The sequence below is a fragment of the Talpa occidentalis genome, unplaced genomic scaffold (assembly GCF_014898055.3).
Source record: "Talpa occidentalis isolate TD23 unplaced genomic scaffold, MPIMG_talOcc4v2.1, whole genome shotgun sequence".
Lineage (NCBI taxonomy): Eukaryota > Metazoa > Chordata > Mammalia > Eulipotyphla > Talpidae > Talpa > Talpa occidentalis.
This window is the reverse complement of record NW_026555331.1, coordinates 72,203,482-72,275,570: the sequence shown is the minus strand read 5'-3', so window position 1 is coordinate 72,275,570 and position 72,089 is coordinate 72,203,482. Positions and strand designations below refer to the sequence as shown.

The 72,089-nt window shown below is 38.8% G+C and overlaps 1 protein-coding gene across 1 annotated transcript; it reads right to left on the bottom strand.

The window, feature by feature from the left end:
* Positions 1 to 11,637: 11,637 nt before the first annotated feature.
* LOC119249890 (protein DEK-like) lies at positions 11,638 to 69,775 on the bottom strand. The gene is given in 4 exon segments (XM_054691915.1): positions 11,638 to 11,690; positions 11,693 to 12,502; positions 12,505 to 12,793; positions 69,650 to 69,775. Coding segments are annotated over 4 exon segments (1,278 nt in total).
* Positions 69,776 to 72,089: the final 2,314 nt, after the last annotated feature.

Here is a 72,089-nt window from a genome sequence, read left to right as displayed (position 1 = left end):
ACAGAGGGATGAATAAGAAAAAAAACAAGACAAATAATAAAACCACAACAAGATAAACAAAATGGCAAATACAGATGCCAACATAGCAATATAAATTCTAAATGTGAATGAACTAAACTTATCCATAAAAAGACAAAGAGTTGCAGGTTGGATCAAGAAACAGAACCCAACTTTTTGCTGTCTTCCGGAAACACATTTAACCATAAAAGATAAAAATAGACTGAAAGGAAAAAATTGGAAAACAATCCTACAAGGAAATGGACCAAAAAAGAAGGCAGGAAAAGCTGTGCTTCTATCAGATAAAATATACTTCAAAATAAAAAAGATATAAAGCGACTCAGACAGTCACTGCATTATGATTAAGGGGACAATACATAAAGAAGACATAACACTCATTAACATATACTCACCAAATGAAGGAGCACCAAAATATATCAGACAACTATTATCATCTCTGAAAACAGACATTAGAGAAAATACATATGTAGTAGGAGACTTCAACACAAAAGAGCTGCTTCCAGTCAGCGCTTGGGCTCCACAGGGCCTGCAGAGAGGAGCAGCCCCTGCTTCCACGTGAGACAAGGGAGAAAAAATGGCTAGTGCCTGTGGCAACCCAAATGTGAAAGATAATCTGGGTGAAGCTGGCGATTTGCTGGAGGAGGAAAGTTAGAAGGATAGGCAGGAAGAAAGAAAATCATCAGAACCCTCCTACCCTCCCCCTGCACAAAGCCACACACTGCAACCCGCAGAAAGGAGAAAGAAACTGGAGGCCGGACACCCGGGAGAAGCCCGGAGCAAGTGGACTCTGAATTCTGAGATGTCGGGACAAGGTCAGGTGGGCAAACAGAGCCTGGGGCAGGCACAGCACTGCTTCCAGCCACTTCCTTGCAGTGCTTCCCTCCCATACCCCTCCTGGAGACTGGTGAGACTCCCCCCAACCCCTTTTTCCCTAACTGGTCCACACTTACAGGCAGGAAAATCATGAGTGGAAGCCTCATAGGACTAGTTCGGTACCCCAAGCCCTCAGGAGGAAGGAACCCGCAGAAGCCCTATCACCTACCCAGCTGCCTCACGGGCCCTGGAAAAACCCTCACAACCACCGCTGCAGTCAGTCCGCGCCATTTTGCTTTCCTACCTTCGGGTTTGTCTTATCTTGTCTTGTCCTTTCTTCTTCTTTCCTTTCTTTTTTCCTGTCTTTCCCCTTCGTTAAAACATCACAAGGGAGATAGCGCTCCCCAGTGGTGATCATGGGGAGCCACCAGAGTCCTAAGTCTCCCCTATGTTCGTATGTTTGTCTGTTGGTCAGTTGTTTGTCTGCTCTTCCTTCCTGTTTTTCCTAGTTCTGTTTTCTGATTTTTCTTTTCTCCTCTTTACCCCTTCACATCACCTTCACTACTTTCTTTTCTCGCTCTGTTCCATTCTTTCCTCTCCCCGATCATCTGTCCTCTTCCCCCTCTATAACCCTTGCTTTTTTCTCTCACCTTCCTTCCTTTCACATCTCTGTACCATTGTCCTCTTTCCTCTTATCCCTTCTCTCACTCCTTATTCTCTTTCAATCCCAATATTCATTGGAGACATGCCTGGAGGGGCCTAGCAGCTCAACAGGGAAATACATCCCACCAGCCTGTAGGCACCTCCCAGTGGACATGGCTTCAGCGTGTTTCTGGGGGCTCAGGGCTCCACATGAGATTCTGGACTACCCATAACTAAGATGTTGGAGCCCAATCCTACACAGTGGAGGGGTCAGAAAAGCAGGGGCTCCTGGAGCAAAGCATAGCTCAGAACAACATCTACCATAACAGAGGGGTATCCAGACTTGTCAGACACCAGGCAGACACACCCACTCATCAGGAAGAGAAAGCAGAAGTCATGCCCACCAACACCAGCAGTACCAAGACACTACAAACAGAGCGAAGTTGAAGGCTAATAGTGGGAAGAAAGGAAAATACCAATGGTCAAGCAGGCCCCTGGGGGAACAATACACCACAGAAAGAAAGTCAACCTCCAGGACCTGATAATATGGACACAGATTATCTCCACCTCGCTGACAAATAATTCAAAAAGGCCATGATTAAAACAAAGAGTTAAGGGAAAATGAAGAAAGAGATAAGAATATAATTAATGATGTGAGGAAGAAAGTGAAGGAACTGGAGGGTATCCAGAGATTAGTGAAGGAGCTCAAGAATTCTGGAAAAAATCCATGAAAATAGAAGAAATGGAAGAACAAATCAGTATTCTCAGATATACAAACAAAAAGGAACCAAAAAGATAAAGAGAAGTACAAAGGCAAAAGAATAAAAAAACACTTTGAGTGCTATCTGTCACCATGAGAACAGGAAATATAAGAGTCTTAGGTATCCCAGAAGGGGAGGAGAGAGACCAAGAAACCAAGAAACTATACAAGGACCTAATTGAAGATAACTCCCCAAGCATGAAAAGGAAATGAAAATAGACCTACAAGAAGCTAGAAGAACACCAGATTACCACAATGAAAAGACACTAATAGTAAAGTTTCCAAAAGTCCAAGCAAGGAAAAAATAAAGAAACTGACGGGGATGAAGAAACAGATAACCTACAAAGGAAAACTTATCAGGCCGACATCAGACTTCTCCAAAGAAACACTATGGGCAAGAAAAGAATGGAGGGATATTTTTAACAAACTCCAAATCAACAAATTCGAACTAAGAATACTCTACCCTGCAAAGCTCTGCTTCCTCTATGATAGGAAAAAAAGCCTTCTCAGAGAAACAAAATTTCCAGAAATCCATTACTAGTATACCTCCACTCCAAAAATATTACAAGAAAACCTAGAGCTAAAACCAACAGAGGAATTAAAAAGAAGAATAGAGCAAGGTAAGGATTGAATCACAAAAAAGGCAATCAAAATGGCAAATATGGATGCCAGTGTATCAGTATTAACTCTAAATATAAATGGACTTAACTCATCAACAAAAAGACATAGAGTAGCAGGCTGGGTTAAAAAACAGAACCCAAACTTCTGCTGTCTACAAGAAACACATTGAACTACAAAAGACAGAGAATGAAAGTAAAAGGATGGAAAACAATCCTACAAGCATATGGACCAAAAAAGAAGGCAGGAATAGCTATACCAGCTATTCTCATATCAGATAAAGTAGACTTCAAACTAAAAAAGTTTAAAAGAGACACGGGTGGTCACTACATTATGATTAAGGGGATAATATATCAAGAAGACATAACATTCAATCAACATAAACTCACCAAATGAAGGAGCACCAAAACATATCAGACAATTATTATCATCTCTGAAAACAGACATTAGAGAAAATACATATGTAGTAGGAGACTTCCACATACCTCTCTCACCAATGAATAACTCAATGAGACAAAAAAACAAGCAAGGGCGTTAGAGCTCTAAACAAGGGCCTAGACCTGATAGGTTTAACAGACTTCTATAGAATTGGCACCCCAAAAAATCTGAGTACACATTTTTCTCAGTTCCACATGTATCATTCTCCAGGATTGATCACATACTGGAACACAAGACAAAAATCAGCAGATACACTAAGTTCAAAATCATACCAAATATCTTTGACCATGAAGGCATCAAACTAGAAATATACCATGAAAAGCTATCAAGGGAGCCTCCTACCTCATGGATATTGAAACCCACACTACTGGAAGACCATTGGATAAATGAAGAGATCAAAGAAGAAATTAAAAAATACCTTGAGATGAATGATAATGAGGAAACAGAACGTATGTTCTTCAGAACATTTGGAAAACAGCAAAACAGTTTTAAGAAGAAAATATATAGCATACAGGCTCACATCAAGAAATGAGAAAGAACTCAAACAACCTAATCTCTCAACTTTAAGAACTGCAAAAAACAAAAACAAAAACAAAACACAAAAATCCCAAAGACAATAGAAGAAAGGAAAAAATAAAAATCAAAGAAGAAATAAATGAAATAGAAGTTAAGAAAACAATTCAAAAGATAAATGAAACAAAAAATTGGTTCTTTGAAAAAATAAACAAAATAGACAAACCTATATCCAGCCCCCACCCCGACACACACACACACACACAAAAACCCGAAGAGAAAGCACAAATAAATAGGATCATAAATGACAGAGGAGAAATTACCACAGACACAGCAGAAATGAAAAAAATAATCAGAGATGACTGTGAAAATAAGTTCAAAAATCTAGAAGAAATGAGCAAATTCCTACAACTTTACAACCATCCAAAGCTAGATAAAGAAGAAATAGAACACCTAAACAGACAAATTACAAGCAGTGAAATTGAAACAGTAATAAAAAAACCAAAAACAAAAGCCCAGGACCAGATGGATTCACAAATGAACTCTACCAAAAGTTCAGAATGGTGCCTATCAGACATGTATGATAAAGTAATTTGAATTACAAAGTAATTAAAAAAATTGAGAATGAAGGGATACTGCCAAATACGTTTTATGAAGCCAATATTACTCTAATGCCAAAATGAATAAGGATAACACACACAAAAAAAGAAAAACACAGACCAATCTCTCTAATGAACACTGATGCAAAAATCCTCAATAAAACCTAGCCAACAGATTCCAACAATACATCAAAAAGATAAGGGCCTCCCCGGTGGTGCAGCAGTTGAGCACTGGGCTGTGAAGCTGCCCTCAGCCTCTGCAGCGCTGGATTGATACCCGGCTCTCACTGGGTGAGGGTCCCACATGGCACGCAGACCTCTCCTGCCACCCGCTCCTCCCCTCAGCAATGTACTTCGTCAGTCTGCCTGTTCTGCTCTCCTCTCTGGCTCTGGTGAATTCTCTCAACCTCCCGCGCTCTGACTGTACCGAGTGCTTGTATAAATAAATAAATAAATAAATAAATAAATCTTAAAAAAAAAAAAAGAATTCACCATGACCAAGTAGAATTTATTTCAGGGACAGGAGGATGGATCAACATCTGAAAATCAATTAATATAATCCAGCACATCAATGAAAAGAATAATAAAATCTATATGATCATATCAAGAGATGTGGAGAAAGCATTTGACAAAGTTCAACATCCACATATGATAAAGGGCCTTGAAATTCATGGCATAGAAGGAACATAACTTAATCTAATAAATGTCATATATGTCAAGTGCATATCTAATATTCTCAATGGTGAAAAACTGAAATCCTTTGTCTTTAGTCAGGAACAAGACAAGGATGTCCACTCTTGCCATGGCTTTTCAATACAATACTGGAAGTCCTAGCCAGAGCAATAAGACAAGAGAAAGACATACAAGGAATCCAAATAGGGAAAGAAGAAGTAAAACTAACAGAATTTGCAGATTATATGATAATATACATAGAGAACCCCAAAAAACTCCATGGAAAAACTAATCAAAATAATCTACCAGTTTAATAAAGTAGCAGGATACACAATCAACACACAAAAATTGGTAGCCTTCCTATATGCAAACAATCAATCTGAACAAGACAATATCAAGAAAACCATCTGTTTTATAATTGAAACAAAAAGAAAGCAAATACCTGGGAATAAACTTAGCAGAAGAGGTGAAGGACCTATACAAAGGAAATTATAACACTTTGTTAAAAAAATAGATGAAGACACAAAGAAATGGAAAGACACCCCCTGCTCATGGTTTAGAAGAATTAACATTATCAAAATGGCCATCCTACCAAAATCAATTTACAGATTCAATGCTATTCCAATAAAAATTTCAATGCCATTCTTCAAAGAAATAGAACATATATAAATGAAATTCATATGGAGCCACAAAAAACCTCAAATAGCCAAAGCATTCCTGATGAAAAATAAGGGGAATGGAGGGATCACACTCCCAGACTTCAAACTATACTACAAAGCCATAACAATTAAAACTGCATGGTACTGTAACAAAAGCACATACACAGACCAAAGGAATTGAATAGAAAACCCAGAAATAAACCCATAGACTTATGGACAACTAAACTTTGACAAAGGAGCAAAGAATATGCAATGGAACAAAGACAGTTTGTTCAATAAATGGTGTTGGGAAAATTGGACTGCTACATGCAAAGGAATGAAGCTAGACTATTATCTCATACCATGCACAAAAATGCACTCAAAATGGATAAAGAACTAGACATAAGACCTGAAACCATAAAATATATAGGAAAAAAATAGGTGAAACACTACATGACATACACCTCAATCACATCTTTAAATACATATCACCTGAAGCAAAGATAGTGAAAGAAAGGATAAACAGCTGGGACTACATCAAATTAAAGAGCTTCTGTACAGCAAAAGAGACATTAATTAAAACAAAAGAGATACCCCACTGATTGGAAGAAAATTTTTGCACACAATACTAATGTTAAGGGACGGATCACAAAGATCTACAAAAAGCTGATGAAACTCAACAAAAACAAAGTGAACAACCCAGTTAAAAAATGGGCAGAAGAGCTAAAAAGACACTTCTCCAAAGAAGAAATGGAAATTTCCAACAGTCATATGAAAAAATGTTCAACATCATGTGTAATCAGGGAAATGTAAAAATCAAAACCACAATGAGACACCATCTCGCACAGTGAATATGGCACGTATCAAAAAAAACTAGCAACAACAAATGTTGGTGAGGGTGTGGAGAAAAAGGAGCTCTCCTCCACTGCTGGTGGGAATGCAAACTGGTCAAATCACTATGGAAAGCTGTGTGGAGGTTCCTCAAACTACTAACAATGGAGCCCCATATGATGCAGCAATTCCACACCCAGGTATCTACCCAACAGACACAAAAGCGTTAATTCAAAAAGACACCTTCTCTATTAAATTGGTCTTTTTCCTGGTCCCTTATTTAGGTTTTCTAAGTTACTGCTATGAGCGAGACCATCGGTGTTTTTCTTTTTCTTTCTGGCTTATTTCACTGACCATGATCCCTTCCAGCTCCATCCATGTTGCTGCAAATTGCATGAGTTTATCTCTTTTGATTGCTGAGTAATATTCCATTGTGTATGTGTACCACATCTTCTTGATCCAGTCATCTATTTTTGGGCATTTGGGTTGTTTCCATAGCTTAGCTATTGTAAATAGTGCTGTAATAAACATAGGGGTGCAGATGCCCTTTTGAATTAATGTTTCTGTGTCCTTTGGGTAAATACCTAGGAGTGGAGTTGCTGGATCATATGGAAGCTCTATGTTTAGTAGGTCAAGAAATCTCCACACAGCTTTCCATAGTGGTTGGACCAGTTTGCTCTCCCACCAGCAGTTCAGGAGAATTCCTTTTTCTCTACATCCTTGCCAACATTTGTTGTAGAGTAAAATCAAAATCAACAAGCAACTATAAACCAGAGACACACTATGGGGGGGGGGGAGAAGAGGAGAGGAGGGATTAGAGTCAAAATAAGGGGGGGTGGGAATTGTATGGGGATATAACCAAGATGAAAATGCATACATTGTGCAAAAATGAAAAATAATGTAAAGATATATAAAATAAAAAAATAAATGGACTCACTCTAAAAAAAAAAAAAAAACCAACAACAAAAGGACACCTGCACTCCTATATATATTTTTTTAAATTTTATTTTTATATTCCCCATACAATTGCAACCTCCTTATTTTGACCCCAATTCCTCCTTTCCCTGCCCGCCCCCCCCCATAGAGTGTCTCTGGTTCATAGTTGTTTGTTGATTTTGATTTTTTCTTTCTTATAGCTATTCTTTTTCCTGGTCCCTTATTTAGGTTTTCTAGATTCCTGCTATGAGTGAGACCATGCGGTATTTTTCTTGTTCTTTCTGGCTTATTTCGCTGAGCATGATCCCTTCCAGCTCCATCCAGGTTGCTGCAAATTGCATGTGTTTATCTTTTTTGAATGCTGAGTAATATTCCATTGTGTATATGTACCACATCTTGATCCAGTCATCTATTTTTGGGCATTTGGGTTGTTTCCATAGCTTAGCTATTGTAAAAAGTGCTGCTATAAACATAGGGGTGCAGATGCTCTTTGGAATTAATGTTTCTGTGTCCTTTGGGTAAATACCTAGGAGTGGAATTGCTGGATCATATGGAAGCTCTATCTTTAGTAGGTTGAGGAATCTCCACACAGCTTTCCATAGTGGTTGGACCAGTTTGCACTCCCACCAGCAGTGCAGGAGAGTTCCTTTTTCTCCACATCCTCGCCAACATTTGTTTTTGCTAGTTTTTTTAATATGTGCCATTCTCACTGGTGTGAGATGGTATCTCATTGTAGTTTTGATTTGCATTTCCCTGATTGCAAGTGATGTTGAACATTTTTTCATATGCCTGTTGGCCATTTGTTTTTCCTCTTTGGAGAAGTTTCTTTTAAGCTCTTGTGCCCATTTTTTTGACTGGATTATTTTCTTTATTTTTGTTGAGTCTTGTCAGCTCTTTGTAGATTTTTGTGATGCACTTTTATGTTTATTGCAGCACTATTTATAATCGGTAAGCTCTGGAAACAACCTTAATGCCCCCAAATCGGTGACTGGATCAAGAAGATGTGGTATATATACAGAATGGAATATAGCTCAGCACTCAAAAATGATAAACTCATGCCATTCACAGCAACAATGATGGAGCTAGAAGGGATTATGTTCAGTGAAATAAACCAGAAAGAAAAAGAAAAATATCGAATAGTTTCATTTATAGGAGGAATGTGGAGAAATCAAATAAGGGATCAGGAGAAAAAAAAACTATAATATAGTAAAAATCAAAATCAGCAGACAACCATAGACCAGAGACATTCTGTAGGTTAGCAGGAGGGAGATGGATCAGGATAGGGTACGAAGAACACAAGGGACTATGGTGATGGTGCATGGGTGAATTGGTGGTGGGAATCTTATGGGGAAATCATACATTGTACAAAAATGAAGGATGATATAATAAATATATATATATAAATCAAATTATTCAGTCCTGTTCTAAAAAAAAAAAAAAAGGAAATAAGATAACTGACAAAGAGTAAAACTAAGATTATGGAGATGTTAGAAGTATCTGACAAAGGGATAATGTTATAACTGAGGTTAATTTAGTCTAAGACTCTAGAGTTTCTCCCAAAACATCTAAACTTTTCTCTGAGACTTCCTTTATTAAACACAGCGGAGTCTGGAGAGTTATCCGCAAGTGATACAATCTGAGTATGTGCAGAAGCAAGTAATCTTGAACAGAGTCTCAGATTAGCTGGATTCTGGATCCATAAATGCAAGGGAGTGATCCACCCAGAGGTGAGGGGTTCACCAATGAAATGAATAAGTACAATTATCTAAAAAAAAAGTCTCAATACCTTTCCACAAATAAATTTCCTGTAACAAGGTAATGATCTTCAGTCAAGTACATGTAGTTTTGCACTTAGCCCATTCTTTAGCTAATAGAAATTTAACTCCCTTGATTTCAACCCCAGTTCTCAAAACTTGTAAAAACTTACTTTCTTTCTTAATTGGAGAGACAGAGTTGAGTTTTCCTCTTGCCTCTTTGCAATTGATTTTCAATAAAACCCTTTCTTTTATCAAAAACTGGTGTTGTGGTATTGGTCTTTATGCACATTGAATATCAATAATTTCTTGTAACAATGCCAGGAAGATGGTGTAATTGGAATTCCTAGACTCTCTCTTTATCCCTCTCCCCATGAACATACTGATTCAACAGCTATCCACAGGCAAATTCCTGTTGTGAGAAATTCAGAAAATGTCGAGATGTTTCTGTACTCTGGCCAACTGTGAAATCAGTCACTTCAAAACTGGTAGAAATATTTGCGACATCCTCTTGCTAAATTCTCTACCCTGGCACAGTTTCATACAATAATAAAGAAACCCTCTTCTTCCATATTTTTCCTATAGAGAAAAAGAATCAGACATCCAATGTTCTAACATTTCCCGAGATGCCTGCAGGGCTGGTTTCTAAATTGCCTGCTGATGGGACATGGCATACTACAGAGACCTGGGAGCAGGAAGAAATAGGACAGAAGCAGTTTTCAGAACTTTTCCCTTAGATCATCATAGAGGGAGTGGAAAATACCCAGATTCTAGCTTTTTTTTCTGGGGGACCTTCACACATTTCCAGAGATTTCCTGAGACTGACCTCTGTCTTGCCTGTCTTGGAACACAGATGGGACTAGTATACTCTATTTTTGTTTTGATTTATTACTTATATTGACAAGGTTTATAGGAACAAATTATGTATTTAAAATCATAGGCCAATTCCTAGTTCTTTGTTAGTTGCTTAGTCCATTCATCTGTAATGTGTATAACTGTAAGGTCTTAACCTTAAATCAAGCAATAAGTCAAACCTGTGAAAATACCTAACAGTCAACATTTATATCTCATTTTTGTATTTCTGTTCTATGATGCAAAGACATTTTAAGCACCCAACTCGTTTATCAAAGGCCTAATTTTCTCATAAGCTGCATGTTTTATTTTAAAATTCAGATTATTTAATAAACTGATTAAGACAATGTAAAAGACAGAATTACGCTCATTAAGGAGTGGTCCATATGTCGATCACCTAGAGTCCTGATTGGCCGTAATTTAAACCCCAACAGCCCCGATTCCAGAAACACATTAAATGTCTTTAATGTTACAAGTGTATTATCATTTTAGAGAAACATTTTGTCAGAGATACCCATTATTGCCCACATTTCTTCTGCAATTACACTGGCTACTTTTATCATTACAAAGGTGGCCAAGTTTTCTATAAACATCAGCATTTTACACGGGCAAAAGCAGTTAATAAAAATCAATTCACTTCTCATAAGCCAAATGTGCTTGCATTTAATCCCACTCCAAAAACATATACTTTTTGATGTGTTGATTTTGGTCTACTTTAAATACAAAATGTTATCTACAGACACTGTTGCAGAGTTATCACTAAAACTATAGATTGACCCTTTCCAACAAAGCAGAGAACTGTTCTGTCAGTGTTTCCTTCACTGAATCCTGATTTTCGCTTCTCTGTCATACCTTCTGGCTGAACACTGATATGTCATGGTTTATAACTGTGAAGGTATCCTAGCTGTGAGTTTAAAAATTGATCTGCACAAAAGAAATTAAAAAACTTTATATACAACAAATTTGTTTTTAAAAATACAAAAATAACATCTGTCACTTTTGACATGCTGACAATTTGACATATATACACATGCAGGAGAAAAGTTCCGATTTAGTGATCTGGGCAGCTGAAGCCTGGCTATTTTAAACATGATGAACACACCACCATTGAGTTTTACACTGACAGAGATGCATATTCAAAATATTTCATATACTAAATACTGCGATAATCTCTGCATGTATAAATGACAAGTTACAATAGTTTGTGTACTACTTGATTAAAAGTTTGTCTTTAGCTAATATTAAGTGCACCTAAAACTACAACAGTTCAATAATCTATGACCTTACATAAAGAAATCCGAAATGTACAAAATATGACTATGAAAGCAAGGAACAATTACTGCCATGCAAAATTTTAAACTAAAAACTATATAGAAATGCAATTTTAAAAGGCAAACTCAAATTTGCATAACACTCAAGATAAAAAGGTCTGCAGTAAGCTCCACCAAAACAATGCTTGCAAGGATTTAAAAAAAGGAAATACATTCTCTCTGCTGGTATAACAGTATAAATCAGATCCTTAAATCCATGGAATAAGTCATCTGTCCTACCTCTTAAGAAATTAGCTCTTTAACAGTTGTTTTTATGAAATCTTTTCTTTCAGTAAATCGTAAGCAGGATAATTTTCATAAACCTCTTTGCAAATCTGCTTCATTGTGACTTCCTCCAAGTTAGCATTGGCCAGTAATTTCTTTACTGTTTCTTTCAACTCTTCATCTGTAGGAGGTTTCTTCAATTTTTTAATTAAAGGCTCATCATCCGAACTATCCTCAGATTCACTTTCTTTTTTGGAACTGTTTTGATTCTTCTTGGTGGTACTGCTATCCGCCTTCTTTACATTAGCACTTTTTACAGATTTTTTACTTTTCGGAGTGGTTTTCTGTTTAGGTTTCTCCTTTTTAGATGTCTTTTTTGGTGGCTCCTCTTCACTGTCTTTATCTTCGTCATCTGAAGACTCTTCCTTGGTTTTCTTTTTATTTTCATCACTGCTAGATTCATCTGACAGAATTTCAGGACATTTGGTTCTTTTAGTTTTCCTTGCCATTCCAGAACTGTTCTGTTCCTTTTTGTTGCTTTTGCTAGAAGTTTTTTTAGATTTTGGTAATGGTTTGCCAGAAGACTTTAGATGCATTACGAAAGTCAAGATCCTCATCACCAATTCACTATTTACACCTAATCGCTCCAAATCAAGAACTTCGCAGATGCTCTTTAACATGGCATTTCTAAATTTTTTCAACATTTCTTCCTTCTTTTTATACTGGATACTTCCTTTTTCAAATGGAAAGCCACTGAACTGACCCACATTCTTCTTTAATGAGGACACTGTGCCCGGTCTGTTGTAAAGCAGTTTATGCAGATTTCTAAGTTCATCTGTTTTCTTTTTACGGTGAAAGAAATGTATCCTTTCAATTTCACAAGTTTTTGCCCCTTTCCTTGTGCAATTGTAAATGGCTTTCTTTGTAAAGAAGAGACTTGCATTGTCAACCTTTCTACTTTCTTCTTTTCCCTCTTGCCTTCCACAATGAGACTCTTTTCTTTTTCTTCCTCCTCGTTGTCGTCCTCGTCGTCCTCACTTTCCTCTTTCGGGTCCGGCACTTCTTGGGTACAGAGATGAAAAAGACAGTGGTTTGGATTATCATGAGGGTTTGAGAGGTTCCCAGAATCTCTGCGCAGGCTGATTGGTGAGGGTCTTCTCAGTACAATGTCAGTCTGTGAAAATTAAAAGAGGTGACTGCTTTATTACATGTGCAGATATCAACAAAAAGAGTCAAGAGAAATGAAGAAGCAGGGGAATATAGCCCAAGTAAAAGACAAGCTGACTCTTCAGCTACCATTCTTGATGAAATGGGGATATATAATTTACCTGGCTAAGCAGGTACAAAACACTGCTGCACAGAAAAAGCAGATATTATACATATTTTAAAATTCCAGTTATTTACAAAAATGCTTGAGTTTCTAAGTGTCATCTCTGGGAAGCAACAAATTAACCCTGAGCAGGTTAAGACTGACTATAGAAAACAACAGTCTAAAGAAGAAATAAAGCACTCAGAGATGTCTAAGCTGGTACTGTAGTGACTCCCAACAGCCCCTAGGTGTCAGGTTAGAACTTGGGCTCTTGCTCTTGCAAGGGAGACAGGTTTCAGTTTCAGCCTATCCAAAACAAACAGCAGTGCTGTTTAAGGAAACATTAATTTTTGAGAATAAAAAAAAGGGTCTTGGAATAGTAACATAGAAACACAATTAAAAGTTTGTTCCATAGCTCATAAACTGTATATTTTCCCTATATTGTTTGATAAGTTAAAAAGAATTAAGATGGTTTACCTTGGCATTTCATAGTACCTTGCATTTGGAAACATGAATGTGAACAGGTTGGTAAAACTTTTTTCTTTTAGTGACCCACCCCCTGGACATCTGCCTTCTACTTTACCTTAGGCTTCCCTTTCCACTCCCTTCCCAATTCTATCACCTCTTTGACCCTCACCCCCTTTTTTTTGTCCTACCAGTTCCTTTGACATGGAAGCGGACTATGTTTTTGAGAGTTCTATTTGTGGTGCTCTGTTCTTGTCCTTACTCATCATTAGATTCTTGGTTTGGTTGTCTTAATTAGAACAATTGTTTCAGACTGCAGCCTCAATAGCTACTGATTGCTTCTGCTTTTCCCTTTAAGTGGCTGTGACATGATTCCTGGTTATGTCTTCTGTCCTATTCTCCCACTGCGTGCTCTTAGAATGCTTTGTAATCTACTATAAATGCACTTAAAAGGGTGCAGGTATAATCTATGACACTGGGAGCTCCCTTTTCTTTGTTGGGGAAGTCTGGGATCACTGACTAGCTCAGGGAGCAAGGCACCTTTTTGCTCTTACACAGAAAGCACACACATAGCTTTATATATAACAAGACAGGAAAGCAATCCCAGAGTGGAGGTGTGAAAGTGACGTGGGGCTATTTGAGATGTAGCCTGTCTCAGTCAACCCAGGCTGCTACAACAGAGTACCAGAGTCTGGGGGAGAAATATTTATTTCTCACAGTTTTGGAGATTGGGAAGTATAAGATCAAGGTGCCGGCATGGTTGGATTCCTGAAAGAGTTCTAGGTCTGCATGGGTGCCTTCTTTCTGTGTCCTCACATCATAGAGAGGAGAGCGAAGTGGGGGTAAGGAGAGAGTGCGAAAGCGAGCACACAGATTTTCCTGACTTCTCTTATAAGGGCACTATTCCCATACATAAGGGCTCCATTCTCAAGACCTAATTATATCCCAAAGGGTCCATCTTTTATTTATTTATTTATTTATTTATTTATTTTTCAAAGATTGATTTATTCATACAAGAACCGGGGTACAGGCCAGATGTGCAGGAGGGTGAGAGGATTCACCAGAGACAAAGCGGGGAACAGAACAGGCAAACTGACTGAAATATACTGCTGAAGGGAGCAGAGGGCAAGACAGGAGAGGTCTGCTTGCCATGTGGGTATTTCCATGGCCGGTGGGGATCGAACTGGCACTGCAGAGGCTGAGGACAGCTTCACAGCTCTGCGCTCAACCGCCTGTGCCACCAGGGAGGCCCCAGGATCTGTCTTTTAATACATCACATTGAAATTCAAATTTCAACACATGAATTTTTGGGAAACATAACATAATTGCCCATAGCATATTTAGCCAGAATTTACTTTCATAAAGCAATTCTACAATATCCTAAGTTCCTGTGTTTTCTCCCCCCTCCTCCCCACCTCTCTGCCAAGTCCTGAAAGTGGTTTTGGGAAGATGATGGGAAATGAGTACATTGTCTCAGGACTGATCTGACTTTATTCAAACTGACAGAATTTTTTTAATCAAACTTGTTTGATATAACAGTAGTTTAATGAATGAGATTAATCAGAGAGAAATCTACTTCAACATGAATTGGAAAAATATGGACAAATTGATCACATGAGAGGAGCGCATGAGCTAGGCTATGGCTCCACTTAGACGCATATGGAAGGACAAGAGTTACCAGGGCATGAACCTCTTTCTGTGTGACTAGATTTAGATGATTGGTATGGAGTACCAGGTAAACCCCACCAAGGACTGAAAATTCTGTGAAAGGAAATGTTGGGGTGTGTCAGAGAGTAGGGTCTGGTCTCAGATCAGGTGAGAGTTTACATATGGAGGAGCTGTGGTGTAGACACTCTGGGCAGGAGTGAGAGTGGGAGGAGCATTGCAGCCCCTTGGTGAGTCAGTGAACTTGCTGGGGTGTGTGGGTGTGGGGGGCCTTGAGGGCTGAGTCTCTGTGACTCAAGGCGAAGTGAACTTTACAGCCCGTCTTAGATGGTGCTTTATCAAAACACACTTAATATTACTTCATTGCTGAACTATTCAATTTATATTTGTTAATCCATGTTCTAAATCTTTGCTGAACTATTCAATTTATATTTGTTAATCCATGTTCTAAATCTTTCTTGTTTATTGGTAAACTTCTAACAGACAAAAACTATTCATTTAATTCATTTGGTGTATTCAGTGGTCAACAGAGTACCCTGTACAGTATCTCACCCTAAATTTGATCCTGAATTGAATACTCATTTAAATAAATGTAGCATGTTGATTTCTTAAAGGTTCGGTAAATTATTGTGGTTGGTTGGGTAATTTTCTATGAAAAGATCATCTTTTAGTCTCCACCTAGGTTACTAATATACTTATGAAAATGCATGAGCATTTACTGTACAGCTGGTAATTTTTTAATAAAAAATATTTGGCTTTTTTGCGTTGTTGTTATTTAAAATAAAAGATGCAATTAGATCCTTTTGTGGTCTAATTGCTTGCCAAATGTAACTTGTTTCCAAACTGAAATGGTCTTAAAGTTGTGCTACTGAAAATGTGTTTGGAACCAGTAAGTTATATTTATTTTTAGCTTTCCAAACAGTCAAATAGTTTGCCTTCAGTTTTCAGAGGAAAAAAATCCCTTTAGAACTAAAGCCTTGTGTACTGAGTATCTTTAACACTTGACTATTCCCACCCCAATTCCAAACTACAGAAAATAAAGGTTTCTAGTGATTCAGACTTAATAACAGTTTGGCTAGTGTTGGTGCTTATTAAATACTAGTTTCTTAAATTATAAAGAAGTTTATAGTTACAGACTGAGGTAGGTTTAGTAAAGCACATTAAACCACCCAAACGTACTGCACTGTAAGTAAGAGTATGATTGAGCAGCATCAGGTAGAGAAGCACATCCAGGTTTTTAGATTTCAGGATGTTGTGTTGGCATGCTGCTTTTGGGGGTTGATGGATGTGTGAACTTGAGCCAAACAAATGGTCAATTTGATTTCAGGTTTGGTTGGGTAGAGGGAAAGGGGCTTATGTGTTGTATGTTCTGTGTTCTAGATGCTATCACTTTGCCTTTCCTTCAGTTTCAGTTGGACAGGTATAATTAATTTTCTTGTTGATACAAGAGGTCTGGTCTCTGAGTGAGATTAAATAACCAGGTGTCACAGAATTGTCAAGTAAAAAAACTCGCACCCTGGAAGAATAGGTAAGACCATGAGCTCCAGTGTCAGACATTCTGGATATGAATTTTACCTTTGTGTCTTTCTGACTCTGTGACCTTAGGAAGGTTATCCTACCTTTCTGAGCTTTTGTTTTCTCTCCAGTGATACAGTTTATCAAAGTTTAATGTGATTTGAACATATGTGAAGTAAATTCTGGTTTGTTAGAGAATTAGCAAACTAGATATATATTTTTAAGAATAACTCAGTGAAGATTGACATTGACCTTTGACCTGTAGATATGCATGTATTAATCTAATTTCAGATTTTGTTGTATTAGGTCATGGGCCAGGTCTCCTGGTTTCACCCAGGAGGGCTGAAATGGGCTTTGGATGCCCTTGAGTTTCTGTTTGGCTCATGGGACTCAGAACTTGACTCAGAATCTTAAGACACATCATGGGAAGAGGCTCCCTTTTCTTTTTGTTCTGGGTGGCATTTCTTTTACTCTGTACCAGAAAATTTCCAGCACAAAGTTGTCATTAGGACCAAGGAGTAAACAGCAGCACTGATAAAATTGGATGACAGATGAAATTTTTTTTTAAATGAATGGGCTACAGGAATCAGAGATTGGTTTGAGGAGATAGCATAGCTATGCCACACTTCCTTCCTCAGGCTTGCTTGGTGTTACTGATGTATGTGCAGTCTTAGTCTTGTTTATGACCTCCAGTGTCTGATATCCCTGGATATGAATTTTACTTTGTGTCCTCTTAGCTGTGTGACCTTGGCTGTTTATCCCATCTCATTAAGCCTTGGTTTTTCTCATCTGTAAAAGTGATAATAGTCCTGCCTCATAGGGTTGTTTTGAAAAAAAAGTTTGTAAGTTTCCAATGATAGAGTCCAGCACATATAATTATATGTGATCATAAATTTTGTCTCTTTTGTGAGTGCATGCATGCATGCATGATATAGTTTGACTTGTTATTTTGTCTTTGTCTCATGTTTACTGTAGCCATTAACAAAATGTGTATTTTTCATGTAATAAAGCTGAACCCAAACATATGAAACTAAAGTGTTACAATATCATGGACTTCTGGGGCAGATATTTAGTCAAAAAAATAAAAGAAAATAGCAAGAGCTGAAATTATAAAACAAGCACATAAGAATAACCTTTTGGAAATAGTGTGGGAGAAACCACTTCAAAATTCATAGACCAGACCATCCCATCTCTTTATATTGTTTCTATTTAGCACAACATGCAATACGTGTTTGCATGTGCATCTATCTATCTATCTATAAGTATATATGCATACTTTATGCATAATTAAACTATACTAAATCTCATCCTGTTCTAGATTTTTCACTGGCCTATATCAGCCTCTTTTTCTTCAAATTCTTTTTTTTCAGTTAATTTTATATATTTTTCATATCATTTTTCATTTTTGTACAACGTATGAATTTTCATCTGGATTATAGTCCCAGTACAATTCCCACCACCCTTGTTTTGATCCTACTCCCTTCTCCCTCCCCGCCCCAACCCTGTAGTGTGTCTTTGGTTATAGTTGCTTGTTGATTTTGATTTTTTGTTTATTATAATTAATCTTCTTCCTGATCCCTTATTTAGGTGTCCTAAATTCCTGCTATGAGTGAGGCCATCCAGTATTTTTCTTTTCCTTTCTGGCTTATTTCACTGAGCATGATCCCTTCCAGCTCCCCCATGTTGCTGCAAATAGCATGAGTTTATCTTTTTTGATTGCCTAGTAATATTCCATTGTGTATATATACCACATCTTCTTGATTCAGTCATCTATTTTTGGCATTTGGGTTGTTTCCATAGCTTACCTATTGTAAATAGTGCTGCAAAAAATATAGGGATGCAGGCGCCCTTTTGAATTAATGTTTTTGTGTCCTTTGTGTAGATACCTAGGAGTGGAATTGCTGGGTCATATGGAAGCTCCATCTTTAGCAGATTGAGGAACCTCCACACAGCTCTCCATAGTGGTTGGACCAGTTTGCACTCCCATCAGCAGTGCAGGGCAGTTCCTTTTTCTTCACACCCTTGCCAATATTTGTTGTTGCTAGTTTTTAAAATATGTGCCATTCTCACTGGTGTAAGATGGTATCTCATGGTAGTTTTGATTTGCATTTCCCTGATTACAAGAGATGTGGAACATTTTTTTTTTTTTTAGATTTATTTATTTATACAAGCACTGGGTACAGTCAGAAGCGCGGGAGGGTGAGAGAATTCACCAGAGCCAGAGTGGGAGCAGAGCAGGCAGAGGGACTGAAGTACGCTGCTGAGGGGAGCAGCGGGCGGCAGGAGAGGTCTGCGCGCCATGTGGGACCCTCCTCCGGTGGCCGGGGAGCAGCCGGGGATCGAACCGGCGCTGCAGATGGTGCGGGCAGCTTCGCAACCCAGCGCTCAACCGCTGCACCACCGGGGAGGCCCTGTGGAACATTTTTTCATATGCCTGGTGGCCATTGGTATTTCCTCTGTGGAGAAGTTTCTTTTTAGCTCTTCTGCCCATTTTTTGACTGGGTTATTTACTTTGTTTTTGTTGAGTCTCATCAGCTCTTTGTAGATTTTTGTGATCAGTCCTTTATCATTAGTGTTGTGTGCAAAAATGTTCTCCCAGTCGGTGGGTTTCTCTTTGTTTTTGTTATTGTCTCTTTTGCTGTACAGAAGCTCTTAAATTTGATATAGTCCCAGCCGTTCATCTTTGCCTTCACTATCACTGCTTTGGGTGATGTGTCTTTAAAGATGTTATTTTTCTTCAAATTCTTGAAAATGAATTGAATATGTTCAGAAACTTCTTGGATAGGGCTAATAACCATGATATTCTCCTTCACAGAATTTTTTCCTATAAGTACATGGGATTAGATTATGTGAATATAGGATCTCTCATATAAAACAAAAAAAAAATCATCCAAATAGAAAAATTTGAATACTAGATGAGGTTGGGGGTGGGGATTTCCACTATCATGTTCATATTTTATGATATCTGTGGTCTTATTTTGCAAATGTCTCAGAAACCTCAAGGAAAGGGAATATAATTACATTTCAACTACTGGTTCGGACCCTCCAAAACCCAAAAAACCAAAACAAATTATGAGAACACTACAAAAAATGTGCTGTTCTCCCAGAAGCTCACCCCTTCCTTGGCCTGGCTCTTGCTTTTTTCTCTCTTGACTTCTTCTTCTTTACTCTGTTCTGACAGCTTTCATGTGGGATTGCTTCTCTCAGCTAAGCTGGGGAACTTGTCTACTGCTCTCAGCCTATGTTCATATTCTCCTTTTGAAAGTTTAACTTGCCACAATGTTCATTTCACAGGTAAGATTTACATATTGATCTCATGTAAGGTTAGAAGCCCTCACCTACATTTAAAAGTTCCTGTTGGACATTTCTGCTCAAATTCTTTGTTATGCCTGAAAGTTGAACTGGTTATTTTTTAATATCTTTGTTCCTGCCAAACCCTTTAAATTTAGGATTTATCAATTCTTCAATCTCCATTCTCCATCTCACAGGTCAATGAGCCTGCACCTTTTCATAGTGTTGCCCTGCAGCTCCATTTCCTTCTCTGCTCTCCCTTGGTCTCATATTCAGCCTCTATGGCCTCTAGCTCAGACTCTTTCATCATTTACTCCTTTTTCAGCAGATGTCCTGTCTACCTCCTGTGCAGCAGCCTCGAAAAGTGCAACCAACATGGCAATGGAAAAGGTAGATACATGAACCACCCGGCAGCCTCTTGGAACTTGCCAATGAGGGTGTCTCACCAAACTGACCTTCCTCAAATTGCACTGCTATGATAACAGGCATGACATGTCTCATACTACAGTATAAGTTAGCAGTTTGTGAAATGATTATGTTTCCATTATCTATTTCTTTATCATGAAAAATAATAATTGTTTTTTTCAGCAAGGCCTTCACATCTCTTATTTTGACTAAATGAGCAAATTAATGTTTGTCTTTTATGCCAAAAACTGTATTTTGTTTTTAGTAAAAACTTTAATCACAGACTCTTCCCTCTGATATTTAAAATGTGAGAAGTATACATATATTTTAAAGGATATAACCAAGTTAAGAAAACTAGTTAAATGCACAATTAATGGCAGGGAAAAACAATAGAGAGAAAACACCGAATAATTTTGCTAATTGTTTTAGGTGACATGTGCTAGTAAACTCTTTTGACCTTGACTTATTTTTTTTTTTTTGTTTTCTTCTTCTTTTTTTTTTAATTAATTAATTTTTTTTTACCTTACCCTGATGTAGTCCCCATAGATCTTCCGCCACTGTATCACGATAAGCCATCATGGGTGTTCAGCTCTCCCCTGTTTTGTTCTTCCCACCCCTTCCTTTGCTGTATGCCTCAATTGTATGGTCAGCTTACTAGTTTTGACTTTTTCTTTGCCTCTATTTTTTTTTAAAGATTTATTTATTTATTTATACAAGAACCCGGGTACAGTCAGAAGCGTGGGAGGGTGAGAGAATTCACCAGAGCCAGAGCGGGGAACAGAACAGGCAGACTGATGGAAATACACTGCTGAGGGGAGCAGCGGGCACAACAGGAGAGGTCTGCGCGCCATGTGGGACCCTCACAGGTGGCCAGGGATCGAGCTGGCGCTGCAGAGTCTGTGGGCAGCTTCGCAGCCCAGTGCTCAACCACTGTGCCACCAGGGGAGGCCCTCCTTGCCTCTATTTGAATTCTCTCTGTTCCACATATGAGATCATCCAGTATTTATCTTTTTCTGTCTGATGTATTTCGGCTAGCATAATCCCTTCCATCTTTATGTTGCCATAAATGGCATGAGTTTTTCTGTTTTTGATCACTAATAGTTCATTGTATAAATATACATTTTGCTTTCTTTTTTTTTTTTAAGTTCTGATATACTTGCTGAAGCTCTCCAGAATACTGTGTATAGACATTGAGATGTCTTAACCTACAGATAAGTTGAACTGAGTCTTTTGTCTTCTAGGATCTTAATTTTCCAATGGGAGGGTAATAAAACATGAGAACTGATTGACCCTCATTCAATAGTCTCAGGGAGAAAGTGGTTAAGTTTGAGAGCTAAGGAAGGGCTGTGGGAGGTAAAGGGAGGGAAGTGACTTTTCACAGTGGAGGGTTGTAAATTGCCACTGTTTCTCTAGTTGGAGGCAAATGCGATTTCTGCCTCTTTGTGGTTTTCACCCTTCCATTTGACCTCGACTTATTTTATTATATTTGACTTACTTAAGTTTGGGTATGTTGCTAACCAAAACTGAAAAAAAAAAAAACAAAACTGTCAAAGAGGAGAGAAGGAGGAAAATGATTTTTAAAATTAGACTTGAAAAAATTTCACCTTGAGAAGTTTTAATGCAAAAGATTTGCATTTTACTTTGATCCAAAAACCTATTAGAAAAATAAGAAGCTGTTATTACATTATATATATAGTTGTATGTTGTATGTGTGGCTATTACATTGTATGTAAAGAATTCAAAGGCTACCGAATGAACAGAGTATTAACTAGGTCAAACCAAAAAGCAGTCAGATGGTTCTACTTCTCAAGGTCCAGGAAATTTGAGAGAAATACTTTTAACAGTTTTCCATTTTGTGGTCTTTCAACTTAACCTTAAATTACAACTTACAATAACATGGAAACTAAACCAGGAGAAGTCTTGTAGGAGGATAAGGGGAAAATGCTAGGAAAACAACAACCAAATTCTTACAATTTATGCTCCTGAAAAGTTTTATTAATAATATAGAGAGCCATGATAGATTTGAAAAATCATTATTCTTTCAAATATTTCTCGAATGTGTTTTCCTTTATGGATTTAATTTTTGTGAAATATTAATTTCCCACTGCTTCTGTAATAAATTACTGCAAATTTAGTGATTTAAAATAACAGATTTGTTTTCTTAGGTTTCTATATATCCAAAGTCCAATAGGAGTCTTAATGGACTATAATTAAGATGGCAGCAGCACTGAATTCTTTGAAGGCTCAAGTGAAGTACTCTTGTGTTCTCTGTCTTTGAGAGAATGAACCCATTCCTAACTCATAGTCTTCCTCCATCTTCTGAATTAGCATAGCAGGTCAAGTCCTCCACCTATTGTGATTCATTTACATTGGTTTTACTGCTTCCATCTTTCACAAAGACCCTTGTGATTGTGTTGGGAACACTTAGATGACTGAGGATAATCTTCCTGTTTTAAGGTCTGTGAGCTAGCAACCTTAATTCCATTTGCTAACTAATTTCCCAATGCAATATAAGGTAAAGCAAATTCCTCTGACATATAAGTATAGTAAAACTGTTAACACTGCCCAATTTTAAGCTGAATGTCCACAAATCCTCAATGTATGTAAATCCTTGTCACCTCAGCTCCTTTCATTTGATACCTCCTCTCTGGTTTTTAACAATAAATTGCATGTCTTGCTGACACCTACAAAAAGTACAGTGGAAAAGTATATTTAATGATAAGAGTTTAGTGATAAACTTAATGTAGTATATATACATGTTGATTCTTAATAATGCATACCTGAAACTTGTAATGTTACTTTAATAAAAAATTAATAAATTGCAGTTGAAAGAGACAAAAAAACTTCAGAATAAGACACATACATTGTAGAGATTTGGGAATTATAAGACCAGGATTTAAAATAACTGTTGGGGGACAGGGCGGAGCAACATGGCGGAGAGGAGACACTGCGAGTAAGATCTCCCATTAAAAAAAGTTAATAGGGAGGAAAAGCGGCAGGTCCCAGTGAGAACTGGGACACAGAAGATAAACGGGTGACGCCAGCAAACTACCCGAAGAAGAAAGTTGCCATAAAAGAGGACTAGAAGGGAGGAAAGCGCAGAACCCTGCTCCGCTCCCCCACCCACAGAATTGGCACTCTCCGACCAGCAGAGAGGAGGAAAACAACAAACTAAAACGACCAACAAGAACAAACTACGCAGCAAGCGGGACTGTGAGTGGAAAGGAACTATTACAGCCACCACAACCCGTGAACAGGAGCTGCGGAGAACCCTGCAGAATTCGCCTAAGAGGTGAGCTCCGGGCGCCATTAAACAGAGACTCCGCCCCCCAGGAGGAGGCCAGGACCAGCACACAGCCCCCGACCGCCTGGTAAGCTTGCACGGAAAAGCGGCACGCTGGAAAGCAAACGCGGATCAAGATCGGGATAGCGCGGAAAAGCAGCGCGGTTGAAAAGCAAACGCGGATTGGGATCGCGACTGCCCAGGTCCCCGCGCCTGCAACCTAGGCTTGCAGGGAGACGCGCGCGAAGACCCTCACTGAGGTGAAAGTCCCTCAATGAGTATCCAGGAACCAGGCACCCAGGCACGGGAGCGGGGTGCAAAAGACGCCATTCTGTGGACACTGAACTGGGCTACAGCCCGCGTCCTGGACCTGAGGGCTTTGGAACTGAGATCCGGGGCACAAAATTTGGGGCGTGGGTTCTCCACGACGGTGGGGCACAAGGCAGACACAGCACCCCAAAGCCGTTGAGGTTTACCCTACCATTCCCGCTCTGTTTCCTGTCCCACGGGGTGAAAGAAAAAAAAAAAAACAGCTCCCCAAGGGCTCTAGGAGAGATCTCTGGCACCACCTAGCGACTTGAAACCAGCAGAGGCTCCTGGAGGAGCCAGTGGCCAGCTGGGAAGTTAGCCCACGCCGGGCCCCTGCCGACCAGCAGTCTGAGCCCACAGGGGGAGCGAGTACCCAAAGCCAGGGCAGACCAGGTGCGCAGAAGAGTGTGCCTGAGACTGGACACGCAGGGAGTGTGTCCCGCATCGCCATTTTAGAACAGGGACATTTCTTCAGTAAAGACTGCCTGCAGAAGGCTCCCTCAGGAGCCAAAGGTGAGCCGGGGAAGTTCACCCACACCAGAACACCTCTGGCCTGCAGTCCAAGCCCAGAGGGGGAGCAGGAACCCACCGCCGGGGCAGACCAGGCGCACAGGGGAGTGTGTTCCCACATCGGCATTTTAGAACAGGGACCTTTCTTCAGTAAAGACTGCTTGAAACTGACAGATGGCTCCCGGAGGAGCCAGAGGGGAGCAGAGAAGCTCACCCAAGATGCCGGCCAGTCCCAGCAACACAGTGTCCCAACGCATACGGCAAATTAGAAAACAGACAGTAGGGAGTAGAAGAACCACACGCAACATAGCAACTCCTCAGGGAAGAAGCACACCACAAAAAGAAAACCAGCCCCCAGATTGCAACGACAGTAACTTGGAAGAACTTCTGAGCCTTCCAGGAAGAGAATTTAAAATTGCCATGATTAAAAAAATGACAGAACTCATAAAGGAAAACAATGATAAGGGAAAAATAATCAACGATAGAAGAATGAAATTGAGTCCCTAAAGAGGGAAGTAAAAGAAATGCAGGAGATCAAAGAATTAATGGAAGAACTAAAGAATTCTGGGAAAAGCAATGAAAGCAGAATAGATGAAATGGAAGAACGAATAAGTTCTCTTGAAGACACAGAAATAAAAAGAACCAAATAGAAAAGGAAAGAGAAGTACGAAGGAAAAAGAACGAAGAAAGACTTCGGGAACTATCAGACACCATGAGGAAAGGAAATATAAGAGTTATAGGAATACCAGAAGGAGAGGAGAGAGATGTAGGAACAGAGAAAATATTCCAGGAGATAATTGAAGAGAACTTCCCAAATGTGAAGAAGGAGCTGAAAATTGATATACAAGAAGCAAGAACACCAAACTTCCATGACGAAAGGAAAAATACAGCAAGACACATAATAGTGAAGCTCACAAGAATCCAGGACAAGGAAAAAATAATGAAGCTGACAAGAGGGAAGAAACAAATAACATTCAAAGGAAAACCAATCAGGCTGACATCAGACATCTCTGAAGAAACACTACGGGCAAGGAGAGAGTGGAAGGACATAATCAAAAGACTCCAAGAAAACAGATGTCAATCAAGAATACTCTATCCCGCAAAGCTCTCCTTCCTCTATGAAGAAAGAATAAGGACCTTCCCAGACAAACAGAAACTATGGAACTTCATTACCAATAAACCCCCACTCCAAAAAATACTACAAGGAATCCTAAAGCTAGAACCTCAGAGGGACAAATAACAACGAAAGAAGGCAAGGAAAAAAAAAGATATTAAAAGAATAAATAAAATCAAAGGAAAGACAAACACAATGGCAAATACAGATGCTAACATATCAATATTAACTCTAAATGTAAATGGACTAAACTCTTCAATAAAAAGACACAGAGTTGCAGCCTGGATAAAGAAACAAAACCCAACCTTTTGCTGTCTCCAGGAAACACATTTAGCTACAAAAGATAAAAATAGACTCAAAGTTAAAGGATGGAAAACAATCCTACAAGCAAATGGACCAAAAAAGAAAGCAGGAACAGCTATACTTATATCAGATAAAACAGATTTCAAACTCAAAAAAATAAAAAGGGATCCCAACGGTCACTACATTATGATCAAAGGGACAATACTTCAAGAAGAAATAACACTAATTAACATATACTCACCAAACGATGGAGCACCAAAATATATCAGACAACTGTTGTCATCTCTGAAAACAGACATCAGAGAAAACACATATGTAGTGGGAGACTTCAATACACCACTATCAACAATGGATAGATCAACAAGACAAAAAATAAGTAAAGAAACTAAAGCTCTAAATAAGGACCTAGAGCATTTGGGCTTAACAGACATCTATAGAACACTAAACCCCAAAAAAACGGAGTACACATTTTTCTCAAGCGCACACGGATCATTCTCCAGGATCGATCACATACTGGGGCACAAGACAAACATCAACAGATACACCAAGATTGAAATCATACCAACCATCTTTTCTGACCATGAAGGCGTCAAGCTAGAAATAAACCATAAAAAGAAGGCAAGGAACTTTCCTACCTCATGGAGACTAAAAACCACACTACTGGAAGACCACTGGACTAATGAGGAGATCAAAGAGGAAATTAAAAAATTCTTTGAATTTAATGACAAGGAGGACACCAATATCCTAAATGTATGGGATGCAGCAAAAGCAGTAATAAGAGGAAAATATATAGCAATAGAAGCTCACATCAAGAAACAAGAAAGAACTCAAAGAAACAACCTAATCTCAAAGCTCAAAGATCAGAAAAAGAAAACAAAAAAAACCCCAAAACCAGTAGAAGAAAAGAAATAATAAAAACCAAAGCAGAAATAAATGAAACTGAAACTAAAAAAACAATCCAAAAGATTAATGAAACCAAGAGCTGGTTCTTCGAAAAAATCAATAACATAGACAAACCCCTAGCCAGGCTCACAAAGGAAAAAAGGGAGAAAGCACAAATAAACAGGATCATCAATGAAAGAGGAGAAATCACAACGGACACAGGAGAAATCAAAAGAATAATCAGTAACTACTATGAAGAGTTGTATGGAAACAAGTTCAACATCTAGAGGAGATGGACAAATTCCTACAACTCTACAATCACCCAAAGCTTGATAAAGAAGAAATAGAACACCTAAACAGACCAATTACAAGCAGCGAAATTGAAATGGTAATCAAAATCCTCCCCAAAAACAAAAGCCCAGGACCTGATAGATTTACAATCGAATTCTACCAAACATTCAGAGATGAATTGGTGCCTATCCTTCACAAACTCTTCCAAAAAATTGAGAAGGAAGAGACAATAGCAAACACGTTCTATGAAGCCAACATTACACTAATACCAAAACCGAACAAGGACAACACAAAAAAGGAAAACTACAGGCCAATATCCCTAATGAACACTGATGCAAAAATCCTCAACAAAATTTTAGCTATCAGAATCCAACAATGTATTCATAAGATAATTCACCACGACCAAGTAGGATTCATTCCAGGGACACAAGGATGGTTTAACATCCGAAAATCAATCAACGTTATCCAACACATCAACAAAAAGAAATATAAAAACCATACGATAATATCAATAGATGCTGAGAAAGCTTTCGACAAAGTGCAACACCCATTCATGATAAAAGCCCTTGAAATTCTTGGGATACAAGGAACATACCTCAACATCATAAAGGCCATCTATGACAAGCCAACAGCCAGTATCATTCTCAATGGTGAAAAGCTGAAAGCAATTCCATTAAGATCTGGAACAAGACAAGGATGTCCACTCTCACCACTGCTTTTCAATATAATACTGGAAGTCCTAGCCAGGGCAATAAGACAAGAGAAAGACATCCAAGGAATCCAAATAGGAAAAGAAGAAGTCAAACTATCACTATTTGCAGACGATATGATATTATACATAGAGAACCCCAAAAACTCCACAGAAAAGCTAATTCAACTCATCAATCAATTCAGTAAAGTGGCAGGATACAAAATCAACACGTAAAAGTCAGTAGCCTTCCTATACACAAACAATAAATCTGAAGAAGAAGAAATCAAAAAAACCATCCCTTTTGTTATTGAAACAAAAAAAATCAAATATTTGGGAATAAATCTAAGAAAAGAGGTAAAGGACCTATACAAAGAAAACTATAAAACACTGTTAAAAGAAATAGAAGAAGACACAAAGAAATGGAGAGACATCCCCTGCTCGTGGATTGGAAGAATAAACATTATTAAAATGGCCATTCTTCCAAAAGCAATATACAGATTCAATGCTATTCCAATCAAAATTTCAATGTCATTCTTCAAAGAAATGGAACAATTATTGATGAAATTCATATGGAATCACAAAAAACCCCGAATAGCCAAAGCTCTCCTGAAAAAAAAGAAGGGAATGGAGGCATCACACTCCCAGACTTCAAACTATACTACAAAGCCATAATCATCAAAACTGCATGGTATTGGAACAAGAACAGACATACAGAACAATGGAATCGAATAGAAAATCCAGAAATAAACCCACAGATTTATGGTCAACTAATCTTTGACAAAGGAGCAAAGACTATGCATTGGAGCAAAGAAAGTTTGTTCAATAAAATGGTGCTGGGAAAACTGGGTCGCTACATGCAAAAGAATGAAGCTTCACCACTACCTCACACCATACACAAAAATCAACTCAAAATGGATTAAAGAACTAGACATAAGACCTGAAACCATAAAATATATAGAAGGAAATATAGGCGAAACACTACGTGATTTGCACATCAAAGACATCTTTACAGACACATCACCCAAAGCAGTGATAGTGAAGGCAAAGACAAACAGCTGGGACTAAATCAAATTAAAGAGCTTCTGCACAGCAAAAGAGACAATAACAAAAACAAAGAGAAACCCCACCAACTGGGAGAACATTTTTGCACACAACACTAATGATAAAGGACTGATCACAAAAATCTGCAAAGAGCTGATGAGACTCAACAACAACAAAGAAAATAATCCAGTCAAAAAATGGGCAGAAGAGCTAAAAAGAAACTTCTCTGAAAAGGAAATGCAAATGGCCAACAGGCATATGAAAAATGTTCAACATCACTTGCCATCAGGGAAATGCAAATCAAAACTACCATGAGATAGCATCTTACACCAGTGAGAATGGCACATATTAAAAAAACTAGCAACAACAAATGCTGGCGAGGGTGTGGAGAAAAAGGAACTCTCCTGCACTGCTGGTGGGAGTGCAAACTGGTCCAACCACTGTGGAAAGCTGTGTGGAGATTTCTGGACCTACTAAACATAGAGCTTCCATATGATCCAGCAATTCCACTCCTAGGTATTTACCCAAAGGACACAGAAACATCAATTCCAAAGAACACCTGCACCCCTATGTTATAGCAGCACTGTTTACAATAGCTAAGCTTTGGAAACAACCCAAATGCCCAAAAATAGATGACTGGATCAAGAAGATGTGGTACATATATACCATGGAATATTACTCAGCATTCAAAAAAGATAAACACATGCAATTTGCAGCAACATGGATGGCGCTGGAAGGGATCATGCTCAGCGAAATAAGCCAAAAGAAAAAGAAAAATACCAGATGGTCTCACTCATAGCAGGAATCTAGAAAACTTAAATAAGGGACCAGGAAAATGAATAACTATAAGAAAGTGAAAAAAATCAAAATCAACAAAAAAACTATGAACCAGAGACACTTTTTGGGGGGCGGGGGCGGGAGGGGAGGGATTGGGGTCAGAATGGGGGGGCTGCAATTGTATGGGGAATATAACAATAAAATTTATTATTAAAAAAAAAAACCATATGATAATATCAATAGATGCTGAGAAAACTTTCGACAAAGTGCAACACCCATTCATGATAAAAGCCCTTGAAATTCTTGGGATACAAGGAACATACCTCAACATCATAAAGGCCATCTATGACAAGCCAACAGCCAGTATCATTCTCAATGGTGAAAAGCTGAAAGCAATACCATTAAGATCTGGAACAAGACAAGGATGCCCACTCTCACCACTGCTTTTCAATGTAATACTGGAAGTCCTAGCCAGAGCAATAAGACAAGAGAAAGACATCCAAGGAATCCAAATAGGAAAAGAAGAAGTCACACTATCACTATTTGCAGATGATATGATAATATACATAGAGAACCCCAAAAACTCCACAGAAAAACTAATTCAACTAATCAATCAGTTCAGTAAAGTGGCAGGATACAAAATCAATACAAAATAGTCAGTAGCCTTCCTATACACAAACAATAAATCTGAAGAAGAAGAAATAAAAAAAACCATCCCTTTTATTATTGAAACAAAAAAAATCAAATATTTGGGAATAAATCTACCATAAGAGGTGAAGGACCTATACAAAGAAAACTATAAAACACTGTTAAAAGAAATAGAAGAAGACACAAAGAAATGGAAAGACATCCCCTGCTCACGGATTGGAAGAATAAACATTATTAAAATGGCCATCCTACCAAAAGCAATATACAGATTCAATGCTATTCCAATCAAAATTTCAATGTCATTCTTCAAAGAAATAGAACAATTATTGATGAAATTCATATGGAATCACAAAAAACCCTGAATTGCCAAAGCTCTCCTGAAAAAGAAAGAAGGGAATGGAGGCATCACACTCCCAGACTTCAAACTATACTACAAAGCCATAATCATCAAAACTGCATGGTATTGGAACAAGAACAGACATACAGACCATTGGAATCGAATAGAAAATCCAGAAATAATCCCACAGATTTATGGTCAACTAATCTTTGACAAAGGAGCAAAGACTATGCACTGGAGCAAAGAAAGTTTGTTCAATAAATGGTGCTGGGAAAACTGGGTTGCTACATGCAAAAGAATGAAGCTTGACCACTACCTCACACCATACACAAAAATCAACTCAAAATGGATTAAAGAACTAGACATAAGACCTGAAACCATAAAATATATAGAAAGAAATATAGACGAAACACTACGGGATATGCACATCAAAGACATCTTCATAGACACATCACCCAAAGCAGTGATAGTGAAGGCAAAGATAAATAGCTGGGACTACATCAAATTAAAGAGCTTCTGCACAGCAAAAGAGACAATAACAAAAACAAAGAGAAACCCCACTGACTGGGAGAACATTTTTGCACCCAACACTAATGATAAAGGACTGATCACAAAAATCTGCAAAGAGCTGATGAGACTCAACAACAACAAAGAAAATAACCCAGTCAAAAATGGGCAAAAGAGCTAAGAAGATACTTCTCTGAAGAGGAAATGCAAATGGCCAACAGGCATATGAAAAAATGTTCAACATCACTTGTCATCAGGGAAATGCAAATCAAAACTACCATGAGATACCATCTTACACCAGTGAGAATGGCGCATATTAAAAAATCTAGCAACAACAAATGTTGGCGAGGTTGTGGAGAAAAAGGAACACTCCTGCACTTTTGGTGGGAGTGCAAACTGGTCCAACCACTATGGAGAGCTGTGTGGAGATTTCTTGACCTACTAAACGTAGAGCTTCCATATGATCCAGCAATTCCACTCCTAGGTATTTACCCAAAGGACACAGAAACATCAATTCCAAAGAGCACCTGCACCCCTATGTTTATAGCAGCACTGTTTACAATAGCTAAGCTTTGGAAACAACCCAAATGCCCAAAAATAGATGACTGGATCAAGAAGATGTGGTACATACACACCATGGAATATTAGTCAGCATTCAAAAAAGATAAACACATGCAATTTGCAGCAACATGGATGGAGCTGGAAGGGATCATGCTCAGTGAAATAAGCCAAAAAGAAAAAGAAAAATACCGGATGGTCTCACTCATAGCAGGAATCTAGAAAACTTAAATAAGGGACCAGGAAAATGAATAACTATAAGAAAGTGAAAATCAAAATCAACAAAAAACTATGAACCAGAGACCCTTTTTGGGGGGTGGGGGACGGGAGGGGAGGGATTGGGGTCAGAATGGGGGGGTTGCAATTGTATGGGGACTATAAAAATAAAATTTATTATAAAAAAAAAATAATAAAATAACTGTTGGGCCTCCCTGGTGGTGCAGCAGGTTGAGGGCAGCGCTGTGAAGCTGTCCGCAGCCTCTGCAGTATGGGTTCAATTCCTGGCCACCAGGGAGATACCCACATGACGGGGAAGACCTCTCCTGTCTCGCCCACTGCTCCCCTTAGCAGTGTTTTTGGTCATCTGCCTGTTCTGCTCTGTCTTTTGTGAATGCTCTCACCATCCCATGCCTCTGGCCTGTACCGCAGTTCTTGTATAAATAAATAAATCTTAAAACAAAACCCAAAAAACTATTATTAGCATTCTAAGAACTACAATGGGAAAAACATATGTGCGAGAGCATGTTATAACAGATGGGCAATATAGGCAGGGAGAAGGAAATACTAAAAATATAAAACATTGTAAGAGAAATGAATGCATCTTACGGGTTTATCTGTAGACTCGACACAATCAGGGAAAGATTTGATACACAATGGAATACTACTCAGCAATCAAAAAAGATAAACTCATGCAATTTGCAGCAACATGGATGAAGGTGGAAGGGATCATGCTCAGGGACACACTACAGGGTGGGGGGAGGAGGGATTAGGGTCAAAATATGGGGGGGTGGGAATTGTATGGGAACTATAACCCAGATGAAAATGAATACATTCTGCAAAAATGAAAAATGATGTAAAAATACATAAAATAAAATAAAATAAAATAAATATATCAGCAACAAAAAATGTTGAAGTGGTGCAGCAGACCTCTCCTGTCTCACCCGCTGCTCCCCTCAGCAGTGTATTTCAGTCAGTCTGCCTGTTCTGTTCCCCACTCTGTCTCTGGTGAATCCTCTCACCCCCAACACCTCTGGCCTGTACCCTATCTCTTGTATGCATAAGTAAATAAATCTTTAAAAATAATAAAGTATACATGAAAAATGGAAAAAAAAGATTCAGTGAACTTGATTATGTATCATTATATGCATCCTAAACTGAAAAGCAAAGAGAAAGAAAAGAATGAAAAAGTGTAACAATGTCCAGTAACTGAAGAACAATTATAAAAGTTATAACTTACTTATTGGAAAGTAAGTTAACTTACTTATTACTTATTTCAAATATACTTATTTGAAATAATAGGAGACGAATGAGAGAAAGGAACAGGAGAACAAATGAAGTAACAATGATTAAGAATTTTCTAAATGATAGATTCAGGATAAATTTAAAAAAATGCAGAAAATCAGAGAGAAAACATTGGAAGAAGCTGGAGGTGGGGAAAAGATACCTTACCATTAGAGAAACAAGGATAAGGATTATATTGACTTCTCTTTAGAAATTTGAATCTAGCAGGGAAAATATTTACAGTATTGACTGAGCAACAAACTCCTCCGCCTCTCTTTGCAGCCCTCTAACCTAGAATTCTGTATTGAGTAAAACTATCCTTCAAAACTGAAGGAAAAATAAAGGCTTTCTTAGACAAACAAAAATTGAGAAAATATATTTCCAGTAAATCTCTTTTATAAGAAATGTTGAAAGAAATTCTTTAGAAAGACAGAAAATTAATATAGGCCAGAAATTCAGATCTATATTTAAAAATGAAGATTATTAGAGAAGGGATAAATAAAAGTAAAATAAAATCATTATTTTTTCTTATTTTTAGTTGATTTAACAGATAACAATTTGCACAAAATAATAATAGTAAGAATGTATTGAGTGACAAATTATGGATAAATTGAAATGAGTGACAGAATGTAATCAGGAATGGGTGGGAAAAATTTGAAACAAAGTAACTGAATGAAGTCATAAAATGGTGCAATGTCATATTTGATGTTTGATAGTGGACTTAGATTAATTTTAAATGTACATTTTAAATTCTAGTGAAGCATTAAAAAAGTATTGGTGTGTTAAAATGAACTTGAATGAAATAGTGAATTAAAACTATTGTACAAAAGCTTTGCTTCATTCTGTTGTTTCATATTATTTGCATGGAAATAATTTTGGTGACTGTTAGTTTCTCCAAACACTAAATAGCCACTTAATTCTGACCTCAAATTCTGTAAGAGAGGAGGAGGAAGAGGGATCAGGACAGGGGTGGGAAGAGCACAAAGGACTATGGTGATGGTGCATGGGTGAATTGGTGGTGGCAATTTCTTTTTTTTTTTTTAATTGCCATTCAGAAATAGACCATGAAACTAACTACCTGGATAAACCAATGTAAAAAAAGTTATTGTTTAAGTCAGGGGTCATAAACTCACATAGCTTAGGGGCAAGTGGTGACCTCAGCAAGTGTAGCAGGCTGGGCAGGGGCTGTGGTGGTGCGGGGAGTGTGCACCCTGCTCCGGCAGGACCATCAAGGCCTGACATTAGAATGCAGCCCCATGTTGCCAAATCTGAGTTTTCCTGAGATGCGGGGCTGCCAGGCATGCTCGTGCAGATTGTATATGAGTCATCTGGGATTTTTGGTTGCAGGTAACATTGATTATCATACACTAGGGCCAGGATTCTCAGTCTCAGTCTGACTAGCATTTGGGTTGGTTAATTCCTTGTGGGGCTGGCCCGTGTGTTGTAGGACGGTTAGCAGCTAACCTGACCCTAAAGGAATGGTCTCCACGCTCCTATGCTGGGGTTCCCGGAGTTCCTGCCTGGCCCCAGGCTCTGCCATGGAGTACATGGGCTACCCCAGTGTCCTTCTCAGACATGCCCTTCCTATTATTTATTTTTTTGTTTTTTGCAATGTGTATAATATGTAAATGTAAAATAAAGGATAAATGTATCATAAAAAAATAAAAAAAAGTACTGCTTTTGCTTCCCCCATATATTCTGAGAGTTTGCATTCTTGTTATCATTTGTTTTAAGGTAATTTTTGATTTCTTTTTTGATTGTCTCACTAACCAGTAGTTCTTTAGAAGTGTATTGTTCAGTCTACATGTACTAAAGTATTCATTATTTTCTTTTTGCAGTTGATTTCTGGCTGAGTACATTTAAGTTCAGAGAAGATACCTGGTATAATTTCAATCTTCATAAATTTGTTGTTGCTTGCCTTGTGACTCAGTGTGTAGTCATGTGCACTTGAGAAAATGTGCATTTGAATTTTAATGCCTATTAAACTCATGCAATCTAGTTCTTTTCTTAGGGCAATTATCTCCTTATTTATTCTCTGTCTGGTTGATCTGTGCACTTGTGAGAGTGGAGTGTTGACATTTACAATGGATTTACTCCAATGTCTGTTTTTAGATTTGATAATTCTTGTTTGATGTATTTTGTTGCTCCTTCATTAGGTGAACATATATATTAATGAGTGTTATGTCTTCCTGTTGTTTTGTTCCCCTAATCTTATAGTGTTTATCCCAGTATCTTTTTTAGCTGGAAGTCTATTTTATCTAATTTAAGTATGGCTGTTCCTGCTTTCCTTTGGGTGCCACTTACTTGCAGAGTTGTTTTCCAACCATTTACCTTCTGTCTACATTTATCCTTGGAACCTAGGTGTGTGTCCCATAGGCAACAGCAGGTTGTACTGAGTTTCCTAATCCAACTAACAACTGTGTCTTTTTTTTTTAAGATTTATTTATTTTTATTCAAGAGCTGGGGTACAGGCCAGAGGTGTGGGAGGGTGAGAGGATTCACCAGAGACAGAGTGGGGAACAGACAGGCAGATGACAGAAATATACTGCTGAGGGGAGCAGCGGGAGTGACAGGAGAGGTCTGTGGCACCACGTGGGATTCTCGCTGGCCAGCCAGGATTGAACCCACACTGTCTAGGCTGCGGACAGCTTCACAGCATGGCGCTCAACATGCTGCGCCACTGGGGAGGCCCCAACTATGTCTTTTTATTGGTCAGTTCAGTCCCTTTGTTACCAGAACCCAGCTGCTTCAGTGGTGGGAGCCAGCAAGAGCAGTGTTTTCAACCTGCTGCTCCTCCACAAGTGGGTTGTGTCATTGCTCCTCAGAGCTCAGAAACCGCTTTTTTGTCATAAGTGGCAGTTGCTCCTCAGAGACCTTTTATGTAACAGTGTACTTCCTAGATTGTGGAATGGACCAATCAGGTGCGAGCTATGAGCTGATTGGTGCTAAATGGTCCAATCAAACTTTTGTTACCAGGACCCAACCTTTCACCACAAGTCATTTGTGGCCAGTTTCTCCTCAGAACCCTTTTATGTAAAGCACACTTCCTGGGCTGTGGAATGGACCAATGAGGTGCTATGAGCTGATTGGTAAATGGTCCAATCAGTCACAGGATTGAAAAATGGTCCAATCAGACTTGTGGGTGGGGCAGGGTCTTAGGAAGAGGAGAGACTATGTGACACCAGCCCCCAGAGAGACCGGAGACAGCACCAGCGGAGGGAAAGATGATGACAACCCCCTGAGGAGGAGAAGATAATGCCAGCCCCTGACGAAAGAAGAAAAGCATCCAGCAGCCATCCTCCGAGGAGGGAAGAGAACCCAAAGGACTCTGTTACAGAGTGGGCCTCGTGCCCGTCTCTGACATTGTCTGAAAGGAGCATCAAAGGCCCTGGGCCTGGTGTCTCAAAGAGCTGTTTGTTGTTGGTATAACCCAGCTACTCCCAAAGAGCTGTTAACACGGGGGTCTCTGACACCGCCTCTGCAGTACCAGTAGTGACCATCACTACTGGCCAGTGCTGTCCAGCACTCCTGGTCACCGGTGGCAACCATCACTGATGCTACCTGGGTGAGGCAGCAGCCACTTGTGCCTACAGTAAGCACTTTGTTTCCCCTGTTTGTAAAATAGACCCCATGATTGTTGTTTCTGGAGTCTAAGGTCTCTTGCAATTATTTGCGTGGGTGAGAACCCACAGACAGTGACCTGTCCTCTTTTTAGCCATTGTCCTTGCTTTTGGTTTTTGGCCTTTTGGCCTTTTGGGGTTTTTTGGTGGCTCTCTGGTCTCAGAGCCCAAGCAGGTGGGGGGCCTTTCCATCCATCTGGCCTCCTGCCCTGTTGCCTCTTTTGTGGCTGTCTCCACTCCTATTTCACCTTGATGTTTAGAATGATTTTGATACATGGAAGTCAGTTACTGCCATTTTGTTCAGGTTTTGTGGTTCTATTCAATTTTTTGTTCAGTTCTTTGTGTTAATTCTTCTTTTTGTTTCAAATCTTGAAACTCTTTTTAATGTTTCTTGGAGGGAGGGTTTAGTGGATGCAAACTCCCTGTTATTTCTTTGAGAATGTTCTTATTATTCTTCTCATTCAGAAAGGAGAGCTTTGCATGATAAAGTATTCGTTTTTTAAACCTCTTCTATTGATCTTTCTACATCCTACAATTCTGCTATTTTCTTCTTTAAGGTTTCTTGTTTACAGTTTCCATTTTTTTTTAATCTTAAATTTTATTTTTATATTCCCCCATACAATTGCAAACGCCCCATTCTGACCCCAATCCTTCCCCTCCCGCCCCCCACCCCCAAAAAGTGTCTCTGGTTCATAGTTTTTTGTTGATTTTGATTTTCACTTTCTTATATTCATTTTCCTGGTCCCTTATTTAAGTTTTCTAGATTCCTGCTATGAGTTTCCATTTTGATCTTCTGTTCTTTGACTCTGTATCTCATGGAATCATTTCCTTTTATGAATTTTGTATATCTTTGACCTGTTTTTCTGAGTTTTCTTTGTATTGTTCCAATTCTTAATTTTTTTTTAAATCACAGCAATTTTGAATTCTATGTCTGATAGGTTAAAAAAGCTCTGCCATGCCTTTGTGGTTTGGCTCTGGGGTTTTGTTTTCCTTTTGTGGTTTGTTGTCTTCCTGAAGATTTGCTTGATTTTCTTTCTCCCCATTGTTTGTTTAGCTGTAGTTGGAGCTTTTGTTGTGTGAGGGTTCTTCTCCCTGCTGTTCTGATCATTTATCTAATGGTGGGCCTAGTTACTAGAGTGTTGTACAATCTGTGGTGGTACTGGGGCTTCCTCTGGAATACTTTTGGCCATGCTTCTGGTGGCTGGGAGGACTGGGAGTGTGTTGAATAGAGGGTTTCAGTCACTGTGACCTCATCTCACCTGGGAAAATTGTCTCCAGGTCTGATTTTTGTGCCTGGGAGAGTTGGGAGAAAGCTGGGGAAGGGGCTGAGTCTCTGGTATGTCACTCTGACTGGAGCAGTGGGTCCAGGTATGTTTCCAGTGACTGAGAGAACTGGGAGTAAACTGTGTGAGGGAATTAGTTTTGGGGATCTCACTCTGTCAGGGAGCAGTGGGTCCAGTCCTGTTTCTGGTGACTGGCAGAGCTGGGGGCAAGCTTGGTGACAGGCTCATCTGACTTTTCATAGCTAGTTTCAGTAAGTTTTTTCAATCCTGTATTTTCCCTCCAACAGCAATAATTTACTCTTAGCAGTGCATTAATTAAAAATGTATAAATAAATTATCTTCATGCTTGTCACTTTATAGTTGCAAAACAACTGCTAATTTTTTTTTAATCTTTTAATAGGGATAATTTCTTTTTTATTTAATATATTTTATTTTATATAATTCTTGCATCATTTTTCATTTTTGCACAATGTATGCATTTTCATTTTGACTATATTCCCCATAAAACTGCACCCCCTTATTTTGACCCTAATTCCTCCTCTCCTCCTCCCACTCCCATGGTGTGTCTCTGGTTTATAGTTGCTTGTTGATTTTGATTTTTTCTTTATTTTTTCTTTCTTTCTTTATTTTTCCCTTGTCTTTTTTTAGGTTTTCTAAATTCTTGCTATGAGTGAGACCATCCGGTATTTTTCTTTTTCTTTCTGGCTTATTTCGCTGAGCATGATCTCTTCCACCTCCATCTGAGTTGCTGCAAATTGCATGAGTTTATCTTTTTTGATTGCTGAGTAATATTCCATTGTGTATATATACCACATCTTCTTGATCCAGTCATGTATTTTTGGGCATTTGGGTTGTTTCCATAGCTTAGCTATTGTAAATAATTTATGTTCTTCATATTTTAAAGGCTTCAATAAGTAATAAAGAATAGTTAACTATTTAAAAAAAACAAAAAATTGTATAGATAAGTCATAAAAGCAGAACAAAGTCACTGGATATGTATTTCCTGAAGAAATAGAGTATGAAAAATTTAAATAAAATACTTCACAATCTTTGCAATGTTTAAATTATTGATTTGGTACCAATTGCATATTCACCAGACAAAAATTTAGTCATTAAAAAAGTGGTGCTCTTCACTGCTGGATATCAGCCAGCAAATATTTATGGGGAATACCATCTGAAGGGGATAATGTTGGCACAGTATGAATGGGATAATATTGCTGCTTTAGGTGTGCAGTTTGGAGGATGTTTTAGTTTCCCTCTTTCCTCTCTCTTTTCCCTCCATCTATGATGCTTCTCTCTTCAAGGTCACTCACTTAACATGTACCAGAGCAAGACAGGTAAGGCCCATGTCTTTTTGGAAATTTCCTTGTAGTAAATTAGGTGCTCTGATGAAAATGGGACATAAGGAGAGTAATGGGGCCACCTTTAAGTAAGGTGGTTAGTGAGATCATTTCAGTGGAATGTTCTGGAAAGATTTCAATATTAGGCAGGACTCCTCCCTGAGTAGACAGCATGGGTAACTGCTTATGTGACTAACTGGCTATTTGATCTACATGAGGGCACTCAAGAGCTCCCCAGCCCCCTAAATTTCTTATTTATCCTACCAAGCAGAGAGCCTTATTATAACTTAAGGTATAACTCTATAATTTCTCATATGTTGGAGGTCTCTGCATATTTCTTGTTTTAAAAATTGACTCTGCAGGGCCTCCCTGGTGGCACAAGGGGTTAAGATGCAACCTATGAAGCTAACCTCAGCCACCGCAGCACGAGGTTGTTCCCCAGCCAGGGAGCAACCCACGTGGCGCAGCAGACCTCTCCTGGCTCCCCCACTGCTCAATTCAGCAGTGTATTTCAGTCAATCTGCCTGTTCTCTTCCTGGTGAATCCTCTCACGTTGCCCCCCAGCCCCCAAACCTCTGGTCTGTACCCAGGTCTTGTATGCATAAAAATAAAATAAATCTTAAAAAAAATGAACTGTATAGCCTCACCTAATCCTTAGCACAAACCTTTGAAGTGTATACAGTTCTTATCTTATTTTAACTGTGTGTGAGGCACAGGGAAGCTGATTCACACCTAGAAATTCACACCTAGACAGTCTGGCTCTGAAGAGGGCCCCACCATTTCTCCAGGTCACCTGCTTTTTGAAGGCTCCATTTCATATCTACCAGGTCTTAAACCATCCATAACCTGCAGTATCACTGGTCTTGGTAATTAATTATTTAAATTCCTTTAGGGAAATTTCAAGTAATTGTTCTGAACTGCAAAGTCTTTGCAGCCTCCATGTATTCTGAACTAATTTGAACATGAGCATGCAGGAATGAGAGGGAATAATCAGCAATTCTCCAAATATGAAACCATGTCTAAGAATCTACAGATGTTTAAATACACATTACTCATCTCAAAAATGCATTTTGGTGCAGCTGGAATCTGATGGGCTTGAGAGGGTGGGTAATGGAAACCTTTCCTTTCAAAGGAGTGATGCAGAGGGAAATTGTGTGGTGTCATTTTCCATTTTGGAAATGTGTTCCTTTCTGAGTCAGCAGCAGCTACATAATCTTACTCCATGTGTTCAGAATGTGTACTTGGAATGGGCTTCAGCCTCTGTGTGACATGATGTGTCAGATGCCATATGTTCTGGACTGCAGAGGACAGGTACAGAGATGTCTGTGAGGAACTGACTTGTATTTGTCATATTTATCTCTGGTTTCTTTTGCATCATGGAACCATGTGGAAACCAGTTTGGGGGATCAGGATAATCTAACTCCCCAGAGCCAAACTTTTAACATACCAGAAAGTCTATAGTCCCTGGACATAAGTTATGAAATATTTTACTACAATTAAAAAAATGTATGGTTCTTATTTTCTGTGAAATAACACATACTGAAGACTTTACCACACTTTGAATAATAGTAATAATAAAATATATGGCATGTAATGACTGCTTATTTTATTCCAGTTAGTTTGTTTTACATACATTGTTTTCTTTGTCCCTATAATGGACCTATGAAGTAAATACTATTATTAAACTTATGTTTAAGAAGTGAGGAAGCAAAGGTGCTTTATCTAGAACTTATATTAAACATCCTTCAAAATAAGATTCAGTTGAGACTAAAGTAAACTGATTTTTTTTTGGGAGGGGAGGATGGGAAGCTGGTCTCATAGCAGTTTCTGTGAGTTTGAGCATACAGTAAAATTAGTTTTGGAGAGATTTTAACTTAGAAAAAACATATTCAGATCAAATTTAGTGAGTTTTTATTAAAGAAGTCATTCTGATGTTAATTCATTTATGAATCAAATTTATGAGAAAGTAGGATACTTCATTCACTTGTCAATTATGATTTATTGTCTGCTATTCAAGAATCAAACTCTGGACATATAAAATTAAGCACAATTTATTGTGATATGTCTTTTTCAATTTTATCAGTTTTTCAATTTTGTATATGAGATTTCCCAATTTGCTTGGGATCATGTCACAGCTCTTGCTTTGCCCACTTGATTTAGCCAATCCTAACATTTTAAGTAGGGAAGATTTCCCATCATGTCATGACCTAGAAGAGAACCTAAAAGAGCCCAATTTCTTTTTAGAACAGCTTCCTAACATATGAGCAATTTTAGTATCTTTTTTAGATGAACAATTTCCTAATTTGGCTTAAAGAAATTTCAGTCAAATATAAGTAAACTTGTAATTTTTAAAAGATACATTTATTTATGCAACAAGAGCTGGCATGTAGGCCAGAGGTGTGTGTATGTGTGTGTGTGTGTGTGATAGAGGATTCACCAGAGACAGAGTGGGGAGCAGAACAGTTGGATCTACTGAAATACACTGCTGATGGGAGCAGCAGGTGAGACAAGAGAGGTCTGCCAAGCCATATGTACGTTAACTTCCTGGCTGGGGATCGAACTTGTGCTGCAGTGGCTGCCAAATGCTTCACGGTGCTGAGACTTATGCCCATGTGTCACCAGGGAGGCCCTGCAAACTTTTTTTTAACTTTGTATATCTAAATATGTTGTTAAGATTCCAATGATGTAAACCAAGAGTCATTGGACTCAGGAAAGAATCAAGTTCTGGTATCTGCCCCTTAAGAATACAGCTGGGAGAAGGATGCAGGCAGATATAGACATGAATGCAGGAGAGTCTCACGTCTCAGTCACTGTGTGCAGGGGAGTTATAGGACTGTGGCCTGTCTCTTGTCGTTGTCTGACGGTGGACAGTGGAGCAGCAACTACTCTATTTTCCACTATGGGTTAGGGCCCACAACTGAGAGTTCCAATGGAAAGACCCATGATTCCTGAAGTTTTCCATGGATTATTCAGTTCAGTTCCAGATTTTTTTTTGAATTGTGAAATCTATACTTAATTTCAGTCATTGCTTTTCATAATTTTAGATAATGTATTCATTCAACACATTTAAAAATATTTTTAAAATTCTTTATTCAAAATTCCTTTGCAGCCTACAGTCAGAAAAAGAGATCCCTGGATTTCAATTGAAGTAGGAGCCAGAGATGACCTGGGTCCCCATGTGCTACCTCATGAGATCCCACTGCTGATGCTTGTGCCTGGAATGGGGAGACCCCAGACCAGTGATTGGGGGAGGAACCATGCAAAAGCCACATGTGCAGAAGCAGAATCCCAAAGCAAACAATGGGAAGAAGAAAGAATACAATAAATGCCAAATGCATTTTCAGGGAATAGTAAAACACAGAAGGTGAACAAATCTCCAAAACCCAACTTCAAAGTCATAGAAGGTACTTTTTTCCTACTAGGCACAGAGTTTATAATTTTCATGAAAAAGAAATTTAAGAAATGGAAGCAAACCAAGAAAACTCTGAAAATCAAATGAATGTCCTTAGAAATAACATCAAAAAATAAAAAGGAGAATAGGAGCAACATGGTGGCGAGGAGACGCTGTGAGTAAGATCTCCCATTAAAAAAAAGTTAATAGGGAGGAAAAGCGGCAGGTCCCACTGAGAACTAGGACACGGAAGATAAACAGAGGACTCCAGCAAAATACCCGAAGAAGAAAGTTGCCATAAAAGAGGACTACAAGGGAGGAAAGCGCACAACCCTGCTACCCTTCTCCACCCACAAAGTCGGCACTTTCTGACCAACAGAAAGGAGGAAAAAAACAAACTAAAATGACCAACAAGAACAAAGTACGCAGCAAGCGGGACTGTGAGTGGAAAGGAACTATTTCAGCCACCACACCCCGTGAACTGGAGCTGTGGAGAACCCTGCAGGATTTGCTGCGGGGGTGAGCAAACGGCTCCTGGCACCATTAGAGAACAACAAAGACTCTGGAGACCTGCATACAGCCCCGGGCCAGCCAGTAAGCTTGCGCAGAAAAGCGGCACACTTGAAAAGCAAACACGGATCTTGGCTGCCCAGGCCACCACGCCTGCGACCTAGGCTTGTGGGGAGACGCGCGGGGGCCCTCACTGAGGTGAAAGTCCCTCACTGAGTAATCAAAAACGAGGCGCCCGGACATGGGAGCGGGGTGCAAAAGGTGCCATTCCTGCGGCCACTGAACTGGGCTACAGCCCACGTCCTGAACCTGAGGGCTTTGGAACTGAGACCCGGGGCACGAAATTCGGGGTGTGGGTCCTACACGTTGGTGGGGCACAAGGCAGACACAGCACCCCAAAGCCGTTGAGGTTTTCCCTACCATTCCCACTCTGTTCCCTGTCCCACGGGGTGAAAAAAACAGCTCCCCAAGAACAATAGGAGAGATCTCTGGTGCCACCTAGCGACCAGGAAAAAAGTCACTAACACCCCATAGAACAGGGACCTTTCTTCAGAAAAGACTGCTTGAAACCTGCAGAAGGCTCCTGGAGGAGCCCGTGGCCAGCTGGGAAGTTAGCCCACCCCAGGCCCCTTCAGACCAGCAGTCTGAGCCCACAGGGGGAGCGGGCACCCATGGCTGGGGCAGACCAGGCGCGCAGAAGAGTGTGCCTGAGACCGGACGTGCAGGGAGTGCGTCCCGCATCGCCATTTTAGAACAGGGACATTTCTTCAGTAAAGACTGCCTGAAGAAGGCTCCCTCAGCAGCCAGAGGTGAGCCGGGAAGCTCACCCACGCCAGGCCCCTTCTGGCCAGCAGTCCAAACCCAGAGGGGGAGGGGGAACCCACCACCGGGGCAGACCAAGCGCACAGGGGAGTGTGTCCCCACATCGGCATTTTAGAACAGGGACCTTTCTTCAGTAAAGACTGCTTGAAACCGACAGATGGCTCCTGGAGGAGCCAGAGGGGAGCGAAGTTCACCCAAGATGCCGGCCAGTCCCAGCAACACAGTGTCCCAATGCATACTACAAATTAGAAAACAGACAGTAGGGAGTAGAAGAACCACACGCAACCTAACAACTCCTCAGGAAAAAAGCATAACACAAAAAGAAAACCACCACCCCCAGATTGCAACGACAGTAACTTGGAAGAATTTCTGAGCTTTCCAGAAAGAGAATTTAAAATTGCCGTGATTTAAAAAATGACAGAACTGATAAGGGAAAACACTGATCAGAAGAAGAAAATTGAGTCCCTAAAGAGGGAAAACAATGGTCAGAAGAATGAAAAGGAGTCCCTAAAGAGGGAAGTAAAAGAAACGCAGGAGATCAAAGAATTAATGGAGGCACTAAAGTACTCTAGGAAAAGCAAGGAAAGCAGAATAGATGAAATGGAAGAACGAATAAGTACTCTTGAAGACACAGAAATAAAAAGAACCAAAACAGAAAAGGAAAGAGAAGTACGAAGGAAAAAGAATGAAGAAAGACTTCGGGAACTATCGAACTCCACGAGGAAAGGAAATATAAGAGTTATAGGAATACCAGAAGGAGAGGAGAGAGATGTAGGAACAGAGAAAATATTCAAAGAGATAATTGAAGAGAACTTCCCAAATGTGAAGAAGGAGCTGAAAATTGATATACAAGAAGCAAGAAGAACACCAAACTTCCATGACGAAAGGAAAAATACAGCAAGACACATAATAGTAAAGCTCCCAAGAATCCAGGACAAGGAAAAAATAATGAAGCTGACAAGAGGGAAGAAACAGGTAACATTCAAAGGAAAACCAATCAGGCTGACATCAGACTTCTCTGAAGAAACACTACGGGCAAGGAGAGAGTGGAAGGACATAGTCAACAGACTCCAAGAAAACAGATGCCAACCAAGAATACTCTATCCCGCAAAGCTCTCCTTCCTCTATGAAGAAAGAATAAGGACCTTCCCAGACAAACAGAAACTCTGGAATTTCATTACGACTAAACCCCCACTCCAAAAAATACTACAAGGAGTCCTAAAGCCAGAACCTCAGAGGGACGAATAACAACAAAAGAAGGCCAAAAAAAAAGTTATTAAAAGAATAAATAAATGAAATCAAAGGAAAGACAAACACAATGGCAAATACAGATGCTAACATATCAATATTAACTCTAAATGTAAATGGACTAAACTCTTCAATAAAAAGATACAGAGTCTCAGGCTGGATTAAGAAACAAAACCCAACCTTTTGCTGTCTCCAGGAAACATTTTAGCTGCAAAAGATAAAAATAGAATCAAAGTTAAAGGATGGAAAACAATTATACAAGCAAATGGACCAAAAAAGAAGGCAGGAACAGCTATACTCATATCAGATAAAACAGATTTCAAACTCAAAAAGATAAAAAGACCCCAGTGGTCATTACATTATGATCAAGGGGACAATACTTCAAGAAGAAATAACACTCATTAACATATATTCACCAAACGAAGGAGCACCAAAATACATCAGACAACTGTTGTCATCTCTGAAAACAGACATCAGAGAAAACACATACGTAGTGGGAGACTTCAACACACCACTATCAACAGTGCATACATCAACGAGACAAAAAATAAGTAAAGACACTAAATCTCTAAATAAGGATCTAGAGAGCTTGGGCTTAACAGACATCTATTGAACACTAAACCCCAAAAAATCTGAGTATACATTTTTCTCAAGCGCACACGGATCATTCTCCAGGATCGATCACATACTGGGGCACAAGACAAACATCAACAGGTACACCAAGATTGAAATCATACCAACCATTTTTTCTGACCATGAAGGCATCAAACTAGAAATAAACCATAAAAAGAAGGCAAGGAACTCTCCTACCTCATGGAAATTAAAAACCACACTACTGGAAGAACACTGGACTAATGAGGAGATCAAAGAAGAAATTAACAAATTCTTTGAATTGAATGACAAGGAGGACACCAATATCCTAAATGTATGGCACGCAGCAAAAGCAGTAATAAGAGGAAAATATATAGCAATAGAGGCTCACATCAAGAAACAAGAAAGAACTCAAAGAAACAACCTAATCTCGAAGCTCAAAGATCTAGAAAAAGAACAACAAAAAAACCCCAAAACCAGTAGAAGAAAAGAAATAATAAAAACCAAAGCAGAAATAAATGAAATTGAAACTAAAAAAACAATCCAAAAGATCAATGAAACCAAGAGCTGGTTCATCGAAAAAATCAATAACATAGACAAACTCCTAGCCAGGCTCACAAAGGAAAAAAGGGAGAAAGCACAAATAAACAGGATCAGAAATGAAAGAGGAGAAATCACAACAGACACAGCAGAAATCAAAAGAATAATCAGTAACGGCTCTGAACAGTTATATGGAAACAAGTTCAACAATCTAGAGGAGATGGACAAATTCCTACAACTCTACAATCACCCAAAGCTAGATAAAGAAGAAATAGAAAACCTAAACAGACCAATTACAAGCAGTGAAATTGAAATGGTAATCAAAAACCTCCCCAAAAACAAAAGCCCAGGACCTGATGGATTTACAAATGAATTCTACCAAACATTCAGAGATGAATTAGTGCCTATCCTTCACAAACTCTTCCAAAAAATTGAGAAGGAAGAGACAATACCAAACACGTTCTATGAAGCCAACATTACACTAATACCAAAACCGAACAAGGACAACACAAAAAAGGAAAACTACAGGCCAATATCCCTAATGAACACTGATGCAAAAATCCTCAATAAAATTTTAGCCATCAGAATCCAACAATGTATCCATAAGATAATTCACCACGACCAAGTAGGATTCATTCCAGGGACACAGGATGGTTTGACATCCGAAAATCAATCAACGTTATCCAACACATCAACAAAAAGAAATATAAAAACCATATGATAATATCAATAGATGCTGAGAAAGCTTTTGACAAAGTGCAACATCCATTCATGATCAAAGCCCTTGAAATTCTTGGGATACAAGGAACATACCTCAACATCATAAAGGCCATCTATGACAAGCCAACAGCCAGTATCATTCTCAATGGTGAAAAGCTGAAAGCAATTCCATTAAGATCTGGAACAAGACAAGGATGTCCACTCTCACCACTGCTTTTCAATATAATACTGGAAGTCCTAGCCAGATCAATAAGACAAAAGAAAGACATCCAAGGAATCCAAATAGGAAAAGAAGAAGTCAAACTATCACTATTTGCAGATGATATGATAATATACATAGAGAACCCCAAAAACTCCACAGAAAATCTAATTCAACTCATCAATCAGTTCAGTAAAGTGGCAGGATACAAAATCAACATGCAAATGTCAGTAGCCTTCCTATACACAAACAATAAATCTGAAGAAGAAATAAAAAAAAATCCCTTTTATTATCAAAACAAAAAAAAATCAAATACTTGGGAATAAATCTAACAAAAGAGGTAAAAGACCTTTACAAAGAAAACTATAAAACACTGTTTAAAGAAATAGAAGTAGACACAAAGAAATGGAAAGACATCCCCTGCTCATGGATTGGAAGAATAAACATTATTAAAATGGCCATCCTACCAAAAGCAATATACCAATTCAATGCTATTCCAATAAATATTTCAATGTCATTCTTCAAAGAAATAGAACAATTATTGATGAAATTCATATGGAATCACAAAAAACCCCGAATAGCCAAAGCTCTCCTGAAAAAAAAAAAGAAGGGAATGGAGGCATCACACGCCCAGATTTCAAACTATACTACAAAGCCATAATCATTAAAACTGCATGGTATTGAAACAAGAACAGACACACAGACCAATGGAATCGAATAGAAAATCCAGAAATAAACCCACAGATTTATGGTCAACTAATATTTGATAAAGGTGGGCCTCCCCGGTGGCGCAGCAGTTGAGCTCTGGGTTGTGAAGCTGTCCGCAGTCTCTGCCGTGCCAGTTCGATCCCCAGCTGCTCCCCGGCCACCAGAGGAGGGTCCCACATGGTGCGGAGACCTCTCCTAGCCCGCTGCTCCCCTAAGCAGTGTACTTCGGTCCTTCTGCCTGCTCTGCTCTCAGCTCTGGCTCTGGTGAATTCTCTCACCCTCCTGCGCTTCTGACTGTACCCAGTGCTTGCATAAATAAATAAAAATAAATCTTAAAAAAATTTCTAATATTTGACAAAGGAGCAAGGAATATGCATTGGAGCAAAGAAAGTTTGTTCAATAAATGGTGCTGGGAAAACTGGGTCGCTACATGCAAAAGAATGAAGCTTGATCACTACCTCACACCATACACAAAAATCAACTCAAAATGGATTAAAGAACTAGACATAAGACCTGAAACGATAAAATACATAGAAAGAAATATAGGCGAAACACTACGGGATATGCACATCAAAGACATCTTCATTGACACATCAACCAAAGCAGTGATAGTGAAGGCAAAGATAAACAGCTGGGACTACATCAAATTAAAGAGCTTCTGCACAGCAAAAGAGACAATAACAAAAACAAAGAGAAACCCCACTGACTAGGAGAAAATATTTGCATGCAACAATAATGATAAAGGATTGATCACAACAATCTGCAAAGAGCTGATGAGACTCAACAACAACAACGAAAATAATCCAGTCAAAAAATGGGCAGAAGAGCTAAAAAGAAACTTCTCTGAAGAGGAAATGCAAATGGCCAACAGGCATATGAAAATATGTTCAACATCACTTGTAATCAGGGAAATGCAAATCAAAACTACCATGAGATACCATCTTCCACCTGTGAGAATGGCACATACTAAAAAAACTAGCAACAACAAATGTTGGCGAGGGTGTGGAGAAAAAGGAACTCTCCTGCACTGTTGGTGGGAGTGCAAACTGGTCCAACCACTATGGAGAGCTGTGTGGAGATTTCTGGACCTACTAAACATAGAGCTTCCATATGATCCAGCAATTCCACTCCTAGGTATTTACCCAAAGGACACAGAAACATCAATTCCAAAGAGCACCTGCACCCCTATGTTTATAGCAGCACTATTTACAATAGCTAAGCTTTGGAAACAGCCCAAATGCCCCAAAATAGATGACTGGATCAAGAAGATGTGGTACATACATACCATGGAATATTACTCAGCATTTAAAAAAGATAAACACATGCAATTTGCAGCAACATGGATGGTGCTGGAAGGGATCATACTCAGCGACATAAGCAGAAAGAAAAAGAAAAATACCGGATGGTCTCACTCATAGCAGGAATCTAGAAAACTTAAATAAGGGACCAGGAAAATAATCACTATAAGAAAGTGAAAATCAAAATCAACAAAAAACTATGAACCAGAGACACTTTTTGGGGGTGGGGGGCGGGAGGGGAGGGATTGGGGTCAGAATGTGGGGGTTGTAATTGTATGGGGAATATAAAAATAAAATTTATTATTTAAAAAAAAAGAAGGTCAATAAAATCCTAAGTGGATTTAAAAAAAAAGAAATAAAATGGAAATGAAGCTCTCAATAAAAAGATAATGGAGAGTCAGGATATAAAAAGAAAAATACAGGAGATTAAAAATTCAAGAGAAAGATATAGACGTAGAACAGATCAAATGGAAGAATAAATCCATGTACTTAAAAAGCGAGTGAATAAAGCACCTGTGTAGAAAAGAGAGAAATGAAGAAAAAAATTCAACAATCTGAAAATTATCTTATTCAGTGAGGAAAGGCAACATAAGAATGGTGGGAATACCAAGGGGGAAAGAAAAACAAACAGTAGATATTTTGCATGCCATTTGCAGCAAAATGGATGGAGCTAGAAGGGATTATGCTCAGTGAAATGAGCCAGAAGGAAAAAGGAAAATATCAGATGGTTTCAATTATAGGAGGAATATAGGGGAACAAGATAAGAGATCAGGTTTTTCTTTTTCTAATTCTTTGAGATCGGAGATTAGATTGTTTCTTTGGGTTCGTTCCTTGTTTCTTGACGTGAGCCTGTGTTGCTATATACTTTCCTCCTATTACTGCTTTTGCTGTGTCCTATACATTCTGGAAAGATGTGCCCTCATTTTCATTCATTTCAAAGTGTTTTTTAATTTCTTCTTTCATCTTCTCATTAATCTAATGGTCTTCCAGTAGGGTGGGGTTCACTCTCCAAGAATTGAGAGGGTTCCATGCTTTTTTTCATGGCTTATTTAGTTTGCTGCCTTTATGCTCAGAGAAGATATTTGGTATGATTTTGATGTTCATGTATCTGTTTATGTTTATTTTGTGGCACAGTGGAATATGATCTGTGTGCACTTGAGAAAAATGTGCACTTGGATTTTGTTGGGTTCAGTGTCCTGTAGAGGTTTGTTAAGCCCAAGAAGTCTAGTTCTTTTTTAGAGCTAGAGTGTCCTTGTTTATTTTTTGTCTTTTTCTTCTGTCTGTTGGTGAGAGTGGGGTGTTGAAGTAACCTACTGCATATATATTTTCTCTAGTGTCTGTTTTTAGAGATGATAATAATTGTGTAATATATTTTTATTTTATATACATTTTTACATCAATCTTCATATTTGTACAATGTATGCGCTCCCCTCTCAGGTGTGTAGTCCCTGTGAAATTCCTTCCCACCATTCACCCGTGCACCATCACCGCAGTGCCTTGTTCTCTTCCCACCTGTGTTTTGATCCTACTCCTTCCTTGTCCCCTGCAGAATGTCTCTGATTTATAGTTGCCTTTTGATTTTTAATTTATTATAATTACTTTTATTCTTCTTGATCTCTTTGGTATTAGTGTAATGTTGGCTTCATATAACATATTTGGCAGTATCCCTTTCTTCCATTTTTTTCAAAGACCTTGTGTAGGATAGGCACTACTTCATTTCTAAATGTTTGGTTGGATTCATTTTGGGGAGGGTTTTGATTACTGTTTCGATTTCACTGCTTATAATTGGTCCATTTAGGTGTTCCATTTCTTCTTTATCTAGCTTTGGATGATTGTCAAGTTGTATGAATTTGTTGAACTTGTTTGCATATAAATGTTGATAGTCATCTCTGATTATTCTTTTGATTTATGCTGTGTCTGTTGTAATTTATCCTCTTTAGTTTATGATCCTATTTATTTGTGCTTTCTGCCATTTTTATTTGTGAGCTTGTCTATTTTGTTTATTTGTTTGAAGAACCAATATTTGGTTTCATTGATCTTTTGGATTGTTACCTTAACTTCTATTTCATTTATTTCTGCTTTGATTTTTATTATTTCATTTCATCTACAGGCTTTGGGTTTTTTGTTGTTCTTTTTCTAGTTCTTTTAGGTGGGAGATTAGGTTGTTTCTTTGAGTTTTTTCTTGTTTCTTGATGTGAGCCTGTATTGCTATATATTTCCCTCTTATAACTGCTTTTGCTATGTCCCATTTATTTTGGAGAGTTGTATCCTCATTGTCTGTCATGTCAAAGTATTTTTAAATTTCTTCTTTGACCTCCTCATTGGTCCAGTGATCTTTCAGTAGTGTGGGTTTCAATCTCTACGAGGTGGGAGGGTTCCTTGTTTTCTTTTCATGGTTTATTTCTAGTTTGATGCATTTAAGATCTGAGAAGATAGTTGGTATGATTTTGATCTTAGTGTGTCTGTTGATATTTGTCTTGTGTCTCAGAATGTGATAAATCCTGGAAAATGATCCGTGTGCACTGAGAAAAATGTATACTCAGATTTTTGTGTGTGCAGTATTCTATAGATTTCTGTTAAGCCCAGGAGTTCTACATTCTTTTTTTTTTTTTTTTTTTTTGTATTTTTTTTAAAGATTTATTTATTTATTTATTTATTTTTTTAATAATAAATTTTATTGTTATATTCCCCATACAATTGCAGCCCCCCCATTCTGACCCCAATCCCTCCCTCCCGCCCCCGCCCCCCAAAAAAGTGTCTCTGGTTCATAGTTTTTTGTTGATTTTGATTTTCACTTTCTTATAGTTATTCATTTTCCTGGTCCCTTATTTAAGTTTTCTAGATTCCTGCTATGAGTGAGACCATCCGGTATTTTTCTTTTTCTTTTTGGCTTATTTCGCTGAGCATGATCCCTTCCAGCGCCATCCATGTTGCTGCAAATTGCATGTGTTTATCTTTTTTGAATGCTGAGTAATATTCCATGGTATATATGTACCACATCTTCTTGATCCAGTCATCTATTTTTGGGCATTTGGGTTGTTTCCAAAGCTTAGCTATTGTAAACAGTGCTGCTATAAACATAGGGGTGCAGGTGTTCTTTGGAATTGATGTTTCTGTGTCCTTTGGGTAAATACCTAGGAGTGGAATTGCTGGATCATATGGAAGCTCTATGTTTAGTAGGTCCAGAAATCTCCACACAGCTTTCCACAGTGGTTGGACCAGTTTGCACTCCCACCAACAGTGCAGAAGAGTTCCTTTTTCTCCACACCCTCGCCAGCATTTGTTGTTGCTAGTTTTTTTAATATGTGCCATTCTCACTGGTGTAAGATGGTATCTCATGGTAGTTTTGATTTGCATTTCCCTGATGGCAAGTGATGTTGAACATTTTTTCATATGCCTGTTGGCCATTTGCATTTCCTCTTCAGAGAAGTTTCTTTTTAGCTCTTCTGCCCATTTTTTGACTGGATTATTTTCTTTGTTGTTGTTGAGTCTCATCAGCTCTTTGCAGATTTTTGTGATCAGTCCTTTATCATTAGTGTTGGGTGCAAAAATGTTCTCCCAGTTGGTGGGGTTTCTCTTTGTTTTTGTTATTGTCTCTTTTGCTGTGCAGAAGCTCTTTAATTTGATGTAGTCCCAGCTGTTTATCTTTGCCTTCTTTTTTTTTTTTTTTTTTTAGAGCTTTTGTCCAAGCTTATTTTTTGTCTTATTGATTTGTCCATTGGTGAGAGTGGTGTGTTGAAGTTTCCTACTACATATGTATTTTCTCTAATGTTTATCTTCAGAGATGATAATAATTGTCTGACATATTTTGGTGCTCCTTCATTTGGTGAGTATATGTTGATGAGTGTTGTCTTCTCCATGTATTGTTCCCTTAATCATAATGTAGTGATCATCTATGTCTCTTTTTACCTTTTTTAGTTTGAAATCTATTTTGTATGATATAAGTAGCTATTTCTGCCTTCTTTGTTGGTCCATTTGCTTGTAGGAGTGTTTTCAACCCTTTCCTTTTTTTTGAAAGATTTGTTTATTTATGCTTACAGGAATTGGGGTACAGGCCATAAGTGTGGGGGGGAGGGTGAGAGGATTCACCAGAGACAGAGTGGGGAACAGAGCAGGCAAACTGACTGAAGTACACTGCTGAGAGGAGCAGCCATTGAGTCAGGAGAGGTCTGCTGAGCCATATGTGGTTGCTCCCTGGCTGGCCGAGGATCGAACTTGCGCTGCAGTGGCTGTGGACAGCTTCATAGGTTGTGTCTTAACCCCTTGTGCCACCAGAGAAGCCCCCAACCTTTTACTTTCATTGTATGTTTATCTTTTGTAGTTAAGTGTATTTCCTGTAGACAGTAAAATACTGAATTCTGTTTTTCAATCTAGCTTACTACTCTGTGTCTTTTTATTGATTATTTTAGTCCATTTATTAAGGTTAATATTGATACACTGGCATCCATATTTGCCACTTTGTTTGCCTTTTTGTGATTTTATTCCTTACCTTGTTCTATTCTTCCCATTCATTCCTCTGTTGGTTTTAGCTCTAGGGTTTCTTGTAATATTTTTTGGAGTGGGGGTTTAATAGTAATGAATTTCTGGAGATTTTGTGTGTCTGAGAAGGTTTTTATTTTTCCATCATAGGGGAAGGAGAACTTTGCAGGGTGGAGTACTCTTGGTTAGAATTATTTGATTTGGAGTTTGTTAAATATGTCTCTACATTCTTTTCTTGCCTGTAGTCTTTCTTCAGAGAAGTCTGATGTCAACCTGATTTGTTTTCCTTTATAGGTTTTCTATTTCTTTGCCTTCATCAGTTTCATTATTTTTTCCTTCTCTTGGAACTTTGGAAACTTTAATATTGTATGTCTTCCTGTAGTTTCTTTTCATTGTGGTGATTCATCTAGCTTCCTGTAAGTCTATTTTCATTTCCTTCTTATGCTTGGAAAGTTCTCTTCAATTATCTCCTTGAATAGTTTCTCAGTTCTTGGGTCTCTTTCCTCACCTTCTGGGATTCCTATGACTCTTGTATTTCCTTTCCTCATGGTTTCAGATAATACTCAAAGTGCTTTTTCATTGCTTTTCCTTTGTACTTTTCTTTTCTTTTGTGGTTCTTTTTAATGTCTGTATCTTTGAGAGTAATGATTTGGTCTTCCATTTCTTCTGTTCTACTTTCATGGATTTTCCCAGCATTCTTGAGCTCCTCCATTAATCTCTGGATATCCTCCAGTTCCTTCACTTTTTCTCCTCAGTTCATTAATTATATTCTTATCTCTTTCTGTATTTTCTCTTAACTCTTTGATTTTTTTCATCATGGCCTTTTGGAAATCTTTATCTTTTGGGTGGAGCTATTCTTCTGTGTCCATATTATCAGGTTCTGGAGGTTGACTTTCTTTTTGTGATGTATTATTTCCAGAAGGGCCTGCTTGATAATTTGTATTCTCTTTCTGCCCATTGTTAGCCTTCAACTTTTCTCTGTTCATAGTGCCCCTGTACCACTGGTGCTGGTGGGCATGACTTCTGACTTCTTTTCCTGAGGTTTGGATAAGTCTGCCTGGTGTCTGAGCTGCTATGGCTAGGTAACCATTTAGAAACTCTTCTGTTATGGTAAATGTTGTTCTGAGCTGTGCTTTTCTCAAGAGCCCTTGCTTTTCTGGCCCCCCACCCCCCACAAAGGATGGTATCTGACGTCTCAGTCAGTGGAGGCCTGTACCTCCAGACACACACTGAGGCCAAGTCCACTGGGAGGTGCCTGAAGTCTGGGTGGGACGTATTTTTCTGTTGAACTGCTAGGTCCCTCTAGGCATGTCTCAGAAGAATACCAGGGTGAAAGAGAAGAAGTGAAAGAAGAGATAAGAGGAAAGAAGAGAATGATACAGAAATGTGAAAGGAATGAGGGCGGTGAGAGGAAAAAGCAAGGGCTATACATGGGGAAGAGGAATGTGATGGAGGGTAGGAGGGAATGTGATGGGAAGAGGAGAGGAAGTAGTGATGGTAATGTTAAAGTGGTAAAGAACAATAGAAGAATCAGAAAACAGAATTAGAAAAGACGGGAAGGAACAACAGACAAACAACTGACCAATAAACATACATACTAACAGATGGGGGTAGAATTGCTTCTCAGGACTCTCGTGCCTCCCTGTGATCTAGTTGTTGCTGTCTTGGTCTGGTCTGCTTGAGGGCAGGTTAGAGCTGAGTAGGATAGTCTTCTCAGGGCCCACTATCTCCCTTATGATGTTTTGACAGAGGGGGAAAGGAAAAAAAAAATGGAAGGACCACAAAATGGTGTAGGTTGAACTGCAGTGGTGAGTTTGGGAGGATTAGCACTCTTTCAGGGCCTGTGAAGTAGCTGAGTGGGTGATGGGGCTGCGAAGGGCTCCTTCCATCTGAGGGCTTAGGATTCCAAGAGGCCCCCAATATCGGGACTAGCCCTGATATCTTTCCTGCTATCAGTTAAAAAAAAATAGTCTTGCCAGTGTCCAGGCAGGTGGGGTGGGGGGAGGGAAGCTACACAAAGAAGGGACTCACTCCCTGCGCCCTGTGCCTGCCCCAAGCTCCATTTGCCTACCTGTTATTGTCCAAATAGTTCAGGATTTAGAATCCACCCTAAGGGCTTCTCCTCCATGTCTGGTCTCCAGCTTTTTTCCTCTCCTTTCTACTGGTTGAAGTGGACCAGCTTTGTGGGTGGGGGATGGTAGACGGGTTCTGACAATTTTCTCTTTCTGTCCCTGTTGTTCCAACTTTCCCCTTTGGGCAAATTGCCATCGTTGCCCAGTTTATCTAATGCTTCCAGGTCCTCACAGGAACTTGCTGTTTATCTCCCTATCAATTGTGTTTTTTTTTCAAGTGGGGTACAGGCCAGGTCATGGGGAGGGGGGATGAGAAGATTCACCAGAGAGAGTGGGGAGCAGAACAGGCAGATGTACCGAAATACACTGCTGAGGGGAGCAGTTGGTGAGACAGAAGAGGTCTGCTGTGCCATGTGGGTTGCTCCCCAGCAGGACAGGGATCAAACTCGCACCACAAAGGCTGTGGACAGCCTCACAGCACTGTGCTCAACCCCCTGCACCACCAGGAAGGCCACTTATCAATTGCTTTTATGGGAGAACTTAATCCTAGCATCTCTTTGCTGCCATGTTGATCAGTTGACTCTCTGTGTAATGTATTTTATTTTATTTATTTTTAAATAATAAATTTTATTTTTATATTCCCCATACAATTGCAACCCCCCCATTCTGACCCCAATCCCTTCCATCCCGCCCCCCACCCCCCAAAAAGTGTCTCTGGTTCATAGTTTTTTGTTGATTTTGATTTTCACTTTCTTATAGTTATTCATTTTCCTGGTCCCTTATTTAAGTTTTCTAGATTCCTGCGATGAGTGAGACCATCCGGTATTTTTCTTTTTCTTTCTGGCTTATTTCGCTGAGCATGATCCCTTCCAGCGCCATCCATGTTGCTACAAATTGCATGTGTTTATCTTTTTTGAATGCTGAGTAATATTCCATGGTATATATGTACCACATCTTCTTGATCCAGTCATCTATTTTTGGGCATTTGGGCTGTTTCCAAAGCTTAGCTATTGTAAACAGTGCTGCTATAAACATAGGGGCGCAGGTGTTCTTTGAAATTGATGTTTCTGTGTCCTTTGGGTAAATACCTAAGAGTGGAATTGCTGGATCATATGGAAGCTCTATGTTTAGTGGGTCCAGAAATCTCCACACAGCTCTCCATAGTGGTTGGACCAGTTTGCACTCCCACCAACAGTGCAGGAGAGTTCCTTTTTCTCCACACCCTCGCCAACATTTGTTGTTGCTAGTTTTTTTAATATGTGCCATTCTCACTGGTGTGAGATGGTATCTCATGGTAGTTTTGATTTGCATTTCCCTGATTTGTGTAATGTATTTTAATGCTCCTTCGTCTGCTGAGTATATGTTGATGATTGTTAAATCTTCCTGGTCTATTACTTCCTACTCATTCCTCTGTTAGCTTTAGTTGCAGGGTTTCTGGTAATATTTTTTGGAGAGGGATTTTAGTGGTAATTAATTTCTGAAGATTTGGTTTGTCTGTGAAATTCCTTATTTTCCCTCATAGAGCAAGTAGAACTTTGTAGGGTGAAGTATTCTTGGTTTGCATTTGCTGACTTGGAGTTTGTTGAATATGTCACTCCATTCTCTTCTTGCCCATAGTATTTCTTCAGAGAAATCTGATGTCGGCCTGATTGGTTTTCCTTTATAGGTTATCTGTTTCTTCCCTCTCTTCAGTTTCAGTATTATTTCCTTGTCTTGGACTCTTGGAAACTTTACTATTATGTGTCTTGTTGTAGCTACCCTTTCATTATGGTAATTTGGTATTTTTCTAGCTTCCTTTATATCTATTTTCATTTACTTCTTCATATTTGGGAAGTTCTTGTTGATTTTTTCCTTGAATAGTTCTCAGTTCCTTTGTGTCTCTCCTCACCTTCTGGGATACCTGTGACTCTTATATTTCCTTTCTTCCTGGTGTCAGATAGTTCTTGACAATTTATTCATTCTTTTTCCTCTGTACCTCTCTTTTCTTTTCCATTTTTTTGTTTTTGTTTTTGTGCACTGTGCCTGATTCGTATTCCATTTTTTTCTGCTCTATTTCTGTTGCTTTTCCTAGAAATCTTAAGCTCCTCCATTAAACTTTGTAGATCCTCCAGTTCCTTTATTTTCTTCTTTAGGAATTCATTTTCATTCTTCAGTTCATTGTTTATATTCTTTTATTTTTCTGCATTGCCTCTTAACTTCAATTGTTTTCATTATGTCAATTCTGAATTCTTTATTTGTCAGGCAGAGATATTCTTTTGTGTCCATATTTTGGGTTTTGGAGGTTGACTTTCTTTCTGTGATGTATTTTTCCCAGGAGGGTCTGCTTGATCTATTGTGTTTTTCTTTTTTCCCATTGTTTGCCTTTGGCCCTGCTTTATTCATAGTGTTCCTGTACCACTGGTGCTGGTGGACATGACTTCTGAGATCTCTTGTCAGGGTGTGATGTATTTGCCTAGTGTCTGAGCCACTATGATTGGTGAGTAGAGGTAGGTGTGGGTGCTTTTTCAGCTTTCCCCTCTGCTCTCTTCACTGCTAAAGGCAGGTGGGACTTCAAGTCACTCTTTCAGAGTATTAGGGGCTACTGCACTTGGAGTTTCTTGCAGTTTCCACCTGGGTGCATGTCTGCCAGATGATTGATGTCATCGGTGGCTCTTCCAGGTTCTCCCACCAGGCATCTGGGTATATTGGGGTAGATGGGGCTTAAATGATGCTCCCCACAGCTCCCACATGGGCACATTTCTTCTGTTTTTGTGAACTTGGAAGTTCCTGCTTCCCAGGCCCCAGTACGTAGAATGGGATCCAATGTCTCATCCTAGGGTACTCAAAAGTTTCCTGTGGAGCGCTGCACCACCAGGCACAGGCTGAGGCTCAATTCACTGGGAGATGCCTGCTGGCTGAGTGGTATGTACTTCTGCATTTAAATGTTAGGTCCCTCTAGGTTGTGGCCTGGCAGAGCAGAAAGAAAGAAGGAAAGTAAAGGGAGGAGAAAGAAATTAGAAAGAAAGGAAGACTGACAGGAAATAAAAAAGAAGATAAAGTGAGAGAAGAAAAGCAATAAGTAAAAGAGAAAGAAGAGGATGGAAGATGAAGAAGAGGAAGGAAAGGAAAGGAATAAAGGAATGATAACATTGGTAAAGGGGAGAAAAAAGAAAAACATAAAAAAATAAGAAAAAAATGTTTAAAGAAGCTAGTGGTCACTATTTTAGTCTAGTGTGCTGGGTGTGTTGTAAAGCTGAGTGGGATAGTTTCCCCATGGTCTGCTATCTCCTTTGAGGTGTCCAGGAAAAGAAAAACAATCCCCCAAAGAAAATGGAAACACTGATAAAGGAAAAAGAAAAAAAATGACAAAATTTGCACCCTTTCAAGAGTCATGACCAGTGTGTGGCACTGAAAGATTGGGAGGTATGCATCTCTGAGTTAAGCTGTTCAAGTCCCTCCTGGGTGTGTCTCCAGTGTGGGGGAGAGAGAGAGAAAGAAAAAAGAACTCTCAAAGTTCGGGCTCTCTCCTCCTTCAGTATGCAGGCTGTGGACATTATGAGTCATAATTTCTCACCTATGGGATGTCCAAAAGTCTTTGATGTTTTCTGATGTAGTTGAGATCAGTAGAGCCCTGGATTGGGTCTGTTTGGGACCAGCTGAGTTGCCACAATGGCAGTGGGATTGCTCCTGCAATGGCAACTGGTCTGGCAGTGGGTGCAATGATCGCTGCAGCTAGTTGAGATGCCGGATGACTACTGAAAGTTGTCTCCTTTTCCGACTTTGGATCTCCTTGTAGATGTTCTGATGTTCGTTTCAAAGGGCCTGTTTTTTTCCAGGTGTTCTTAACAGTCTCCCCTCTTTCATTTTTGCAGATTTTTAGGAGAGGTATAAACCTGGGCACATTTGTGGTCATATCTATCTTATATACCAATTTAATGAAATTTTTATTCCTCTGATTTATCTCCAATTATACATCAAAATTCTCTATCTCTCCTTTCCCCCACCTTTCCTCTCTTCTTTTTCTCTTATTGTATATTTCTGCATGTAAATTTAACATTCTATTAAATTTAAGAGTTGACCTGCCACCCAATGAAAATCCTTAATGAATGGTTTTTATAGTTGTTTGGCTTCAATGACATTACTTAAAAATCAGTAGCTCTGAAGGAAGAGATGTGAGAAAGAAGTAGTGTTCAGAATTCAGTAGGCACACCAAATCAAGGTTTAAGGAGAAATAATTTTCCATAAAATTATACCTAATTATTTGCAGCTGTCCATGTTCTTTAGACCCTGGAATAATGAAAACATGTGAACATATTGATTTCAAATGGGGAAATTAATTATTTATACAGCAAACCAGTTTATTTAGAAACAAAATAACAAAAGAGATGGTAGGTTAGATAGTGCCTTCATGAAGAGAGATATGGTCTCCTTTTCTAAACTAAGACTCTTACATGACCTCTGAAGCACCACCATTTCAGTTCCACCAGAGGAGGAAGACGGTGGGAGAGAGTACACAAGTCATGTTGTGTTGTATATTTGGCTGATGTAGGAATGTGTGGACACCATAGTTTTCCAACCTCATTTAATAGTATTCAGAATATTAATGTTCACAAACAGGAAGAATTCTTACCTGTAAGAATCAGGTAACTAAGGATGATGCCTACTATTATCAGCTTTGTCTATGGACAATTTTAGTGTACTTTCAGTTCAGTTAGGTCTTATTAACAACAAAAAAGTGATTATTAGATAACACTTTGTATAAAACACAGAGTTTCACGGACAGTGTAGGTCACCTAGAGCAATTGTCCCCAGACAAATCCTATCCTATAAATGCATGACAAAAAAAAAAAAAAAAAAAAAAGCTGAAGGACTAATGGGGACCAAATTTTCAATGATTATTAATATGGAATAACTGCTTGTCCTTCAAATACTGTGAGATCTTAAAAATAGCTAACTGCATGATTGCACAAGGAGGCTTTTGCAGTCTGTGTTTCTGGGTTTGCCTCTGTAGCTGTTAGCAGCCATCAAATCCACAGATTCCTTACTGTGGTGGGAATGTATGCCATTCTACTACCCACAGGATATCTTGCTTTGGATAAAACTGGATTTTATTTAGGCTTCCTGTAAATGGTGCTTTATTATTCCTACCTATTATTACATAAATAGCTCTTGGGAATTTATTCTGGGTTTGCTTTGTATTTATAATGACAGATCACTTCCAAGGGGTTCACCTTGTAGGTGGAGATGATATGGTTGTACATACTACCAAGACCCCCTTCCTAAATTACTAATCTTTTGATTTTATGCTTATAGCTTCCTTTCTTGCAGTTTGTATAGTTCAGCTAAATTGGGTTTTTAGTGGGTTTTACTTTGTGGTTATCTGAATGCTAGGTTGCATATTAAAGTAGAATAAAGATATGTCTAAATGTTTGCAAAGCATATTATTTTGGAAGTTGGGTAGGAGAGGGATTTTTCTGTTTATGTAATTCAAGATTTTTCAGGCTACATGGTTTTTGGATAGAAATAGAAATAAACTTGAGAGTATTTTTCTGTATATATCTTCAGAATTAGGAAATTCCAGTTTATCCTTAATTTCTCCCATTTCAGGGAGTCTTTAGGGGTTATCGCCCAAACACTTGCATACTGATTCTTTGACCTCCCCAATTGTGTATCATTTGCCAAACATCTGTCTGCAGTAGGTGTGAGTTTTCTGAGCCCTGAAATCTTGGCTTTGGAATAATGTAGCTCCATCCATCCAGTTAGCCCTTAACAGGATGCACTAGATCATAATATTCAAAATTACAAATCACACTAATGAAGCAGTTAGCAAATGCTGATATCCTATTTTTCATCCTTGATGAAAATCTTAAAGCCAAAAAATATACATAAAGCCACATTTTTTATATGACTGACAGCAAATTTTCAAAGATAAATTTAATTATTATTCCATGCATTTGGGTTATCTTTAGATGTTTAAATGTTTAATAAAGTAAAATACACCTAAGAATATATATAACACAAAATTTATTTCCGAAAAATTATTTTTCTTCTAAAATATTAAAAAATAAAATTAAAATGAGAAATGCAAACACAAAAATGGATACCTAATTTTATTTATTTATTTTTTAAATTATGTCTTTTTTAATTTCTATATTCCCCATACAATTGCAACCCCCTGATTTTGACCCCAATGCCTCCTTTCCCCACTCCCCCCCCTAAGGTGTGTCTCTGGTACATAGTTGTTTGTTGATTTTGATTTTTTTCTTTCGTATAGTTATTCTTTTTCCTGGTCCCTTATTTAGGTTTTCTAGATTCCTGTTATGAGCGAGACCATACGGTATTTTTCTTTTTCTTTCTGGCTTATTTTGCTGAGCATGATCCCTTCCAATCCATCCAGGTTGCTGCAAATTGCATGTGTTTATCTGTTTTGAATGCTGAGTTATCAAATACACAATTCTATTGTGCATATGTACCATATCTTCTTGATCCAGTCATCTATTTTTGGGCATTTGGGTTGTTTCCAAAGCTTAGCTATTGTGAATTGTGCTGCTACAAACATAGGGGTGCAGGTGCTCTTTGGAATTAATGTTTCTGTGTCTTTTGGGTAAATACCTAGGAGTGCAATTGCTGGATCATATGGAAGCTCTATCTTTAGTAGATTGAGGAATCTCCAGACAGCTTTCCATAGTGGTTGGACCAGTTTGCGCTCCCACCAGCGATGCAGGAGAGTTCCTTTTTCTCCACATCCTTGCCAACATTTGTTGTTGCTAGTATTTTTTTTTAATATGTGCCATTCTCACTGGTGTAAGATGGTATCTCATTGTAGTTTTGATTTGCATTTCCCTGATTGCAAATGATGTTGAACATTTTTTCATATGCCTGTTGGCCATTTGTATTTCCTCTTTGGAGAAGTTTCTTTTTAGCTCTTCTGCTCATTTTTTGACTGGATTATTTTCTTTGTTTCTGTTGAGTCTCATTAGCTCTTTGTAGATTTTGCGATCAGTCCTTTATCATTAGTGTTGGGTGCAAAAATGTTCTCCCAGTTGGTGCGGTTTCTCTTTGTTTTTGTTATTGTCTCTTTTGCTGTGCAGAAGCTCTTTAATTTGATGTAGTCCCAGCTGTTTATCTTTGCCTTCACTATCACCACTTTGGGTGACGTGTCTGTAAAGATGTCTTTGAGGTGCATGTCATGCAGTCTTTCGCCTATGTTTTCTTCTGTGTATTTTATGGTTTCAGGTCTTATGTCTAGTTCTTTAATCGATTTTGAGTTGATTTTTGTGTATGGTGTGAGGTAGTAGTCAAGTTTCATTCTGTTGCATGTAGTGACCCAGTTTTCCCAGCACCATTTATCGAACAAACTTTCTTTGCTCCAGTGCATATTCTTTGCTCCTTTGTCAAAGATTAGTTAACCATAGATCTGTGGGTTTATTTCTGGGTTTTCTGTTCGGTTCCAATGGCCCATGTGTGTGTTCTGTGGATACCTAATTTTAAATAAAAAATATTGGAGTAAGCCTGAACTTTTTTTTTTTAAACTTAAACAGAAGTCTTGTTTTTGGGTAAGATGTGTGGGAAATTTTGGCCTGAAGTTTTGTGGGCTTATGACAATACTATTGGTTTTCAGGTTTTTTTTAATAATTTTTAATTTTTTAAAAATAATATTTAGTTCCCCCCACCCCCTCAGGTTGAGTCCCCATAGAATTTCCTTCCCCAAGACACCCGTGCACCATCACCACAGTCTCCTGTTCTCCTCCCTCCCTCCCTCTGATCACTCTCCCTCCTCCTCCCCTGCAGTATGTCTCTGATTTGTAAATGTTTGTTTTTGCTTTGTTGTGTTTTGTACTGTTATTGTTATTAATTTTTTACACTGAGTTCTTATTTGGTTCCCCTAATTCCTGTTATAAGTGAAACCATGTGATATTTTTCTTTTTCCTTCTGGCTTATTTCACTAAGCATAATTCCTTCTAGCTCCCTCCATGTTGCTGCGAATGACATGAGTTTATCTTTTTAGATTGCTGAATAATATTCCATTGTGTACCATATATATACCGTTCCATATATACCACATCTTCTTGATCCAGTCATCTATTTTTGGGCATTTGGGCTGTTTCCAGATTTTGCCTATTGTAAATAGAGCTGTAATAAACACAGGTGTACAGGTGCTCTTTTGAATCAATGTTTTTGTGTCCTTTGGGTAGATCCCTAGTAGTGGAATTGCTGGGTCATATGATAGCTCCATTTTTAGCAGACTGAGGAAACTCCAGACAGCTTTCCATAGTGGTTGGACCTGTTTGCACTCCCGCCAGGAATGTAGGAGAGTTCCTTTTTCACCATATCCTCACCAACATCTGTTGTTGCTTGTTTTTTTGTTATGTGCCATTCTTACTGGTTTAAGGAGGTATCTCAGTGTGGTTTTGATTTGCATTTCCCTGATGATAAGGGATGCTGAGCATTTTTTCATATGCCTGTTGGCCATTTGCATTTCCTCTTTGGAGAAATGTCTTTTAAGTTCTTCTGCCCATTTCTTGACTGGATTGTTTATTTTGTTTTTGTTGAGCCATGTGAGTTCTTGTATATCTTTGTGACCAGTCCCTTATCAGTTGGATGGAGTGTAAAGATTTTTTCCCAATCAGTGGGGTATCTCTCTCATTTGGTTGATGTCTCTTTGGCTGTACAGAAGCTTTTCAGTTTGATGTGATCCCAGGTGTTTTCTTTGCCTTCACTATGACTGCTTTGGGTGATGAGTCTTTAAAGATGTTATTGCGATGTATGTCTTGTAGTGTTTTACCTATATTTTCTTCTATATATTTTATGGTTTCAGGTCTTATGTCCAGTTCTTTTATCCATTTTGAGTTGATTTTTGTGCATGGTGAGATGTAGTGGTTGGTCTAGTTTCATTTTCTTGCATGTGGAGGTCCAGTTTTCCCAGCACCGTTTATTGAACAAACTGTCCGTGTTCCATTGCATATTCTTTGCTCCTCTGTGAAAGATTAGCTGTTCATATAAATGTGGCTTAATTTCTGGGCTCTCTAAAATCAGTTCCATTGGTCTGTGTGTCTGTTTTTGTTCCAGTACCAAACTGTTTAAATTATTAGGACTTGGTAGTATAGCTTGAAGTTTGGAAGTGTGATACCAAATTTCTCTCTTGTTTTCATCAGTAGGGCTTTGGCTATTGGTGGTTTTCTGTGGTCCATATGAATTTCATCCATATTTGTTCTATTTCTTTGAAGAATGTCATGGAGATTTTCATTGGAATAGCATTGAATCTGTATATTGCTTTTGGGAGGATGGCCGTTTTAATAATGTTAATTCTTCCAATCCGTGAGCAGTGGATGTCTTTCCATTTCTTTGTGTCCTCTTCAATTTATTTTAATTGTTTTATAATTTTTTTGTATAGGTCTTTCACCTCTTTTGTTAGGTTTATTCCCAAGTATTTCATTTTTTTGTTTCAATTATAAAGGGGATGGTTTTCTTGATTTCTTTTTCTTCAGATTGATTGTTTGTGTATAGGAAGGCTACTGATTTTTGTGTGTTGATTTTGTATCCTGCTACTTTACTGAACTGGTTGATTATTTTGAGTAGTTTTTCTGTGGAGTTTTTAGGGTTCTCTATGTATATTATCATATCATCTGCAAGTAGTGATCGTTTTACTTCTTCCTTCCCTATTTGGATTCCTTGCATGTCTTTCTCTTGTCTAATTGCCCTGGCTAGGACCTCCAGTATTATATTGAAGATCGGTGGTGAGAGAGGACATCCTTGTCTTGTTCCTGATCTTAAAGGAAAGGCCTTCAGCTTTTTGCCATTGAGAAGAATATTGGCAGTGGGATTGTCGAATAACATACCTTATCATGTTAAGGTATGTTCCTTCTATCCCGAGAATTTCAAGGGCCTTCATCATAAATGGATATTGGGCTTTGTCAAATGCTTTCTCAGCATCTATTGATATGATCATATGGTTTTTCTTTTTCTTTTTGTTGATGTGTTGGATTACATTGATCGATTTTCATATGTTGAACCATCCTTGTGCCCCTGGGAGGAATCCCACTTGATCATGGTGTACTATCCCTTTGATGCATTGCTGGATTCTGTTGGCAAGGATTTTGTTGATGGTTTTTGCATCAGTGTTCCGTAGGGAGATTGGCCTGTAATTTTCTTTTTTTTGTGCTGTCTTTGTTTAGTTTTGTTATTGTGTCATGTTGGCTTCGTAGAATGTATTTGGTAGCATTCCTTCTTTTTCAATTTTTTGAAAGAGTTTGTGTAGGATAGGCACTAATTCACTGCTGAACATTTGGTAGAATTCATTTGTGAAGCCATCTGGGTCTGGGCTTTTGTTTTTCGGGGGTGCTTGATTACTGCCTCAATATCGCTGCTTGTCTTTGGTCTGTTAGTTGTTCTATTTCTTCTTTGCCCAGCTTTGGATGATTATATAGTTTTAGGAATTTGTCCATCTCTTCCACATTGTTGAATTTGTTTGCATATAAGTGTTCATAGTAATCTCTGATTATTCTTTTGATTTCTACTGAGTGTGTTGTGATTTCTCCTCTTTCATTTATAATCCTATTTATATTTTTTCAAAGAACCAACTTTTGGTTTCATTGATCTTTTGGATTGTTTTTAATTTCTATTTTGTTTATTTTTGCTTTAATTTTTATTTTCTCCTTTCTTCTACTGGCTTTAGGGTTTTTTTTGTTGTTCTTTTTCTAGCTCTGTGAGATGTGAGATTATGTTGTTTCTTTGAGTTCTTCCTTGTGTGTTGATGTGAATGTGTATTGCTATTTATTTTCCTCTTATTACTGCTTTTGCTGCATCCCATGTATTCTGAAAAGTGGTGTTCTCCTTGTCATTCAACTCAAAGTATTTTTTAATTTCTTCTTTGATCTCCTCATTATTCCAGTGGTCTTCCAGTAGTGTGTATTTCAATCTCCATGAAGTGGGAGGGCTCCTTGTTTTCTTTTCATGATTTATTTCTAGCTTGATGCCTTTATGATCGGAGAAGATAGTTGGAATGATTTTGATCTTCATGTATCTGTTGATGTTTGTCTTGTGGCCCCGTATGTAATCGATTCTGGAGAATTATCCATGTGCACTTGAGAAGAATGTGTACTCAGATTTTTTTTGGGTGCAGTGTCCTATGGATGTCTGTTAAGTCCATGAATTCTATGTCTTTATTTTTTGTCTCATTGATCTGTCCTTGGTGAGAGTGAGGTATTTAAATCTCCCACTATATATGTATTTTTTTAATGTCTGTTTTCAGAGCTGATAATAGTTGTCTAATATTTTTTGGTGCCCCTTCATTTGGTAAGTATATGTTGATGAGTATTATATCTTCCTGATGCATTGTCCCCTTTATCATAATGTCATGTCCATATGTCTCTTTTCACCTTCTTTAATTTGAAGTCTATTTCATCTGATATAAGTATGGCTGTTCTTGCCTTCCTTTTTGGCCCATTTCCTTGTAGGATTGTTTTCCAACCTTTTACTTTCAGTCTATGTTTATCTTTTGTGGTTAAATGGAGACAGAAGAAGGTTGGATTTTATTTTTTAATCCACCCTGCCTCTCTGTGTCTTTTTATTCATGAGTTTAGCCCATTTACATTTAGAGTTAATATTGATATGTTGGCATCTGCATTTGCCATTTTGTTTGTCTTTTTTGTGATTTTATTTCTTGCTTTATTCTGTTCTTCTTGTTCATTCCTGTTGGTATTGGCTTTAGGACTTCTTGTAGATTTTTTTTGGAGTGGGGTTTACTTTTAATGAATTTCTGGAGTTTCTGTTTGTCTGAAAAAGTCCATATTTTTTCTTTGTAGAGGAAGGAGAACTTTGCAGGGCAAAGTATTCCTGGTTGGCATTTGCTGTCATGAAGTTTGCTGAATATGTTACTCCAATCTCTTCTTGCCCGTAATGTTACTTTAGAGAAGTCTGAAGTTAACCTGATTGGTATTCCCTTATAAGCTATCCGTTTCTTCCCCTTGCCAGTTTCATTATTTTTTCCTTGTTTTGGACTCTTGCAAGCTTTACTATTATGTGTCTTGTTGTAGTACTATTATGTGTCTTGTTGTAGTTTTCTTTTCATTGTGGTAAGTGGGAGTTGTTCTTTCTTGTTGTATGTCTATATTCATCTCCTTTTTCATGCTTGGAAGTTTTCTTCAATTATATGCTTGAATAATTTCTCAGCTCCTTTGTCTCTCTCCTCACCTCTGGAATGCCTATAACTCTTACATTTCCTCTCTTCATGGAGTCTGATAATTGTCTAAGAGTATCCTCATATTTCTTCATTTGCACTTCTCTCTCCTTTCTCTTTTGGCTCTTTTTATTTCTGCATCTTTGATAGTGATCCATTCTTCCATTTCATCGATTCTGTTTTCATTGCTTTTCCCAGAGTTCTTTAATTCCTCTAGTAATCTTTTAATCTCCTGCATTTCTTTTCTTTCCTTTCTTAAGGTCTCAATTTCATTCTTCAGTTCAGTGATTATTTGTCTCAAATCATTTTTTTCCTTTTCCTTTTCTTTCTTCTTTTTAATCATGATGATCATTAATTTTCTATCTGATAGGCTGAGAAGTTCTTCCATGTCATTGTTGAGCTCTGGTGACTGTATTTCTTCTTGTGGTGTGTCCTTCTCCTGTGGGTTTGCTTGGTTATTTATATTTTTTCTTCCCCTGTTGTTTGCTTTCTAATTAGTTCTATGCATTGGGAAGTTGTGCCTCTGGTGGTGGTGGGCATCTCTTTGGAGTGCTCATTTGGGGGTGTCAGAAACTCTTTACCAGACTGAGACCAGCACTGGTAGGCCAAAACTCCACCAGGGTGTTGATGCTGTGGCTGTGTTGCTGGGCATTGTCCCTTACAGTTCCCTTTTCTGTATTTACTCAGTTGCAACAGGGAATCATTAGTTGGTGATTTTGTTCCGGTCACGAGATGGTGCCAAAGACCTGTACTTGCTGATCTGTGCTTTTCCCCAGATGTTCTCTGAGAAATGGAGCACGGGGTGGAAGGGAGCACTCAACACAAGGGCTTTTATTAAAGCTGGGTACTGTGTCTGGGTAACTGTCTTGCACCCTGAATTCTGCACTCTAGTTCTCATTTCTAGGGCTATCAGATACAAAACACTGGCTGTCACCCTGTGCAGTGCCCACTGCTATGGAGCATCCCATGCCCCAGATCCTGTGCCTGGCTTTCAGTTCCAGAATGGGGTCTTGCTTCACACCTTACTTCCCTTCTTACCCCTGTTTGCATGGCCCACCCTCTTTTAGAGCTTGAGGGTGTTTTTGGTATTCCTGGTTTCCAACTATCAGGATGCTGGTGATTTTGTTCTGGTTGTAGGTGGCACCAGAGATATTTCCTAGTGTCCTTCCAGAACTGATTTTTTTCCCTGTGGGTGTGGGGGAACAGAGTGGGGGTGGCATAGAGCGACTCAACGGTGTGAGGGTTCTGTGACTGCCCTGTGCTCTGCTGTCGTGGGGATCCTACGCTCCAAATTTTATGCCCTGGGTCTTAGTTCCAAAGCCCTCAGATATAGGATGTGGGCTGTAGCCCAGCTCAGTGTCCGTAGAAATGGTGCCTTTTGCACCCTACTCCCATGTCCGGGTGCCTGGTTTCTGGTTACTCTGTGAGGGACATTCACCTCAGTGATGGCTCCCGCTTGTCTCCCTACAAACCTGGTTCAGGGGTGCGGGGACCTGGGCTGCTGCAATCTGCCTATGCTTTTTGAGTGTGCCGCTTTTCCACACAAGCTTACTGGCTTGCCTTTGGCTTTTTGCAGGTCTCTTCGGGGAGTCCTTGTTTTCCTCTAATGGCACCCAGAGCCATTCACTCACCTCTGTGGTGATTCCCTCACGGTTCTCCACAGTTCCCGTTTACGGGTTGTGGTGCCTGCAATAGTTCCTTTCCACTCACAGTCCCGCTTGATGTATAGTTTGTTCTCGTTGTCTTTTTCTTTCTGTTGGTTGGAGTGTACCGGCATTATGGGTGGGAGAGGGCAGCAGGGTTCTGAGCGTTTCTCTCTTTTCATCCTCTTTTATGGCAATTTTCCTCTTTGGGTGTTTGCCAGAGTCCATGTCCTGGTTTTTGCAGAGAACTGCCACTTTTTCTCCCTATTAACTTTTTTGTTTAATGGGAGGACTTACTCTCAGCATTTTCCCGCAGCCATGTTGATCCCTCAGTTTTAGTCTGAACATTTTAATAAAAATTTCAGTGTAACTTAAATAATTTTTATCACATTTATATTTTTATAAATATGTCAATTTTGAGCTCTAGCATTTAACGTCTGTCTAATTGCAAATGTACAGAATTGATATGCTTTATCCATGTTATGTCTAAGTTAACATATATAGGCTTAAGGGTAAAATAAATATTTAACGTCAACTGGAGAGACTTACTGTGCTGATTTGTGGATCTCTCAGAAGGAATGATGGAATACACACATCTAGAAAAGTAGGAAAATAGACTCTCAGCAGTGTGGATGCTACTGGGATAAATAGCCATGAAAGAATCTTTTCCATCTATGCTAAGAAAGGATTGAACAAGTGAATTAACTTTTCAAATTATGAGTTTAACTTATATGTCTTTTAAAGTCCTTCTTGCAAGCAAAAGCAGCATTAGTTTAAGTGTGGGCAGTCGTACAACAGACAGACTTTCATAGCATTTGGGCATATCCACCTTTTGTATTAAGGACATTGAGCAAGAGACAGAGGTAGTGCATGGGTTTGGATGGTGCCATGGCACCAAATCTTAGAAGAAATGTATGCTTTTGGGTGTTGTATTCATTTTTAGTTTGTTGTTTGGTGTTTCTGATAAGAAGACTACAGTGTATGTACCATTATTCCCTGGTTTAGTTCTTAAATTATTGGTCTTATGCCAAATAGAGGGAGACTTTCTCTCCTGACTTGCATTTCATTAGTGGCTAGCTATCTCACTCAGATAGTGTCAGTGATTGTCACCACTGGTCACCAGGAGTGCTGAACAGCACTGGCAGTAGTGATGGTCACTATTGATCCCACAGAGGCAGTGTCAGAGACACCAAGTGTAAACAGCTCTTTGTGGGTTTTTGGGCTACACAAACAATAAATAGCTCTTGGAGATACCAGGCCCGTGGCCTTTGGTGTTCCTTTCAGGTGATGGAAAGACAGGACTCGAGGCCCAGTCTCTGACAGAGGTTTTTGGCTTCTCTTCCCTCCACAGAGGTTGGTTGCTAGATGCTTCCTTTCTTTTTTCCTTTAAGCTTCTGATTCTTCTTTCTTTTTTCAGAGGCCATGAACAGAGTCTTCCCCTTCTTTCTTCTGTGGCTGGAACCATCATCTTTCTTTCTTTGGAGTCTGTAACTGTCTTTCTTTCTTCAGAGACTGGAACCATCTGTCCTCTTAGCTCCCTCTGACACTGGCATCTTCTTTCAGGCTGCCCTACCTACAAGTCTGATTGGACCATTTTTCAATCCTGTGGCTGATTGGACCATTTAGCACCAATCAACTCAATGGCTCACACCTGATTGGTCCATTCCATGATCCAGGGAGTACACAGTTACATAAAAGGCCTTGGAGGAACAACTGCAACAACTGACAAAAAGGCAGCTGCTGGGCTCTGAGGAGCAACTGCCACAAATGACAAAGGGTCAGTTATTGGGCACTGAGGAGCAACTGCCACAAATGATTTGTGGAGCAGCAGGGTGAGAGAACACCACTGCTGCTACTTGCTTTGCCACTGATATAGCTGGGATCCAGTAACAAACTCACCATTAAAAAGACACAGAGTAGCAGGTTGAATATAAGAGAAATATAGGGGAACCAAATAAGACATCAGGGGAAAAATAATAACAATACAAAACACAACACAACAGAACAAAAACAGACAATTATAAACCAGAGACATCCTGCAGGGGGTAAGGGTGGGGGGAGGGAGAAAATCGGAGGGAGGGAGAGAGAAGGAGAACAGGGAACTGTGGTGATGGTGCAAGGGTGAATTGGTTGAGGAAATTCTATGGGGAATACATCTGAGGGGGAAAAAAAGCAAACATTGTTTAAAAATGAATAATTATGTAAAATATATGTAAATAAAAAAGAAAACAGAATTTCAAACTTCTGCTGCCTCTAGGAAACACCTAAGTTATAAAGATAAAAATAGATTGAAGGTGAAGGTTTGGAAAACATTTCTATAAGCAAAAATCATCCCCAACCCCCCTAAATAAATAAAAGAAGAAAGGGACAGCCATACTTATTCAGATAAAATAGACTTCAAGCTAAAAAAGGTGACAAGAGATATAGATGGACTTTATATAATGATTA